This window comes from Myodes glareolus, chromosome 6 (assembly GCF_982192425.1).
Source record: "Myodes glareolus chromosome 6, mMyoGla1.1, whole genome shotgun sequence".
NCBI lineage: Eukaryota > Metazoa > Chordata > Mammalia > Rodentia > Cricetidae > Myodes > Myodes glareolus.
The window spans coordinates 43023639-43095727 of NC_142031.1; the positions used below are offsets into that span (position 1 = coordinate 43023639).

Sequence of the window (72089 nt, forward strand, 5' to 3'; positions counted from 1 at the left end):
CTTGCTTTTGTAGGTATCTTATCATTTCAACAAGGAGAGAGAGACAAGGACACATCCTCTTAAGTCCAGAAATAATCTCTTCACTGATACAGTTCTTCCCGGAGTCAGGGTTTCCAGCCATGATGAAGAGGACAACTGAATTCGGCATCATCATGGTATTCCCTCAATTCCTGAACTAAGAAGAAAGAAGAGTAGGATTATCTACAATCTCCTGGATTCAAATGAAGTCATATTAATGCATAAGCTGTTTGCTTTCTGTCTCAGGTTTAAAGGACGACAGCCTTTACAAGGCACAAGGAGCCTTTAGAATTTATTTATACATCCTCCACTTTCTACTGCTCCCCTCTTGCTGAGTCATAGATATCGGCAGTGCACCAGTCTTCACTTTTTCAGGGATTTCTTTCATTCTCATTCAAGTCTATTTACTCAGAAGGCTTTGCTGCTGGGGAGAAGTCTCACTGTTTAAGAGAACTCACTGGCTGCTATTCCAGAGAATGTAATTTTCATTCCCAACACTCACGTGTTGGCTCACAATGATTCATAATCTCAGGGAATCTGACTCCCTCTTCTGTAGAGGCACCTACATTTTCGTAGGCATCAGGCACATGTCCTGCATAGACATGCATGCAGCCCAAACACCCATAGACATAAAAAATGAAAATCAGAAAGTAGAGGCTCTCATCATCTCTATTTACTTTTCTACCACTGTGTCATCCATGGCTGTTAAAATTGATGACTCACTAATGGGTTTATCTTAAGTGCACTTTGGGCCAGGAGGCAAAGAACCATCAGATGTGACAGGCTGCTTCTCCAACCTCATTCTCTCACACAGACTCAGAGAATCTGCTCAGGTCTTCCTAAGAGAAGCATCATTTGTGATTCTGGGCTCCTTAAGCAGGGCAAATTTTCTTGATGGTTTTCACTCTGTATAAGGACCTCTTGTCTATATCTTGAATACAGTAATAAACTCTCATATCCAGAGTTACCATGTTGCTATTTTAACAAAGAACAATATGCTAATGCTGTCTTCTGTGTTAATGAAAATCTTCCTATACCTATATTTCTTGTCATGGCTATTGGGTAGTCACTGGTACTCATCCAGACAATAAAAATTCATATGTGATGGAACAGAAGAGCAGAGTTCATCTTTGTACTATCTCACATTAGCATGATTCTAAGACTAACATTCCCTGGGCCTCCATCCACAGTGGTGTTCATGGAATAGGATACTGTATCCCATGATCTCAAGAACATCAATTTCAGACTCCATGATTCCAAAGCTGGGAGCAAATAAATTACTATTGTTTTCACCCAGCAAGTTTATAGTCCATCTTTAATCACAGCCCACAGAATCTAAGGCTTCAAGACGCTCTGTGGAAACGTTGCAAGCAACCAAGGATTGTAGGGTTTTTTTTCTATTATACATAAATATAACATGGCTTAATGCTAATGTGTTAACATGCTAACTTGCTAACATATAAATAAGTTTGGATATCATTCACCATGGCCTCTTTTGTATCTAGTTGATTAATGATTCACATTTTTCGAAGGTTGCTTCCATATAGATTAAACTGGCCTAGAACTTGCTATGTACCCCAGCCTGGCTTCAAACACATAATGCTCCTGCTTCTGTCTTCCTAGTTCTGGGATTACAGACTTGAATTTTGACTCCTTTCCATGATATTTTATTTATTTATTTATTTATTTATTTATTTATTTATCTGGGTTTTTTTGTACTTTATGAATAATGCTCGATTTATAATTTACTTCTTATATATGCTTTCATTGAAACTTTGCAAGCAACCAAGGATTGTAGGGTTTTTTCCTATTATACATAATATAACATGATAATTTTGTCATTTTTCTACCTATGTTTTTCCTTACATATTGTAAAAAGTACATGATTAACCGCAGGAACCTTTGGATTTGTAAGATCACTGTCTCTGTGTCCAATTTGAATGAACAACAGTAAATGACATGAAAGCACAATCTGAGCTCATTGCAGCTGTCACAAAGCAAAATGCAAGATTTAGCAAAGACAGAGAGCACATGATCACTTGTTAAACACTGAATGGGGTAGTTACTCATCTGTCATATTTTTCACCTTGAGATTGGGAACTTCTTAACCTACACACCATTGGTCTCTCTCTTATGAAGGTGTGTTAAGAGTTGACAGAAGAGATTTGAATATGCTTATTAAAACTCATTTAACATTTTCTACCTGAAGAGTAAATGTATAAAATTATATATTTAATGAAAAATAAAAGGGTAGTTTATATTGCTTGAATGCATGTTTAATTTTATTTTCAATAATAATATTGGCTTAATGCTAATGTGTTAACATGCTAACTTGTTAACATATAAATAAGTTTGGATATCATTCACCATGGCTTCTTTTGTATCTAGTTGATTAATGATTCACATTTTTGAGAGGTTGTTTCCATATAGATTAAACTGGCCTAGAACTTGCTCTGTACCCCAGCCTGGCCTTGAACACATAATGCTCCTGCTTCTGTCTTCCTAGTTCTGGTATTACAGACATGAATCTTGACTCTTTTTCATATGTTATTTATTTATTTATTTATTTATTTATCTGTTTTTGTACTTTATACATAATGCTCGATTTATAATTTATTTCTTATATATGCTTTCAGTGACCACTAACCAGAACTCTACACATTTTCTGTGATTTATGTGATTGACATTGATTTCCACTCATACTTAATCATTTTTCCCTTTGCATGGCAACAATCTCTGATGTTGAAGTTTATTGGTCTCTGTAAAACTGTTACCTGCTTTAGGACGGCTATGCCCTCCCTCTGGGAAAGTCTTTTCTTGTTCCCTATGTCAGTAAGACCATCTTAACCCAGTTTCAATACTGCTAATTTCCAAATTATCCTAGAATATGAATTTCTGGGATAAATGATCTTGGAAATGTTGACCTAAATCTATGACTTTCTTTCCCCTTCCATTCCCTTAATTTAGAGACCTCTTTCTGACTCCTGAAGATACATGTTAGTTTCTGTTGAGTTTACCTTCTTCAAGATTAAAGTTCCTCTGATATTACGTTTAAATTAATGTCCCCATGATGTCCATAGAGCTATTATGGGCTTCTCTTTGTATCTCTGTCCCATGTTTGGACTGGAAACTGGAGCCCAAATGTCATAGATACTGTTCATTGTCCCCAGTGTAAGATTTGCTTTGGAGATGGGAGGTAATGGAAAAAAAATAATACCACTTATTTCATTCTTTTGCATTTCTTTTTTCTTCCTTCCACTCTTCCTTCCCTTTTTATTGCTTGTTTTTTATTCTATGTTATCAAATTTGTTGTTGCAATTTTTTAAACATATAATTTTCCTAGAACTGCCAATTTGAGATAGTTCTCCTAACGTTTCTGCACCTGATTTAAATATGTCTTGGATTTTAACAAAAGTTTCTGATAGAGAACCTAGTAGATTTTTATGGAAGAGCTGTAAGCCAGTGATTTCTCATGCTCTCTGTGACTGTATATTTGCTTGTTGATTGATACCAGTCATTCTCACACATACTGCCCAGGCATCTGCTTTGTATTTGCTGACTGCTTTGCATAGGCTCCTCCAGCCTAGCCCAGCTGCTTGGAGCTTATAAATCAGGCCCTTACAGTGAGAACTGAGCTGAATCAGACAGACAGAGGTCGTATGATGGAGTCACACACCTATGTCCTCATGTCTCTGTTTGTCTTGGTATCTGGTGAGAAATTTCAAACTATTATATTCTTTTCAGAATCACTTCTATGTACCTAAGAAATGTGTTACATGGTATATTACTTTCATGCAATAATACTCTGACAATATGAAACTACAAAGACATTAAATGCCAAATTTCATCTGTATTAAATTTTGTATTAATTATGTATGATCACTGTTATTCCTGATTGCAGGTGTGTGTGCAGCTATCATGATGACCCAGTCTCCATCCTCCCTGACTGTATCAGTAGGAGAGAAGGTTGCCATCAGCTGCAGGTCCAGTCAGAGTCTTTTAAACATTGGAACCCAGAAGAATTACTTGAATTGGTACCAGCAGAAACCAGGGCAGTCTCCTAAATTACTGATCTACTATGCATACACTCGGGACACTGGGGTCCCTGATCGCTTCATAGGCAGTGGATCAGCAACAGATTTCACTCTTACCATTAACAGTGTCCAGGCTGAAGACCTGGCAGTTTATTACTGTCAGCAAGATTTCCTCTATTCCACGGTGCTTCAGCCCCCAACACAAACCTCCTTTGAGACTCTCACCAGCTGCCTGTATCCTGCACAGCCCTGACCTACACACTTCCCCTTTTTGCCTGAGCACCCAAATTTTCATGAAACACTTATGAAAATGTTTGTAGAGTCCAGCAAATTATAATGGGTTCAATGTCATTTATGTCTTTTGATTTGAAAAACCTTTATATAAAAATGCAAAGGAGAACTCGACATTATCTTTCTAATCCTTTTGTAACATATTATCACAAAATCTGTTGCTTCAATATGAAGGGTTTGTCTTTTTATAGTTCTGGTGTTTCTGGTGTCTATCATAAAATTCTTTGAGCTGAAGTGATGATGATGACAAACAGTATTTCTGTTTAGAAGCTCTAGAAAAGATGTCTCCAGGTTTTTCTAGATTCTTTCTTACTTACTTACTGGTACCCATTTCTTCTATTTTTCTTTTCCTTTCTGTAAATTCTTTTAACTTTTATTACATTTTCAATAATTACCTCTGTCTCTGCATATGTGTGTGCACATTTCTAAGTGCACATGTGACATGTCATATTTGTGGAGGTCAGAGGACACTTGTATTTTTTTTCTCTGTGTTCTTTGTGTCTGGGGATTAAGTTCTGGTTTGAAATCAGACTTGATGGCAAATGTCGTTGCCATATGATCCATCTTTCTTCTCCTTAAAATCTTTTTTTGATGTTAATTCATTTCACATGCTTTTCTTAAAGGTCAGGTTTTTACAGTATATCATATATTTTGATCACATGGACTACCTTCCCCACTTTCCCTTCTTTTTCTGGCTAATTTTTCTTCCCTAGTTCTTCTTCTACTTTTATCTCTGTCTCTGTCATACAGATGCACCCACACCCACTGACCCCACACATACATATACTTACACACACACATATACATATACTCACAAATTCACACATATCCCATACATACCCACCCATCCCCCACACACATGCAAGCACCTGCACTCATATGGAAATACACACATACACATGAACTTTACATACTTAGAATCTAAAAGGGCAGAAAAATGTAATATTTATTGCATTTGTTCTTGGGCCATATCCTTTTCTAACAACTCCATATCTGATTTTCAGTTGTTGAGAATGAGAATAAACCTTTGTCTAATGATGGGTTGTTATTGGACATGCCAGAGGAGCAGTGGGTGGCAACTGAAGTTCCTTCTAGTTGTTAGGCTACCGGAAGGAAACTCTCTGATGAGCCTATCTTGTCTAGGCAAGGCCACAGGACTGCAGATCCCAGAATATATTTTGTTTCCGCTGTGCCTTTACATATTTGCTGAAACTTTCTTTCTCTGGTATCTAGAATGGATATAGAGAGATCGCTACTCCCTGTAATATAGTGTGTTTATCTCTTAGAAACATCCCATTCTACTGTGTACTTTACCTGCAGATTTACCTGCAAGATCACCCCTCCCTAGGCTGTAATGTTTGATTTGATAACAGTTGTGATAGCCTATACAGAATTTTGATGGATACACATAAATACAAGCTAAGGCCCATGACTTCCACATTAATGACTGCTCAGGTTAATGAATAAAAGGAAACCACCTGAGTCCAGAAACTAGGGTTGCTCTAATTCTCTTAATACTGAAAAGAAGCAATAATGTTTCATTAGCTAAAACAAAGTTTCAAAATACTTTCAGGTTAGATCAGATGCCTTGCTAATAGTTTTATGGTAAATAACCCCAGAAAACAAGATACAGTTCACAAGGACACATAGCTGAGCTCTCTGACTCATTGGGCTAGGGTCTAATATACAAAATGGCCTGATTGTTGCCAGCTACCCTTACTAGGTCTAATTAATGACCAAAGGTGATGCTTAATTCCTCACACCAATATTTGTCCTCATTATCCTGATATATAAAAAGCTATTGATGAGTGGGTATGTACTTTAAAGATTTAAATTAGATCTGACTGGTTCTTTTTCTTATATAAATGTTTAGGTTTGTGATTTCTTTAAGACTCCTTATAAGATTACCTTTCAAGATAAGTAATAAAGTAATTGACCTTTCTTTGTAACTTCACAATGCAGCCTGCCGTAAAAGACCTAACAAGAATATCTTACTTGCTCACACAATTAATCTATTACAAGTTGCTTGGTTGTGAATGAATGTATGTGGGTTCTTGGGAAATTTATTTTTCACCTGTAATACATAAAATGTTTAATCATGTAAGGGAGATAAAAATATGTTTTTACCTGTATTCGTTATAATCATTCACTTGAAAAACAAATGTAACCACATTGTAATTCTTATATTGCCTGAAAAACTTTGTTGTGGTATATAAACTCTAGGGGAAAACGTATACAGTAGAAATAATCACAAAAGAACTTAGATAGAACATGAGAGTACAGAGAAAAAAAGAAGAGAGTCATCAAGATAGTGTGTGGATGTCTGTTTTCCTTAAGCCCTTCAGATAGAAAAGTTTAATTTATTGACTCTGTGGATTCCTCTCAAAGCCCTGTGCTCCTGGAGGTTGCCCACACAAACAGCAATAAAGGATATAATTTTGTGTCAACAGATATAGCCTTTTCATATAACCTTTTATATCAATTAATAAAGGTTGATGTTTTTAGAGGTGATATTTTGTGCTTCTGTGTAAAAAATACGCTAAGTAACCATGTTCATATTCTGATTAGTAAACACCAAACTTGGAGATACGGCAAGGAGCAAGTTTGTTACAGACTACATGAAATTATTGGAGATCTCCTAGTACTTTAAAGCTGAGTGATTCTGGGCAGTGAATTCTTGAGGGTAGGTTGCTGAATTTAGAAGAGACTCAAATAAACAAAAGAGGTACTTAAACCAACAGATACAAATCATAATACAGAAAAAAAAATTAAAAATCAAGTCAAAGCACATATAACTCTATAAAAACCAATTTAAAAACAAAAGAGAGAAAAAATCAAGTAAAAAATGTTGTTCCCTAAAGATCATAATTCCCTCAATGACTCAAGTCAAAGATTTTAGATAGGTAAAATGTTGAGTGAAGATTTTAAAATCATACTTATAGGATTATGGACCACCACAAAATATATAATCTCAAAATTTGTTCAGTTAAGGCTGTAGGGAAAAAAACTAGTCATATATGGGCAAACATAAACAAGAAAAGTGAGTAAGGGAAAAAACATAATTGAAATTCTCAGAATTTAAATTTCTGTGAATCAAATACAACACACCAAACAAAAAACTCACTGACAGTCTCACTCAAACAGAAGAAAGAATATCCTGGATCAAGATTGTAGTAGAAGGGACAGCATTGAAACATCGTTGGTTAAAAAAAAAAAATCATGAATGTAATATCATATATGATGAAGGGAACCATACCAATAATCATAAGTTACAGAATAGTTGAGATGAAAACTAAAGATGTAGAAAACATATTAAGTAACATGAGAATAGAAAATTTATATACATAGAAAAAAAGTAACAAACACAGAAAAACATTTAGTTTCCTTAATAAACAACACCAGAGAAGAACTTTCCCATGTCAGAGATTGTGTCTATAATGTAAAAAATACCAAGTAATGAATCAGTGTCGAAAGATATAACGGAAAAATGCAAACTTAACTCCAAAGGACAAACGTAACAGAATAATATCTGAACTCTCACTAGAAATCTTAAAAGCCAGAAAAGTATGGATCAATGTATTTCAAGTCCTGACAGTAAGCAATTGTTAAGTAAGTTAGCTATGTCCAGAAAAAAAAAAAAAACATGTGTTTTGTTGAAATAACGAAAATTAGGGAGAAATAAGGGCATTACAAGAAAATCATAAACTAAACTATATCATGACCATGAAGACAACACTCAGAAGATACTATAAAAATACTATGCACGTAGAAGAAAGAGTGCTTCAATTATGAAAACACAGACAAACTGTTGCTGTCATGAGAGGAATAAACGAACAATGACTATCAGGAAATGAGTCTAGTATGTCTAACACTTAAGTCAGAAAACTGCAATATAGTTGAGGAGTAGGTAAAAAGGAAAAAAAACAAATAAATAAGCAAGGAAACAAACAACAATATAATCCACCAACAAACTCAAAAAAATTATAGAAATTTATAAAAAATTCTTTTTATAGAAAATATATGATGATTAAGCTTTATTAAAATGTACTTTTGACAGTTTTCCATAATATTAAGTTTATAGAAATCTGAAAAGGACCAATTATCTAAGCTAGAGAATTATTGATTTTTTTTTATTTTTTAATACAACCTTTTCTTTCTTTTTTTTTTTTAGTAAATTTTATTAAATTATAAAAGTTTCCATTTCCGCCCCCCCTCCCAACACCCTCCCACTCCCCCCCCCCTCCTTCCCCTCTGTCCCCCAGGGCAGTCAGGGTTTCCTGCCCTGTGGGAAGCTCCAGCTCCCTCCCCCTCCCTCCAGGTCCAGGAAGGCGAGCATCCAAACAGACTGGATCCCCAAAATCCAGCATATGCAGAGGAAACAGGTCCCAGTGTCATAGTCAATGGCTTTTCAGAAAGACCCCGGGCCAGCCACAGTCAGAGAATCCGGCCAAATTCCGAGAATCTGGCTAGATCACGTCCTCGTTCAGTCCCAGTCCGACTGGCCCTGGTAAATTCTCATCAGATCCGTTCCCTTGTATCAGTGGGTGATAGCATCCCTCGCAGTACTGATTTCGTCTTTCATGTTCCTCCTCCTTCCGCTCCCCCTCCGGACCTCGGGGGGCTCAATCCCTTGCTCCAATGTGGGCCTCCGACTGCATAGCCGTCCTTCGCCAGACGAAGGATCTATGGTGATAAGCAAAATATACATCAGTATGGTCATGGGCCACGGCCGATTCAGGCACCCTCTCCTCTGTCCAGAGAGCAATCTGGGGGATTTCTCCTTGGACCTGGGATCCCATATATAATCAAGTCTCCTGTAAACCCTAAAATGGCTCCCTTAGTTGAAATATAATGTTCCCTGATCCCATATTCATCCTACCTCCCTCCCCCCCCCCCCATCCCCAGCCACCAAGCTTTCCCGGTTCCTCCCCTACTCCCTTCTCTCTAGCCCTCTCCCCCTCCATCGATCCTCCCACCCCCCCATGCACCCGAGGTTACCTGGGACTCTTGTCTATTTCCTACCTCCTGGCGGATAGCTAAATAATCTTCATCAGGTTCATCTTCTTATTTAGCTTCTCTAGGATCACGAATAATAGGCTCAAAGACCTTTAATTATGGTTAGAATCCACTTATGAGTGAATACATACCGTGTTCCTCTTTTTGGGTCTGGCTTACCTCACTCAGTAAAGCGTTTTCTATTTCCATCCATTTGCATGCAAAATTCAAGATGTCATTGTTTTTAACCGCCGAGTAAAACTCTAATGTATATATGTTCCACACCTTTTTTAACCATTCTTCTATTGAGGGGCACCTAGGCTGTTTCCAGGTTCTGGCTATTACAAATAGTGCTGCTATGAACATAGTTGAACAAATGCTTTTGTAGTATGTTAGGGAATCTTTAGGGTATATTCCCAAGAGTGGTATTGCTGGGTCCTGAGGGAGGTTGACTCCCAGTTTCCTGAGAAACCGCCACACTGATTTCCACAGTGGCTGCACGAGTTTGCATTCCCACCAACAATGGATGAGTGTTCCCCTCACCCCACATCCTCAATACAACCTTTTCTTATTTTGTATAGCCATCCCTCTTCCTACTTCCTCCCTTACTCCCACCCCATTTCCCCCACCCCACCCCCATCCACTCCTCAGGGAGGATAAGTCTTCCCATAGAAAACCTTCAAGGTCTGACACATTACTTTGAGGCAAGACAAGACCCTCCCTTTATATCATGGTTGAGCAAGTATACCTCCAAAAAGAATGCATTCCAAGATGCCAGGTCAAGCACTGGGATTAAATACTGGCCCCACTGCCAGTGGCCCCAGAGACTGCCCAAGCCTTACAACTGACCTTCACATTCAGTGGGCCTAGTTTTGTCTATGTATTTTCCCACATTAATAGTCCAGAGTCAGAGAGCTCAAGTTAGCTGTTTCTGTGGGTATTCCCGTCACGTTCTTGACACCTTTGCTCATATTATTGCTCTCCCTCTCTTGAACTGGTCTCCAGAAGCTCAGTTCAGTGTTCAACTGTGTATCTCTGCATCTGCTTCTATCAGTTGCTGGATGAAGGTTCTATGATGACAATTAAGGTAGTCAACAATCTGACTACAGGTGAATGCAAGTTCAGGCATCCTCTTCATAATTGCTTTGTATCTTATTTGAATTTTTTTCCTTGTGGATTCCTGTGAATTTCCCATGCCATGTTTCTCACCAGGACCTAAATTTTTCCGTCAATCAAGATTTCTCTTTCCTTTCTGTCTCTCTCTGTCCTTCCTCCATCTCTATCATCACATTCCCTCACATTCTCTTTCTCCCTCTCCTTTTCTTCTCCCCTCCCCCTAATCCCTCCTTTTTTCTAACCTCACAAGCTCAATTTTCTCAGGAGATCTTATCTATTTCCCCTTCCGAGGGGGGATCCATGTATGTAATTCTTAGGACTCTCCTTGTTACCTAGCTTCTCTGGGCTCATGGACAAGAATGCTTATTCTTTGCCTTACATCTAATATCCACTTATGAGTGAGTATATATCATATTTGTTTATGGGTCTGAGTTAACTCACTCAAGATGTTTTCCTTTAGTTTTATACACTTGCATGTATATTTCAAGATGACATTTTTTTTTATCACCAAGTAGTACTCTGCTGTGTAAATTTTACAAGGGAGAAAGGAAAGCATCTTCAACAAATGGTGCAGGTATAACTGAATGTCCACTGGTAGAAGAATGCAAATAGAATCATATCCATCCTAATGCACAAAAATTAACCCCAATTGGATCAAAGACCTCAACATAAATCCAGCCACACTGAACCTCATTGAAAAGAAAGGGGAAAGTAGCCTTGAAAGTATGGGCACAGGAGAACACTTCCTAAATATAAAACCCGTACATCAGACACTGAGAGCATCAATTAATAAATGGGACCTCCTGAATCTGAGAAGATTCTGTAAGGCATAGGACACAGTCACTAATATGAAAGGGCAACCCACACAATGTGAAAAAATCTTCACCAACCCCACATCAGACAAAGGACTTATCTCCAAAATATGTAAAGAACACAAGACATTAGACATCAAATTATCAAATAACCTAATCAAGAAATTGGGTCTAGATCTAAACAGAATTCTCAAAAGAAGAATTGAAAATGGCAGAAATACACTTAAGGAATTGTTCAACATCCTTAACCATCAGGGAAATACAAATCCAAATAACTCTAAAATATCATTTTATACCAGCCAGAATGGCTAAGATCAAAAACATCAATGATATCTTATGCAGAAGAGGATGCAGGGTAAGGGAAACACTCCTCCATTGCTGGGGAAAATGCAAACTTGTACAGTTACTTTGGAAATTCAGTTTGGGGGTTTATTGGAAAATTGGGAATCAATCTACCTCAAGATCCAGCAATTCCATTTTTTGGCATATACCCAAAGGATGCACACTCATAACACAAAGACATTTGCTCAACTGCATTCATAACAGCATTATTAATAATAACCATAACCTGGAAACAACCCAGGTGCCTCCCAACTGAAGAATGGATAAAGAAAATGTGGTGCATTCACACTATGGAGTACTACTCAGTGGTAAAAAAATCTATAAAACATTTCTTAATAACCTTATGTGATCCCAATTCAGTAATAAAGATACACATACTGTTGGACTAAGTTAAATAACTATATTCAATTGTCTGTTTTGCCCAAGAAACAGATTTAACTGTTAAAGACACACACATGCTGAGATCTATATAATGGAAGTAAATCTATGGAGGCAATTGGACTCAAACACAGCAGCTCTGCTGATATCTGGTACAATAGAATTCAAATAAAGCTTAATCAAACAAGTAAAGAGTCACTGAAAGTACACAACAATTCCAAATGCATAGGCACTAAACTTTGTGGCTTATATTTTATAAAATAAACCAGAACACAACCAATATAGGTCAGATATGTCCTGACAAATATCAGAGAGTATTTTCAGTGCACCTTTTTATCTTCGTTGTCAAACCAAAAGCTACCTATTGTGCAATATTTTGATTGTGTTCTTACAAATAAAGCTTTCCTGGAGTCAGAGGATGGAGAGAGTCACAAGCCAACCAAACTTAACCACAGAGGTTTTGGAGGACTGCAGGTAACTGAGTGAATTAATTAAAAAAGGATGGGTAGGAAGTAGTAAGGCAGGGCAGAGAGAAATCTTGGTCCCCTTTGGAGAAAGGAACAGAGAAGATAAGAGTGGACAAGGGTTTTTTCTCTTCTCTGATCCTTCAGGTTATTACCCTGATATCTGACTCCTGAGTTTTCATCTGGTATCCAACTTTTGTGGCATGAAAGAACAAAGATAGCCACTGCCCCCCAGCTTTGTGGTTGTTGTTGGCAACCACATCTGAATGTCATGGCCAGGATTTTTTTCTGTTTTCTCAAGTCCTCTGAGTGAGTCTGTGATTTTCCTATTGCAGCCTTTTTATAACAATCTCCACAGGGCCCAAACTCTACAGGTGCCTGGATTCTAAATTTGGCCAGAGTTAGTAGTCTTCTACCAGGTGGCTCTGCCTTTATGCAGTTCTGTGCTCACACTTTCCACTCATCACTCATGCTGCTTTTGGCTGCTTCTGCACATTCCCCTATGTCCACCATTTAGACAACTGGCTCCTTGGCTCCTTTGTCCTGTGGGTTATGTGTCTCCTCTGGACCCTCTTCTCAGGCTACAGCCACAATAGATTATCTGCCTCAATACCCATTCTTATTTCTATTGTTATTACAATTGACACATACTCTTAGCTCACAACTACACATAAGAAGCTATCACTACACTCAGCCAGTATGTACCCTGCCTGTCTTCTTCACCCAGACATGGTACACAGCTTCATTCAACCTCATGCTTCACTTTTGTAGTCAACAGATTTGGTGAGACACCTCACATTCTAAAAGGACTGAACTAATTAAAAAAGGATGGGTGTGAAGAGAATAGGATTTTTTTCCCACATTACAGATGGAAACTATTATGATGCACAGATTTAGGTCACTGCATAGTTCCACAATGGATGGTTTGCAAATGGAACAATTAAATTAAGAGAAAATCAACTTAGCTGAGATTGACACATTATCAATTTTCATATTGATAATTTTTATGTTATCTATAAAAAGTTGTTTGATATCAAATATGAAAAATCCCACATATGAAAAACTGACTGATAATATTATATTCTTAGAAAAACAGACTAATGGAACAAGAAAAATATTTACACAAAGACAGAGGAGTTTAAAACAGAAGACAGGGACATCATAACATTATGAAACAGAAGATTATTTGCCCAAGATTATTAGAAAACCAACCTTAATTTATCAAGTTACCATTTAATAATGATCTCCAGATAGTAGGCATTCTAAGGATATTCAGAAGTTAATTGGGAAACTATAAAAATGTTAGATTTGAAGAGATTAAAAGAATTAATAGTTTCATATGGTATATGCATTTACCTTTTATGAGGCATATGTTAAATTCATGGTCCACTTGGAACAATTTTTTCCACAAAACTTGAAAGATTTAGTTACAACACTATTGGAATCTGGTCCTCAGTTATACTGGACTACCTTGTAAAGAGATAAGCTAGGGACATTAAACTGCAACATAAGTTTAGAGGTTATGAGATTTCCAAAGATCAAATCCTTGGTGAGGGTATTATGTTGATGTACAAAGACAGGTTACATTTGATGATTGTACCTTGTTCCTTTTCTGTACAGTAGTTTTAAATGCTTGGGTAGCACAGACACTGAAAGAAATAATTAATAAATGGGACCTCCTGAAACCGAAAAGCTTTTCTAAAGCAAAGGATATGGTCAACAAGACAAAACAACAGCCTACAGAATGGGAAAAAATCTTAACTAACCACACATCAGACAGAGGTCTGATCTACAAAATGTACAAAGAACTCAAGAAGTTGGTTATCAAAAGGATAAGTAATCAAATAAAAAATGAAGTATAGACCTAAACAGAGAACTCTCAACAGAGGAATCGAAAATGGCTGAAAGACACTTAAGGAAATGTTCAACATTCTTAGTCATCAGAAAAATGCAAATCAAAACCACTCTGAGATTCCATCTTACACCTGAAAGAATGGCCAAGATCAAAAACACTGATGACAATTTATGCTTGAGAGGTTGTGGGATAAAGGGAACATGCCTGCATTACTGGTGGGAGAGCAAGCTGGTACAGCCCCTTCAGATATCAATGTGACAGTTTCTCAGAAAATTAGGAAACAACCTTCTTCTAGACCCAGTAATACCACTTTTGGGTATATATCCAAAGTATGCTCAATCATGCCACAAGGACATGTGCTCAACTATGTTGATAGCAGCATTGTTTGTCATAGCCAGAACCTGAAAACAACCTAAATCCCCCTTGATCTGAGAATGGATAAGGAAAATGTAGTATATTTACACAATGGCATACTATATAGCAAAAAAAAACTAATTAACATCTTGAATTTTGCAGAAAAAAATGGATGGCGCTAGAAAACGATATTTTGAGTGAGGTAACCCAGACACAGAAAGACAATTATCATATGTACTCACTCAGAGGTTGTTTTTAAACATAAAATAAAGAAAACCAGCCTACAAACTACAATCCCAGAGAACTTAAACAACAATGAGGACACTAAGAGAGACTTATATAGATCTAATCTACATGGGAAGTAGAAGAAAACAAAATCTCCTGAGTAAATTGGGAACAAAGGAACCTTGGAAGAGGGTTAAAGGGGAGGAGAGAAGTGAGCAGAGAAAAATGTAGAGCTCAATAAAAAAATCAATTTAAAAAAAGAATCAGGAAAGAAAACTGAGTCAGTTATTAAAATAAAACAAGGACAAAAAGAAACCTTCATTAATATTTTACAAAGATTGTTTAAGCTGTAAATAGAATAATTTCATCTCCACAAGTTTAAAAAAATAATCAGATCTTTTAAATAGCTAATTCAGTATGTAAAAGGATAATCAGGCCTTTAAAGACAGGATAGGAACCCATAAATTAATGGATTAAAAATATAGCTGATATTGGCTGTCATGCTTATGATGATGCTTGGATAGAAGTGACTTCTAAAAAGTTTTTAGGAAAAATCGGGTTAGATATTTTAATTGTGATAAGCCAGGTTATCTGAAAAAAGGTTACAGGCAAAGCAAAGTGTTCCCAGGAACAATTTTTTTTTCTAGAAAAGCCACAGCCTTCTGAAATATACAAATGGTGTGACAAAGGGTGACATCAGACTAATGAATATAGATTAACATGGGACAGGCAAAGGAACACTTTGCAATTAGGAAATGCCATAGAGAGCCTTTTGCAGATCCTCATATCAAATTTGGTTTAGTCATTCCCTGTCAGCATTGGAGAAAGAGCAATTAAAAGACTTAACATCTGTTATGGACAACCATACTGATCTGGATGAAAGAATAACTTTAGAAGTTAAACATAATTTTCAAGAGAAACCAGAAAGCAAATATTTTGCAAGCTTCTATAAAATGATTGAAGACCAAAGTTAAGAAACAAATAAATGACATTATAATTTAGGGTTTGGTACACACAGGCACAGATGTAACAATAATTACACCAATATATTGACATCCAAATTGACCTCTCCAGGACATAAATTTTCAGCTTTTAGATATTGGAAATGTATCTCAAGTAAAACAAATCACAAGATGAATTGACTGTATAGGCATGAAAGGACTGATAGGAAAATTAAAGCCATGTGTGGCTAACATAACAATAAACTTATGGAGATGTGATTTGTTATAATAATGGAATATTCAGTTTAACATTCTTCCAATCTCAAAAAACAAACAATAAACTAATATATATTTCTACAAAAAAATAAGAGGTATTATAAAGAACAGTAACTGACCACTAAGGTTGCACATAAACAGAGTAAAATGACTGGTGATCTTTCAAAGGTACCAACAGCCCTACCTTTAAAATGGTTAACTAACAAACATGTCTGGGTGGAGCAATGGCACTTAACAACAAAAAATTACAAGTCTTAAAACTATTGGTACAGGAGCTAGTAAATGATCAACATTAAGTCCTTGAAATTATTTTGTATTTGCTATTAAAAAGAAATCTGGAAAACAGAAAATGGTAATATATCTAAAAGCCATTAATAAAGTGATTCAGCCAATGGATTCTTTATAGCCTGGTATTTTCTTACTGTCTTTATTACCTACAGGATGGTCTATTATAGTAACTGATTTAAAAAAGTCATATTTTTCTATACCTTTATAAAAACAGGATAGGAAAAATTTGCTTTCACAGTGCCTACTTATAATAATTTTTAGTCTGTTAAAAGATAAAAAAAGGAAAATCCTTTCACAAGAAATGTTAAGCAACCCTACTTTTGTCAATATTTTTTTAAACAACTATTGAAAAATAGTTTTTATCAGTTTCCTCAATTTTTAATTTTTCATTATATGGATATCTTACTAGCTGATTCAGATACAGAAAACTTACAGAAAAATGTTTGAAAGTGTAAAAAAATGCCTTTTGGGGGATTACAAATTGTTCCTAAAAATGCAAGGAAAAATTTTTCTAATTACCTAGTACAAGATAGGTTTACAAAAATTCAAACACCGAAAGTACAAATCAGGAGAAATCAATTATGAACTCCTAATAATTTTCAAAAATTGCTGGGCGATATTAACTGGCTACAGCCCACAATTTGATTGAAAACACAAGAAACAAGTAATTTATTTCAAATCTTACAAGATGATAAGGATTTAAATAGTCCATGAAAATTATCAGTTAAGGTATAGAAAATGTTAATTTTAGTAGGAAAAATACAGAATATGCATAGGGATAGTTTGGATCCACAGCTTGATTGTATTCTGGTTATTTTAATTTCTATGAATTTTTCTTCTGAAATTCTAGTGGAAAGAAAAGATATAATCTTATAATGGATATTTTTGCCACACAAACAGAGTAAAAAAAAGTTTTCTGTGTTGATTCTGAAGAGAAAATTTAGACTTTGTCAATTAGCAGGAATAGACCCAACAAAATTATGGTACCTTTTATTAATGCTGAACTTTTCTTAATATGGACAGAAAATGAACATTGACAAAGAGCCTGTGGTAATTTTTTAGGAGAAATTGACAAATATCCCCAAAATAAGAGATCTTTATTTATTTAAACAAATTTATTTTGAATGTTGATGCAGGAAACAGGCAGCCAGTTTCCTACACATTTGAGCTGTCAGGAAAGTGCAAAGAACATCCAAATTCAGATATTCAAAACCAGTCAAAAAGCAAGTACACCATGGCCACATTCCCATCCATATCTACAAAGTAGACAGACATTTTGGTGGGACGGTAAATAAGATTTTTAGATAAAATAACCCACTGTGGGCCAACAGATGTTTTGGCATGGTATAGGGGAAGTAGGAATAGAACAGTGTGGCAGGCAAGCTGAGATCAGGGCAAGCTGGGTCAGCTAGTGAAGGAATTGGCAGAAAAGTATACGTGACATGAAATCCATGAATCAATAAATAATTAAAAAAAACAAATAACAAAAAAACCCCAAGAACCTGGAGAGAAAGAAAAATCTGAGACATCATATGCAAGAGTCAAGTTATTTCAGAGGCAGTGTTCTCATTAGAGGCACACATAGTCTGTTTCTAAGGGCATTGAACAATTGTCAGAACTAGTTTTTTTTAGGATTATCTTGCTGAGAATTCTAGAGTTTTATTGGGTATGGATGACAAACCACCTAAGTTCCTATAGTCCATCTAAAGTTCCTGTACATATTAAATACACAGGAATTTGTATTGAATTTCTGCAGATTTATGCAGAAAGGGGAATTGACAGCAAAGAAAGAAAGGTATCCCCAACCTCTGACTATTGGAAGATCTTATTAAGTGAGGAAGACTATAGATTTTAATAAACTCAAGTCTAGATTTAATGGGTGGATATATTCTAAAGTTACTAATGTGTATGAACTGTGCTAGAGACCAGTATCTTTGAAGTTCTATGGACTTACTTGACAATAATGCAACCTCCATATAACAGGCTTATTAACATTTATGTGATTCTGACATGATGGAAGCAGATTTCCTTTGTGTCCATATCTCAGTAATGGTTGCTTCCCCCACTCATCATGATCTCCAGAGTTGCCACCAAGGCAGCATAAAACTAATAACAGGGTACATGACAGAGAGAGTAGAAGGCTCTGTCAAGCACATTCACTGTCAAGCAGTATGTGACCAGCAGAAGCCATTCAAAATTATTGGTTTGAGTGTAGATCTGATAGGTTTCAGACACTTGTCCACCAACAGGGTTTTGAATAGAAAGCAACCTTAAGGGTATGAGTCAACTAGTTCTCATATACAAATAATAGGAAGAATCTAACTTCTAAGAGCGCAAAACTTATCCAATACTTCATCCTTTCCTCTTTTGTGTGAGAACATTGTATGTGCCATTCTTTATTTTCATTATATATGCATCATATTAAAATACATATTATTTTTTAAAATAAGCTTCTTAGTGTAATACTGAATATATGCAGAATTTGTTTACTGGAAAATTATAATTCATTTCATTTTCATTTGAATGAGAATAGTTGAAGATCCCCACAATGAAATTATTGGGTTATTAAAAAACATAATTGAAGAAATACAGATTAAGAGACTTCCCATACTCATAGTTAGAGAAAGTGATGGGGACATGGTGCCTTGCTATATATGAATGAAATACACCTAAGTATCCCAGTGACTTAACTCACAGTGCTGGAAAAACAACACTGAACTCCATTAGTTCACTAACATTAAGTGAGTGTGTGTTTTGCATTATAGGTGTAAACACCCAGGTATCCCTAGTTCTCAATTGGATTGAAAGGGTAAAATCTTGTGTGTTCATTACTTTTCCATCCCTAGAAAAAGAATGGCATAACAAGGCTAATGTTGACTCAGTTTTGGAGGCTCTGCTCCATGGCAGGAAGGTCCTATGTGAGTCTGCTGTGAGGTAGCACATCAGGACAGGAGTGTGTGGATCAAAGCTGAGCACTATGTGGCCAGGAAAGAAGAGATGATCAGAAACACACACCTCTATCCATGAGCACAGTGTTAGTGTCCTCAAACCTGCCAAGTGGCCCTGTATTCATACAGGTTCCACTCACAAACATAAAGCAGCCAATCAAAAGTGGAGCCAAGTTTCTCTTCTAAGATAACCAAGATACATTCTTGTTTCTCAATCTTATTAAATCTGACTGTTTTCACTTTTTGAAAATTATCATATTGCAAATTTTAGCATCGTGACAGTATTAAAAATTAGTTTGGGGACTGAAAGATATTTCAGTGGTTAAGAGCTTTTCAAGAACTAGAAGAGGGCATGGGTTCAGATTCCAGCATCCATATGGCAATACAGGCAAGGACTTCCTGTATGTCCAGGTCTACTGGATCTAATATCCTTTTCGTAAGTCCAAGGACAAGACACCCACATGTGGTCTGCACACATAGATGCAAGCAAAACACACATATACATAAAATACAAGTAAACAAAGGTTTAATTCTGTGATATTACAGTAATCCCACAACTCATATCCTTTACAGCAGAACAGAACAGTGACAGTGCACTCTCTACATGGAACCTCTAAATAACAGAATAGGTCAGTTCCACATGGTCAGCCACATAGTCACTTGAGATACACTTAAAATACTCTAGAATATTCTTTGCTAATACTAACTGACATAGTGTGACATAAGAGCAGGTGGCCTTATGAATAACAACTCAGTTTTTTTTAGATTAATTTGCATATTGAGATTTTAGCCAGAGTGCAGATTCCTCAAATCATTTTTAAAGGCAGCTTGTGTGTTTCCAAGAAGCAGCCTCTATTCCAGCTCTCAGAGATGGGGTCAACTGTTCTCCTGCTGTGCCTGCTGCTCTGGAATCCAGGTGAGAAGATGCAGTGCTAGGAGCATCCATTGTGATTATTACAGTATTCTATGCCTTGTTGTCCATATCATTATGCCATAATATTATGGCATTTCATCGGTTTCAGTTTTCCTTTTTATTTTATTTTCTTGTATATATCATGATTGCTGTTACAGAGTTCACCTACATTGGTTTTATACTGGGATACTTGTAGTATATCTATGACAGCAATGTGTGCTTATCATTTCAGGTTCTACTGCAGACATTGTGCTGACCCAGTCCCCAGCTTCATTGGTTGTGCTTCTAGGGCTAAGAGCCTTAGCCTTGCAGGGCCAGCGAGAGTGTCACTAAAGACAGTTTTCATCTTATGCACTGGTACCAACAGAAACCAGGACAGTCTCCCGAAGTCCTCATCTATGAAGCATCTAACCTAGAACCTGGGTTGCCTGTCAGGTTCAGTGGCAGTGGGTCTGGAACAGACTTCACCCTCATCATCTATCCTGTGGAGGCTGATGATGCTGCAACCTCTTATTATCAGCAGAGTTATGACTTTCCTCCCACAGTGCTTCAGGGCTGAACAAAAACTTACTGAGTTTTCTGGTCACTGAAGCTCTGTCTCAGTTGTTTCTTATTTATTTATTATTTTATTTTATTACTTTAAAGAATACCAGTCCAAATTCCCACTTCCTCTCCTCCTCCCACTTCCCTTCTACTCCCTGCACACCCTTCCCCTACCCCGATCAATCTTATGAGAGACCAAGGCACCCTGTGCTGTGAAAAGTCCAAGGTTCTTCCCACTATATCCAGGTTGAGGAAGGTATACATCTAAAGAGACTAGGATCCCAAAAAGCCAGTACATGCAGTTAGAGACAAACCCCAGTGCCATTGTATTTGGCCCCTCAGTCTGCCCCAACTGTCAACCATATTCTGAGGTAGTAGCTTGATCCCATGCTTGTTCATTCCCAGTCCAATTGGAGTTGGTGAGCTCCCATTCTCAGAGGCACATTGTCTTAGTGTGTGAATCCCTCATGGTCTTGCCTTCCTTGATCATACTCTTACTCCTTCTGCTCTTCAATTGAACCTTGGGAGCTCAGTCCCAAGTGCTCTGATGTGGGTCTCTGTCTTTGTTTTCATCTGTTGTTAGATAAAGGTTCAATGGTGATATTTAAGATAATCATCAGTCTGACTACAGGGCAAGGGCAGTTCAGGAACCTGCTCTATTGCTTAGGGTCTTAGCTGGGGTCATCCTTGTGGACTCTTGGGAATTTTTCTAGAGCCAGGTTTCTTGCTAACCCTAAAAAGGCCCTCAATCAAGAGATTACTTTCCTTGCTCTCATATCTGTCCTTCCTCCACAGACATCTCAACCATGTGATTATAGAAATCTTGTTCGTAAAGAGGATAAACTATGAAGTAGATATTTTAAAAAACAGTATGTTTGTCTCACCATGGACTTATAATTCATCTGCTTGTTTACTTTATAAAGGCTTCCATAATACTATTTTCAAGGATTTAAGTTGAATAAAACTGATTTTTTTTGTTGTTCAATACACTGAGTAGACAATCACTTTCAACTTACAGAAAACTTTCCTCAGTTTCCCAAAATAACCCGAACTTAAGCTCTGAAAATTGTTAGTTGTCTTGCAGACACAAGTTGACATTTTTTTGTAAGTTTATAAAATTTATTTATTTTTTTTAAAAAACAATCTCTTTGTATTTTACATACTGATCCCAGTTCCCCCTTTCTTCCCTACTCCCATTCCCCTCAACTTCGACCCACACTTCTCTACTCCTAATCCACTGCTTAGAGAGGGTGAGGCCTCCCATTGGGTGTGAAAAAATTCTGTCACATTACCTTGAGGCAGGACTTAGGCACTGTCCTCCGTATCTAGGCTGAGCAAGGTATCCCATCATAGAAAATAGACTCCAAAATGCCAGTTCATGCACTAAGGTGTAGTACTGGTCTCACTGCCAGTGGGCCCACAAACTGTCCAAACTACACAATTTTTACCCACTTTCAGAGGGCTGTTTGGTCCTATATAAGTTCAACAACTGTCAGCCTGTTGTCTGTGAGCTCTCACTAGCTTGGGTCAGTTATTTCTGTGGGTTTCCCCATCATGGTCTTGACCCCTTTGTTCATAGTATTGTTCCTCTCTCTCTTCATCTGGATGCCAGGAGCTTGGCTAAATGCTTTGCTATGGATCTCTGCATCTACCAGTTACTGGATTAAAGTTTTATGACAACAATTAAAGCAGTCATCCATCCGATTATAGGGGAAGGCCAGTACAGGCACCCTCTCCAATATTATTTAGTTTTAGCTGTGGTCATCCTTGTGGATTCCTGGGAATTTCTCTAGTGCTAAGTTTCTCGCTAACCCTAAAATATCCCCCTCTACCAAGGTCTATTGCTCTCCCTCTCGGAAGCTGACATTTTTACCCTGATATCATATTCTATTTTTATTTGCTTGAAATTTCACCCTTACCTCTTCAGAGTACGACAAACATGACTCCTGTGACTGTTTACTGCTTAGATTCTGATCTGCATCTCTGTGTCCATCAGAGTTCTTCATCTGTGATCTTGTACTCATTAGTTGTTATTATTACTTGTCCAATTCTCACATCTTTTTTTCTATAAAATCCTCCACAATTTGGCCACATTTTTTGTGTACCTTCTTTCACTTTTTTTGTTGTCTCCTATATATCTGGAGCTTTCCTGAAAATCACTGTCTGATGCTAGGTGATCCTGAGCCCAAAAACCTCTTCACCCAAAGTGCTGGATTACATGTCACCACTCTCATCTCCTTTTCATTTTGTAGTCGTTCTACCATTGCAGGTACATGACCTCTATAGGCCCAAGGGTTCACAGTCATGATCACAGAAGATTTATTTCCTAGATATCCTCCACATCTCCATGAGCCTTTTTTGGGCTTTTGCATCCTTCCTGTTTAGAGTGGAAAAGCTCAAAATAATGATCCCTAGCAACTTTTCCAAAATACATATCTCTGGGTTTTTCAAGTTTACAATCTTATCACAATAGAGAATCAGTACTGTATTGGTATCCTCCTGATGCAAGTAACCTAACACAAACTCAGGGACCTAAAATCACAACAACTATAAATTGACAGGGTATGTCTGCATCCTTTCTGCAGGGTCTCATAGGCTACCTACCGTTGAGGTGTTATCAAGGCTGAAATTTAGTCTGGGTACTTAGAAAATTTGTTTTTCATGGCCCATGATGATGTTTGAGCCTTCTCTTTTAGATGTGTCTTTCTGAAAATATCACTGCCAGCAAGGGAACATAGAGCTGAGTTTACCCAGCTACCTACATCTAACTCTGTGAGTTCTTACACCTTTCACATCTTTAACATTTACCTGAAACCTCTCCTTTGCTTTAACCAGTTTGCTGTTGCTTTAATTTCATACCAGAAACTATGGATCAACACAGAAAACACATGTATTTATTATGACTGGAAAATATCTCCAGTCTGGAACATACATATCATTTATTGTGACATTTATTTTTTACGATTGGAGCATATCTCCTGAGGACTTTCTTGGTGTTACATAACATGGTGAAAGATATCACATGCTAAGATCAATCGTGTGCCAGATATGCTATTTTTCCTCTTACTATAAGTCTAAGAGTGCTTTCATGGTATCTCCCCTTTATGACCTTACATAATTCTACCTACCTCCCAAACAACCTTATATCAGATTCTTTGATCTGAATCTGATGATAGTTTTCATCTTCCTAAACTTTCTTCACTGTTGGGCCACAGATTGTGCTTCATTCAGATCCCTTCTTTCCTGCTATTTCCTAAGCTTTTGTGCTCCACAGAGATTCTCTTCTATCCTAACCTATCCACTTGAAGGTAGATTACTCTTCTCAGATTTCTAAACTTGCAGGACCTTCATAGTTACCCACAGGGACAATCTGTTGATTTGTTTTCTATTTTTTGTGTGGGCATTTCCAGTTATCTTCTCTCTCTTGCGTCTGATCCTGTCATTCAAATATCAATTACAGACCTTTATTGGTTACTACAATTTCAAGATTTTCATCATCTACCCATAAAGACATGTTCGGTTAAAGAACTTAACAAGAAATAATACTCTGACATTTTAAGCTATTAAGAAATGTCCATATCAAGTCCTATCACCTTTCTCTTTGATGATGAAGTCCATGTGTCTGAGCCATGCCTAAACATTTATATTGCATTTATATCTATACTTAACTATACAGCTATTCTTTTGTACCTAATGTCTTAGGGGAATCTTATTATCTATTGCTTTTTGCTAGTGAGTTGTGTACCCAAGTGTTTCTTCAATCAATTTTTCCATCTTTGACCTATATCAAACCTTCATAAGATCTCACATAGAATATTAAATTTATATTTACTTTATATTATTACAACATTGTTTTTTACATCTAAATCCCGTTAACCTTGAGCCAAATAAATGGAATGTACTAAATTTTCAAGATAGAAAATTTGGCCATGAAGGATCAATAGGAAGGAAAATTTCAGTACTAGTCAATGTGGAATAAGTGCATGATGGCCTCTCTTTGCTTGTTATAGCAACTAAAAGTCAATAGAAACCACAAGAATTAATGAAGGAGGTTGGCAAGGTAACTCAATAAAATGATTACTTAGTATGCTTGAAGCTCTGAATTTGATCATAAAACTGTTTGTGGTCAATACTCATAAATGACAGCATTTATGAGGAGAAGGAAGGAGGATGATGTGCGTAAATAATTATTGGCTATAAATATTTTGTTGCGTAACTCTGAAATATATGAGTGACCATGCCTACAGAATATAAATCGGTAAAAAAACAAAAAGTACCTAAGCATGACTATCTTACTACCAGCCAATGTAGATTCCAGGGATAAAGGAGTGTTTTATACAGGCATAAAAAGTTGATTCATTAAAAAAACAAAGTAATTTCCATTGTGCATATACTTAGCAACAAAGCTTCTAACAGTGTTAAGGAAATTTGCTGGAATTAACAGAAAGAAGAAATAAGTTATAATTATACCTGAGTGTTTTAAACCTGTCTCTCCTTAATATTTCTTGAACTGGAAATTGGGTATTACATGTGCCAGACTTAGGCTCTATTAACAATCTCTTTTACAAACCCTGGATTGTTGTTTTCACTTTTAGACAGGGTCTCACTTAGTTTTCCAAGTTCACCCTGGCTTTCCAAATGTCCAGAATCAATCACCCATAAACCAGAATTAGAAGCCTTATCCATCCTGCCCAATGGCTCATTTATTGACAGATCATGTAGTCAGGGAGTCATCAAGGATATATATTTCAACATTGCTTTTAATCCATCTGGACAAGGAAAAGTTGATTGAAATGTATCCTTAAAGACACCAAAATAATTGCTATTTTCAAACTCTCAATGATTTTTTTTAAAAAAAGTTCATATAGTCTTTTTTTACTTATTAAAAATTTCTTCCTCCTTCCATCCCATTAACCTCCCACCCTCCCTCCTCCTCCCTATACAGTCCTAACAGAAGTCAGGGTGCCCTGCCCTGTGGAAAGTTCAAGTTCCTCCCCCCTCCATTCAGGTCTAGGAAGGTGTGCATCCAGACTAGGCTCCCAAAAAGCCAGTCCATGCAGGAGAATCAAAACCTGGTGTCATTATCATTGGCTTCTCAGTCTGCCCTCATTGGCAGCCAGATTCAGAGAGTCTGATTTGATCACATGCTTGTCCAGTCCCAGTCCAGCTGGCCTTAGTGAGCCCCCATTAGATCAGTCACACCATCTCCATGGGTGGTTGCATCCTTCGTGGTCCTGACTTCCATGCTCATGTTCTTCCTCCTTCTGCTTTTCATCTGGGCCTTGGGAGCTCAGTCTAGTGCTCCAACGTGGGTCTCTGTCTCTATCTCCATCCATTGTTGGATGAAGGTTCTATCGTAATATGCAAGATGTTCATCAGTGTGGCTATGGGACAAGGCCAGTTCAGGCACCCTCTCTTGCCCAAGGACCTAGCTGGGGACATCTCCTTGGACACCTGTGAACCTCGCTAGAGGCAAGTCTCTTGCCAACCCTAAACTGGCTCCCTTAGTTAAGATATTTTCTTCCCTGCTCCCATCTCTACATTTCCTCCATCTCAACCATCCCATTCCTCCCACCTCTCCCCAATCCTCCTCTTTTCCATTCTCTCTCCCTATCTACCCTTACCCCAATCCCACCCCCATCTCTGTGCTCCCAACTTTTGCCCGGTGATCTTATCTACTTCCAATTTCCAAGAGGATAACTATATGTTTTCTTTGGGTTCACCTTCTTATTTAGCTTCTCTAGGATCACAAATTATAGGTTCAATGTCCTTTGTTTATGGCTAGAATCCATTTATGAGTGAGTACATACCATATTCCTCTTTTTGGGTCTGAGTTATCTCACTCAGTAAAGTGTTTTCTATTTCCATCCATTTGCATGCAAAATTGAAGATGTCATTGTTTTTTATCACTGAGTAGAACTCTAATGTGTGTATATGCAACACCTTCTTTATCCATTCTTCGACTGAGGGGCATCTAGGTTGTTGCCAGGTTCTAGCTATTACAAATAGTGCTGCTATCAACATAGTTGAACAAATGCTTTTGTAGTATGATTGGGCATCTATTGGGTGTATTCCCAAGAGTGGAATTGCAGGAAACTGAGGTAGGTTGACTCCCAGTTTCCTGAGAAACCGCCTTACTGATATCCAAAGTGGTTGCACAAGTTTGCATTCCCAAGTCCAAATGGATCGAAGACCTCAATATAAATCTGACCACACTGAACCTGATAGAAGAGAAAGTGGGAAGCAGTCTGCAACACATGGGCACAGGATACAACTTCCTATGTAGAACCCCAGTAGTACAGACAATAAGAGCAACAATGAATAAATGGGACCTCCTGAAACTGAGAAGCTTCTGTAATGCAAAATTCACTGTCATTAAGACTAAAAGGCAACCTACTGAATGGGAGAAGATTTTCACCAACCCTGCATCAGACAAAGATCTGTTCTTCAAAATATATAAAGAACTCCAGAAACTAGACATTAAAACTCTAACTAACCCAATTAAAAATGGGGTACTGAACTGAACAGAGAATTCTAAACAGAAGTTCAAATGGCCAAAAGACACTTAAGGTCAAGCTCAACCTCCTTAGCCATCAGGGAAATGCAAATCAAAACAACATTGAGATACCATCTTACACCTGTCAGGATGGCTAAAATCAAAATCACCAATAATAGCCTATGCTGGAGAGAATGTAGAGTAAGGGGAACACTCATCCAAAAGTTCAAAGTTTTAGACCAATTGTTTTCAGCACTGAACCAAAATTACTGAGCATTGAAGACATTCATATCCTAAACCAATAGAAAACATTATGAACTCCTGAGCTCCAGTTTGTAGGTTGGAAACAAACCAAAGATGCAAAGAAAGGCCCAGAGTTCATTTCATTAGGTATTGTAGCATTCTCATTGAAATACTAGTGTTATAATGGTTTTTAAAGCCATTATAAATGTAAGCCAACCAGAAACTTGACAACTCCCTTCCAAACATTAGAGATAAAAAGGGTGGTTATAAAAAATAGAAAAAGGTAGGAGAGAGTGAAAAAGTATGTCTTCCCCACTCCAACACTGAAGCCCAACACTGACAAATTTTTCACTTTTTCTATAATTGCATATCCTCGAGCTCAGGTGTTAAATCTGTGGATCATGGAACTGATCCTGTAGGCCATGACAATATAATCAACAATAAAAGGTTCTGAATGCATGTCAACAAAAATCTAAGTGAAAAGCAGATATAGAGTGAATCTGAAATGTTTCTGACTGTATGAGCCACTATTGTACCATGGGGCTTCACTGCAACAACCTTCAATATGAGCACAAAGCATCCACATTTTTCACTGTGCATGCCAACTCATCATGTAATGCTGCAATTAAGGCATTGGCTTTGATTTCAGATGACTTCATGTGGTATTGTGCATTGTTGTCTTTTTATTGAAAATACAAAGTTTTCTACTTTGATAAAAACTGTGATTTATTCACCTGTGATGTTTCCTAACCAGATAAGTAGCAATTTTGTAAATCATTAGTTTCTATAGTGTTAGAATGTTTAACTTTGTGTGTTGGGGTTTGAGTTTTTAGTTTGAAGTACATGAAAACTGGGATTAGGAAAGAATTTCTAAGAATTCCTGAAATGCCCTTAAGCATACTTTTCCATGTTTTCTAGTGTATTCCTATAAAGTCTGAATCTTAGAATTAATAATTATAAAATCACAATATCTAACAACTATGAAATATGTCAAAGTGGTGCTACATAGTATAAAATCAAATATTCAGAAAAATTAATTACTTTTGTAAAAATAAGCAAACACACACATGTAACAATATACATATCTTCTTCCATCAATTGTAAATAATAAAATTATACAGTTAAAAATTCGAATTTAAGGCAAATTTTCTAATAATTTCTTATTAGTTAATGTTTGACCTTCATACCTACATTACAGGCTTATATGTCTTAGCCTAACATTTACACTAAATGTTCATAGGTGATATTTCACTTCAAACATCTTGCACGTCAGAAACAGGTCCCCAAGGCCGCTGTGCTGAATTTGAACTGAAAGAATCCTCCATAAGGAAGACATTTCATGATGACCAGAGGTAACATGCAAATGTACAAAGTAGAAAAACAACCAAAATCAATACTGAGCTATGAAACTTTTTATTCCCAAGGACCAGCATGGCACAATAGTCTTAAGAAGCATGAGTTGCACGTATATCTAAATGATAACCAACACATTTCTAGTAGAACTTAAAGACCTACTCCATAAGAGGGAAATCATACCTGGTAGCAGAAGTCTTGTCAAGGACCGAGACCTAGTGAAGTCATGAATCTTGGAGAAGAATCTACACATTCTAAATTAATTAATGAATATATTCCACAACTACACTCTAATTTGTCCTCATACCTCAAATAACTGCAGTCACAATTCAGCAAGAAAATTTCTCTTGGAACATCTGTAAACTTTTATAGAAAGGCAGAGTTGTATGCAGAATTCTAGATGTCATTGTTTTTTACCACTGAGTAAAACTCTAATGTGTATATGTTCCACACCTTCTTCAACCATTCTTCTGTTGAGAGCACCTAGGTTGTTTCCAGGTTCTGGCTATTACAAATAGTGTTGCTATGAACACAGATGAGCAAATGCTTTTGTAGTATGATAGGGCATCTCTTGGGTGTATTCCCAAGAGTGGAATTGCTGGGTCCTGAGGTAGGTTGACTCCCAGTTTCCTGAGAAACTGCAATACTGATTTCCACAGTGGCTGCACAAGTTTGCATTCCCACCAACAATGGATGAGTGTTCCCCTCACTCCACATCCTCTCCAGCATAGGCTATCATTGGTGTTTTTGACTTTAGCTATTCTGACAGGTGTAAGATGGTATCTCAAAGTGGTTTTGTATGCAAATGGATGGAAATAGAAAACTCTTTACTGAGTGAGATAACCCAGACCCAAAAAGAGCAATATAGTACATATTCACTCCTAAGTGGTTTCTAGCCATAATTAAAGCGCATTGAACCTATAATTTGTGATCCTAGAGAAGCTACATAAGAAGATGAACCCAAAGAAAATCATATGTTTATCCTCCTGGATATTGGAAGTAGACAAGATTGCCAGGCAAAACTTGGGTGCACGGGGTGGGGTGGGGGTGGATATAAGGGAAGATGGGTAGAGAGAAGGGAGAAGGGGAGGATTAAAGAGAGCTTGTGAGAATGGGATGGAAGTGATGAAGGAAGGGTGGATATCGAACAGGGAAGTAAATATCTTAATTAAGGGAGCCATTTTAGAGTTTTCAAGAGACTTGACTATAGAGGGGTACCCAGGTGTCCAAGGAGAGGTCCCCAGATTGGTCCTTGGGCAGAAGAGGAGAGGGTGCCTGAACTGACTTTGTCCCATAGCCACACTGATGAATATCTTGCATATCACCATAGAATCTTCATCTGGTGATGGTTGGAGATAGATACAGAGACCCACATTAGAGCACTGGACTGAGCTACCAAGGTCCAAATGAGGAGCAGAAGGAACAAGAACATGAGCAAGGAAGTTAGGACCACGAAGGGTGCAGCCACCCACTGAGATGGTGGGACAGATCTAAAGGGAGCTCACCAAGGCCAGCTGGACTGGGAGTGATAGAGCATGTGATCAAACTGGACACTCTGAATGTGGCTGGCAAAAAGAAAAGGCAGAATTGTGATACCCAGTCATAATAGATACATCTATAAAGCACACCCATATGTAAATATCAGGGAACATTGTGAAAGAGAAAGAGGAAAGGTTGTAAGAGCCATATGATCAAGGCCCTTCTTGAGAGATTGTGTCTCCTAGTAATATCAAAACTACACTTTTGAGTCTCACCAAGATAGTTTTATAAAATTTAATTTACTGTTGTCTGATAAAGACTACTTCTAATACATGTTTATATTATTCTTGTAATTAATCTGATAGCCAAAATACCAGGAGATCTTTTTAAAAGCTGAAAACTATGGGAGGCTATTCAGTAGGAGGCCACTTGTTTTTCCCAGCCACCTGACTAACTTAGCCCCAAAATAACCACAGAGAAACTGCATTAATTAAATCCCTACTTGGCCCGTTAGGTCTAGCTTCTCATTGACTAAGTCTCACATTTTAATTTAACCAATTTCTATTAATCTGTGTATCACCATGTGGCACTGGCTTACAAGCATAGCACATCTATCTCTGGCAGTGGATCTATGGCATCTCTCTGACTCTGCCTTTTTTCCTCTCAGCATGCCATTTAGTTTTCCCTGCCTACCTAAGTTCTGCCCTATCAATAGGCCTAGGCAGTTTCTTTATTCGTTAACCAATGAAAACAACACATAGACTGAAGGACGTCCTACACCATTTCCCCTTTTGTGTTTAAACAAAAAAGAAGGCTTTAACTTTATCATAGCAAAACTACATATAATAAAACAGGTATCAAGCAAAAACTACAGTTTTTTACAACTACTTTATTTTATATCATAACTAACAGAAACTATAATTATAACTATAAATTATTCAATGCCATCAAAGGATCCAGAAGAATATTATAATACCTAAGTAAACAAGAAGCACATTGTAAGCAACTTCCAAAACTCTAGAAATGACAGAGATATCTTGCTATTTGGACAGTCACCCAATATTCTTCTGCATTGTTGGGTCATCCATCTTCAGCCCACAGACCCATAGTATGCAGCAGACTTTTCCATGAAGCAGGAAATTTCAAAGACAGTTCAGTCACTTTCTTCTGTGTCCTACAGAATGTCCGACAGTCTCTTTCATGAAGCAGGAACCCGGAAGGATCTTCTCACCTTTAGGCAAGTTCAGCAGTCATTTCTCTGTGGGTTCTACATGCCCAGTTAAGCAGTCCAAGGAAGAACAGTTTCTTGCCCAAATGGCTAACCAACTCCATTAGGAGCCTCTTCAATGCCCAACATCCTTTTGAAGTAGGTTGGTGCTTCCAGTAACAGATATGTCTCATTGTCATAAAAAGTCCTAAATTTTTTTTAAAACATTGAAATGCCATATTCTGAATGTCTCTGAGAGATTTGAAGAATATCTCACTAACTGAAATATATCTCTATACATCTAGAAAATCAAACTAACATGACTGTAATTTTGACTATTATAGATGACTATCTATTAAGCTATAATTCTTAATTATACATTACATTTTTAAATGAACTACACAATCACAATACCTTAATCAAGAGCAGAAATATACATATAACAAAATTGACCTTAAATTTGTATCAATAAACCAAGATTCATACCAATGCAAATCTCTACAGTGAATCCCCTTTTAAATTAAATAGACTATTATAAACAATATTTGGAAATACCTGCATAGTTTTGTCCATAATAATTCTTGTTGTTTGGGGGCACTGTTAATCAGGTCTTTCATGGTGTATCCTGTGTGCTAGGTTCATCTCAGTCAGCAATTGGGCAAAGTATTTTTTTGAGGGGTGTTCAAGGTGATCTTTCTGAGGAACTTATTCTATGTAACCAAACCAGTCTATAAGCAATCCACAGGATCTCATCAACTGTGGAACAAAAGAAGAACCTCTTTTCCAAAGAAACTTAACCTTAGACTCAAATTTTAGAATCAAGATACCTTTATGTTGGTTTAACTTAGCAGTCCGTACAATGAAATGTCTCACTGTACTTAGTTCTTTCACAGTCAGAAAATTCAAAGAAAGCACAATAATATACATAATCCAGACTCTCTGTGAATCTTCCATTTTATGTGGTTTATTTTTCTTTACTCCTTTTAAGCTATGACTGCTGTAGAAAGGTTTGCAGCTTGTGGTAACTCAGTTAACATATGACTATCTGTACTCTGCCTCTTTAAAGACTTTTAAAAAATAATTTACTTCTTTTCCAACTCTTTATACTCTTTTTCTTCTCTCTTCCAAGCCTACATACATTTATCCAACACTATGACTCATTTAGAGTTCTTTTATGTCTGAATCTGTCTTCATTGCATTATCTGCAATTATTTTCTGTTCAGAAGGATTTCTTAAAATGCTAAGCAGCTTGATCTCAGTGGTCCTGGGTGGGTGCTGGCTCTGCCTCTCTCAGGCTTTAAATATGGTGGAGGTTGTTCACCTCAGCAGCTTTAGAACTGCCAGGTGGGAGCCATCCTCACCAACTAAACTCTGGGTAGCATCATGCAGCATATAAAACCTTTTTTTCTGAGTAGCAGCTAAATCTGCCTGGAAACATCTCTGTGTGTGGTGGCAGGAATCCTTCATGCTGTCCTGCCTGTGCATGCCTAGTAGACCTGATCACACCACCAGCCTTGCGGGGGTCGGGCACCAAGCCATGTGCACTGTCTCAGCCACTTTCCTCCCAACCCTGAGTGAGCACACAATTACCTAAACCCACAAATGCCATTTAAATACTCCATAGCCAGAGTTCAAGCTAGCAGCCTGGCCCAGGAAGCTGTGTTTTAAAACAGTGCGGCTTTTGTACTGTAGCTGCTGTTGAGTCAGGAAAACCTCTCTTAAAAGAGCTGTGGCATGCCACCAGTAAACAGCAAAAAGCTGTGCTAAACACTATATTTTTGTTTCTAGCATTCCTTTTCAAACTCTCTCAGGTTTTAAGTGGATTTAGCTGGTCACATGGATGCCCATTTGTTGCAGGGGGAGGCCGTTTGTTTGTCCTGGCCACTCAACTAGCTTAGCCCTGAAATAACCACATAGAAACTGTATTAATTAAATCACTGCTTGGCCCATTAGCTCTAGCTTCTCATTTGATAAGTCTTACATCTTAATTTAACCCATTTCTATTAATCTGTGTATCACCTGCCTATCTCTGGCAGCAGATGTATGGTGTCTCTCTGACTCTGCTTCCTTTCTCCCAGCATACCATTTAGTTTTCCCTAACTACTTAAGTTCTGCCCTATCAACAGCCCAAGGTGTGAGACCATCACCCCTTATTCTCAAAGGGGTGAGAAGAAATTTCCTAGTAAAATGTTTTAAAAATAAAAATCCAGACTATCTAATTCCCGGGAAGATAGTGGCCTTCGCTCCTCCCTACCGGGGAAATTCCATGCACAAGGCCACCGATAGAAAAGATGGAAAAATTGACTTTGCCCTGGAAACAGAGAACAAAAAAGTTTAAACAGATATAGAATTTCAGAGTGGAATTCTGTACACTATTGTGGGTAGCATGGACTTTATAGTATGAAAGATAGCATGAATTTCATTGGCTCCCTTAATAGACTATTCCCTGGTCTCTTTCCATATCTCTTTACCCACTAGGCAACTGGCATATGTCTCCCCAGAGAGTCCTTTCTGTTCACGGATTAGAAGAATTCTTTGTTCTGCTATTGAGTCCACTGTTAGAGTCCTCAGAAAGAAGGCCCTTCTGCATAGTTTGCATGCCAATGCTCAGGATCCCAGGTGAGGTCAGAGATGAAAAATGAAAGCAACAATGGGTGAGATCTAGAACCATGCTGACTCCTGGGTGTCTTCTGTGTACATGTGAGATGAGCATGATTTACACAGAAAGATGAGACAGGAATATTGCATTTATAAGAGAGAGAGTACACAAAGAACAGGAGCTTGAACTCTAGATGCTGGCTGTTAAACACAAAGGTTGATATGCTGTTATAAAATCTTAGGGGAGGGATTTTATTACATGGATTTATTGGGTTATATTTCAAATTTGATATTGTGGGAATTCCAAAATACCATTTAGTAGTTAGTATGGAATATCAGAAAATAGTTAATATTTAAATTACTAATAAATTTGTATGACCTCACACTAGTCTGACAATATCTTAGGATCCTCTGGATATATTGACATGACTCAGACTCTGTTATCTCTAGCTGTCATCATTAGAGACTTGACCTCAATTTCTTATAGGAAATTTCTTATAGTGCCTCCTACTAAGTTATGGAAATACCTATTTGAAATGGGTGTTATATAAGCCATGACAGTGGCAAAAAATTAATGATTTATAAGATTTCCAACAGAACCCTCAGGCTCCTGACAGGTTTAGTGTCAGTGGATATTAACTGGACATGAAACAACTTCCTGAATGCACCTTCTATAAATAACTGAGAAAGTTATGATGCAATGTAGTTCAGGCTTCTAATCCTGGCTAATGGGTAGTGAAGTCAAGACATTCATGCTCAGATCAGCAAAATGTAGGATGAGAATGTTGTTTATTTATTACTATGTAAAAAACACACAATTTCCTTATACAGCCTAAAATGAAACCCTTTCTGCTTAGGGGGTCCAACTGCCATCTTGTAACACTTGTATTTGAAATGTCATAGAAAATTGTATTAACTTGAATGAGAGGAAGATAATAGATCAGTAAGTTCCAACTTAGTTCTGTGCCAGATAGAAAAGACAACTTCAAGCAGGCAAAGCTTTAATGGTACTTTCAGTTCTAGCATCCTCACCATGGCAATATGAAACAGAAGAGTAAACATCATCCATATAGATAGAAATGATAGAAGGTAAAGGAAGTTCCAGAGTATCAATAACCTTGTGTTCTTCTGAAGATGGTTTTTGACTTTTACCTGATCTTTTGTGGCTTCTCTCATTTTTAACAGTAGGTTAAAAAGCAAAGCAAAAATAAAAAAGTCACTTCACCAGAATAATTAATTAAAAAGAGATCATGATAATGACTAAAATGATGGCAGACAGAGCAAGCAGTATATGCTGCTGAAGTGACTTTACACTGGTACAACCACTGAGGACTTCAATATGGAGAGTTCTAAAGAAAACATGGAACTGCAATCTGGTTCAACTACTCCTATATTAGGCATATTTCTGGACAAATGTAAATCAAAATAAAGTAGAAGTCCTAGTCTATGCTCTATTACTATGAAGAGGCACATTTACCATGGCATCTTTTATAAACAAAGGCATATAGTTGGGCTTTCTTACAATTCCAGAGGTGTAGTGTGTTGTCATCACTCCAATAAGCCTTGTAGGATGCAGGCAGACATGGTGCTGGAGAAGCAGGACAGAGTTCTACATCAAGATCTGCAGGCAGCAGAAAGAAGGAGACTGGACTGGGAATATGCTTTTTTAAAATCAGAATTCCACCAAAACTGACACACTTCCTCGGTGTGGGAGGTCCTTCTGTCTGTCATGGAACACAAAGATTAATGGAGATGGGTTAAATTAGTATGTAAGAGTTAGCCAATAAGAAGTAAGAGCTAATGGACCAAACCACCCATGGAGACAGTGTGACTGGTCTAATGGGAGCTCACCAAGGCCAGCTGGACTGGGACTGAACGAGCATGAAATCAAATTGGACTCTCTGCTTCTGGCTGCAGACTGAGAAGCCAATGATAATGACACCAGGTTTTGATTCTCCTGCATAGACTGGCTTTTTGGGAGCCTAGTTTGTTTGGATGCACACCTTCATAGACCTGGATGAAAGGGGGAGAACCTTGGACTTCCCACAGGCAGGGCACCCTGACTTCTCTTAGGACTGGAGATCGAGGGGGAGGGGGCGTGGAGGAAGTGGGAGGAAAATGGGAAGATGGGAGAAGGTGGAAATTTTTAATAAATAAAAAATAAATAAAAATTACTTTATACTTTTGCCTTCTAATTATCCTTCTTCACTCCTCTGTTTTTTCCATCCACTTCTTTCTTTCTGTTTTCTTTTCATTCTTTAATTTCCCCTTCTCTTCTTCTTTTCTCTATTTCCCTTTTATTCACTTTCTCATTTTTTCCATTTTTTTCCTGCATCTATTTCTCTTTTTGCTTCCATCATTTATCCTTATTCCTTTTTGTTCATTTTCTCCTCCCTTTTCTTCGCTGTTTTCTGTTTTAACTCAACATGTTGATTTTTTTTTCCCAAGGACTGTTATGCTGAGGTAGTTCTAGCATCAGGTCTGTGAACAGATATAAGCCTGTCTTTGGTTATGAGCTGAAGCTATCATTAGAGTTTCTAGACAATTGTGGTTTGAAAGGTCCTTGAGGTTCTATGTTGACTTTCTTCCTTGTGAGAGCTTGCACTATCTGATGGTATTGACTGCTGATTCACATTAGTCATTCTCACATTCTCACATTCTGCTATTCTGTTTTCTTCCTCATTTGTTGACTGTTTTGCATGGGTACCATACAGAATAGTCCAAATGCTCAGAATTTATTAACCAGATCTTGGCAATGACAACTGAACTGCATCAGACTAGCAGGGTAGGACAAATTGGAATCACAGATCTAGCTTCTCATGTCTCTGCTGCTCCAGTGACTAGTGACAAATTTAAGATCATTACAGTCTTTTCAGAATGCTAGGTTTGTAGAGAAAAACCATGTTATTATAGAATATACTGGAAGGTAATTTTTATATTTTATATGAAGACAATATGCAGATACTATAAAAAACTATTTTTTCCTGATACACAGTCTCTCTAGAAAGTCTTGGCTATCCTGGAATTCAGTATGTGGACCAGTCTGGTATGATGTGGGAGTCCCCTCTGTATGCTGTGATTACCACTGATGAATAAAGAAACTGACCTGATATGACAGAACAGAGCTAGGTGGGGAAAACTGAACGCTGGGAGAAAGAAGGTAGAGTCTAGAGAAGCCATGGAGCCGCTGCAAGACACAGGCATGCTGAAACTTTGCTAGTAGGCCATGGTCTCATGGTGATTCACAGATTATCAGAGATGTGTTAAATTAAGATGTAAATTTAGCCAATAAGAAGCTAAAGCTAGTGGACCAAGCCATGATTTAAATAATATAGTTTCTGTGTGATTATTTTGGAACTGAGCTGCTGGTGGGTGGGAAACAAACAAGAGGCCCTTCCCCAACCCTGGTGTCTAACTCATAGAGATCCTCCTGTTTCAGCCTCCCATATCCTAGCATTAGAAATATGTGCTTCTATACTCAGATTAGAAAATATTAATGTTTGTGTCAAGAAACTTCTGAATATGTATATATGTATGACATTGATCTCTTCCCAATTGAAGGTGCTGATGGGGACATCATGTTGAGCCAGTTTCTATTCTTAGTGGCTGTGTCAGAAAGAGAAATGGTTTCCATCATCTGTAAGTCCAGTCAGTGTTTATTTGGTAGTTATACCCAGACAACCACTTGGCCTGGCACCAGTAAAAACCAGGGCAAACTAAACTGCAGGTCTTCTGACATCCACAAGGCATATGCAGTTCCTTATCAGTTCATAGGCAGTAGATCTGGAACAGTTACATTATCTTTATCAGTGTTGAGGATCCAGAAGATTATTACTGTCAACAGCATTACAGCTCTCCTCCCACAGTGCTCCAGTCTCCAACACAAACATTCTCTGAGAATCTCACTAGCTGCCTACACCACACAACCCTTCACACTTCACTCATCTGCCTTCTAGTCAGTGTGCCTGGCACATGATGAGTAAACTTATATGACCCTGTAAAATATTAAAAAACACAGTCCTTCTAAGACTCATGGAGCACCATGTAGCTAAGTTCTCTGTGTAAATTATTATTTCTTCTTTAACCATTTACCACATAATCTGTACAAAAAAACCACTCATTTTGTAGTTATGGAATCTAGAATTCAAACACAAGACTCAATGGCCTGAAAATGTTCACAGCCTATAATTCAATGTCAAGGCTTTATGATTAATTATTTTTCATGTGCATGGATGTTCGACATTTGCATATGTCTTGCACCTTGTGAAAAATATGCTCACAGAAGACAGAAAAGGGAATTAGGTTTCATGGAACTGGCGATACAAATAGTATTGAGCTGCCATTTGGAGGCCTGGAATTGTTCCTGGGTACTAGGAAGAGAAACCAGTGCTCTTTTTTTTTTAATTTGACTTTTATTGAGCTCTACATTTTTCTCTGCTTCCCTCCCTGCCTTTCCCCTACCCGCATCAGCCCTCCCCCAAGGTCCCCATGCTCCCAATTTACTCAGGAGATCTTGTCTTTTTCTACTATGCAAGTCTCTTTTAGTGTCCTCATTGTTATCTAAGTTCTCTGGGATTGTGGTTTGTAGGCTGGTTTTCTTTGTTTTATGTTTAATAACAAATGTCCATTAATTTAGAAGCTTATCAATCCTCATGCCTGCACCCTACATGAATGGTGTGGAAGGGTTCTCTGCTCAGAGTTTCTCAAATTCTAAAGTGTAGGGTTGTCATGAAATCTCTGAATGTGTTTGTATGTATGACATTAACCTCTTCCCAATTGCAGGCAACTGCTGGGGACATCATGATTTCTCAGTTTTCGTCCCCGATAATTTATGTCTAGCATCCTTCACTCTCTGCTTTTCATTCATGGATGTGATGTGAACAGCTGACTCAAGCTCCTGTCACTTTGCCTTCTACATTATAATTGTGGTCTCAAGTAAAGAACAAAGATTCTTCATCTTGCTCATGTAGGTGTTTAATCACAGCAACAAAGAGTTAAGGGCACAACCTTTTAAGCCTGAAAGTGATGCTTTCACTGACATAATTCTTTGCAAAATGGAGTCCTGTTCTCAGGTCTTGATGGAGAACTGGATTCTGCATCACCATAATAGCCTCATTAAACTCTGAACTAAGAAGAGATAGGAACAAGGTCAATTACAAACACTGAGTTGTTTCCATGATTTTTACTAATTTCTCATTTCAAATGAAGTCATTTTCATGTGTAAACAATTTCCTTTCAGTTTAAAAGAATAGACTTTAAAAGGCACAAGAAGCCTTTAGAAGTCATGTGTGCTTTCCCCTCTTTCCAGTGCCCTCCATTTCCTGAGGCAGAGCCTTTAGCAGCAATCAGTTCTTTATTTGGTCATGGATCTTTCTCATTCTCCATCTAGTCTGTTTAATCAGAAGGCACTTATGGGGCTAGAGAGATGTCTCATCGGTTAAGAGAACTCACTCTTTGTTCTTTTAGAGGTTCTAGGTTCAATTTGCGGTACCCACATGGTGGTCTCTGACAATAATCTGTAACTGCAATTCCAGAAGCTCTGACTCCCTCTTGTGGCTTCTGTAGGCACCAGGCAAACCTGTCATTCACAGATGTGCATGCAGCCAAAATAGCCATAGAATTAAAAATTAAAAAAAAATAGATAAGGAAGGCACTAGTATCAACTACATTTCTCCACTACTATGCCACCCACAGTGGTTGAAGCTGATGGGTCACTAATGGCTTTACCTTAAATGTCTTTTGTTCATGGACGTCACTATGTGTAAAGACATACTAAACCTTGAATACAGTATATGTCTGAGTAAACTCACACATGCTCAGGAACCACATTGTTGATATTTGTCCCTGGTTCCCTGCCACTGAACCAGTCAGGGACCTCAGCTGGAAGCCTCATAGATAAAGATTTTAGCAGGACATTCAAGGGCACAGCAGAAGCAAAAGTCATTCTGGAGTCTATAATTAATTCATGACCCTGTGATTTCCAAAGAGTGAATTCTGGGCTTCTTTTTGCATCTATGTCCTATGTTTATCCTGTAAACTGGATCCTAATTGTCTGAGGCAATATTCATTGTTCTTAAAATAAGAGTGAAATGAGAGGGAATATATAATAGGAGGAAAAAGTGGTTTGGGGTACTTAGTCTACAGTCACCCAGCCCTGGTAGAGAAAAGACTTCTCTAGTGACTTAGCTACTTTGCTTTTCTGGTTTTTCAGGTAGAACTCCAATATTTGTCTCAGGGTTTTTATTATTCATGTTACACTGTAGGACAGAAACTTTAAATCCTTGAACAAAGACTAAGATTTAAAAATACTGATGACAGCCTACGTTGGAGAGAACATATGATAAGAGGAACACTCATCCACTGCTGGTGAGAGTACAACCTTGTACAGCCACTTTCAAAGTCAGTATGGCAGTTTTTCACAAAACTGGGAATTATTCTATCTCAAGGTCCAGCAATATCACTCTTGAGAATATACCCAAAGGATGTCAATCATACCAAAAGGACACTTGCTCAGCTATGTTCCAGGCAGCCTTATTCATAATACCCAGAACCTGGAAACAACTACAACACCCATCAACTGAAGAATGGATAAAGAAAATGTGGTACATTTACATAGAATATTACTCAGCTGGAAAAAAAGACCAAGGACATCATGAAGTTTGAGGGAAAATGGATGGAAATAGAAAAGAATCACACTGAGTGAAAAATCCAGACTCAGAAGGAAAAATGCACTGTGTGCTCACTCATAAGTGGATATTAGATATAAAAGAAATGATTTCCAGGGTACAATCTACAACCCCAGAGAAGCTAGGCAACGAAGAAGACCCTCAGAGGGATGTATGGGTCACCTTGGAAAGGAAAGAGGAAATAGATGATAACTCCTGATGTTGGCTGTCTTTCTGTATATGTGTTGCTTTGATTGGTTGTTGAATAAAGCTGTTTCCAGCAATGGCTTGACAGAGTAAAGTCAGACAGGAAATCTGAACAGAGAAAGAGAGTGAATAGGCAGTTGGACAGATACCACTTAGCCACTGAAGTAGAAGGATGCCAGAACATTGCTTGTTAGCCAACACTTCGCAGCAATACATAGTTTAATAGAAATGGAATAATATAAGACCTTGCTAGGACTATGCCTAAGCTGTTGGCCAAACAGTTTGTAATTGATATAAATTTCTCTGTGATTACTCAGCACTTTTTCTGCCAGGATATGAAAATACAGACTCTGTTTACAAAATGGCACCAAATGTTGGCAATATACATCCACATACATCCTACAAAAGCTTTAAAAAGTGCTTCAAGATCCAGAAAAGAGAGAGTCAATTGCAACTTCTTTTTATCTGCATTTCTTCTGATAGATTATATCTGCTGTTGTTGAGCAGAGGCCCAACTTCTGTAACAGACAGCTTTCTGTTTCATGCACAAATAACTCTGGCTCTTTCTGAAGGTCCTGCTATGGAGAACTTAAATGTGTTTTGCGAGCAGCATGTTACTAGTTGCTTAATGGTGACATAGATCTGCTGTGTCTCTGGAGCTGGGGTGATGAGCATTGCTTGAAGAGACAGTAAACATACCTCCTCCATATTGGATAGGGCAGAGCCAGTCAGCAAAGCTGCAGCATTAGTCCTAGCTACACCCCCTTATATTAAAAAAAAGTGTTCCTGCTCTAAAAAAAAGGATTACAGATACACAATAAAGACAAATTCAGACAAAAGGGCTTCTAAACAGGTCAAAGTAAATTTGATAAATGTGCATGGTTTAAGACAGAGAGGATAAAAGATAGACAGTGTCATAGATAAAAAATAACTTAAAGATATTAAACTGAGGTTCTTAAAAATAAAAATCATATTGGATCATGAAAAGATAAAAAATACACCAAGAGTCTGCATTATGTATTTTACTGTGCTTTCTTTCAGTTTTTGACTGTAGAGAGACATTTAATTCTTGGAGCTGCTAAGCTAAACCAGTACTTATATTTTAAAGTATCTTGACTTGAAAATTTGAGTCTTTGGAAAAGAGGTCCTTTTTTAGTTTCCACTGAGGATGGGAACTTCTGGATTCCTTCTAGACTAATGTGACTTGATTGAACAAGAGTTTCCAAAGCTCTCTATGAACCCTAAAATTAGTTCACCCAACAAACAGCAGAAATGAATTTGGAGAAAACTATGCCCGAATTCCCAAAATGATTGTTAATAAATATTCATTATCTTCAAAGAGGTTTTTTAAAATGGTTAATGGTTATAATCAATCTCTTTCTAGAAACAAAAAGAGGCATATGCTATAGAAACAAATTATTTCACATTGTTTTAAATTTTGGTCTATTGATACAAATTTAATGCTAATTTTGTTACACTATACATTTCTACACTTTTTAAGGTATAATGTTTATGCAGCTCATTTAAAATGTATGTATAATTAAAATACAGATTAAAAGATAGTCATGTATAATAACCAAACTTTCATTAATTTTAGTTAGGTTTTCTAGAAATGCAGAGATATATTTCAGTTAGATACAAAATTTTCAACACATCAAAGACCTGTAGACTATGACATTTAAAAGGTTTTATGAATTTAAACTTTTCTTAGTGAGGCATGTCTGCTTCTGGCATTACCACTTAATTCAGAGGGGTTTATGGGCATTGAAAAATATCATTGTGATATTTGCCTTCGATGTGGCAAGGCTAGCAATTTGGGCAAGAAAGTGCTCTTGCCTGAACCACTTGATGGCATTCTGTATTATCTGGACATGCACAACCCACAGAAAAGTGACTGCTAAGCTTTCCAAAAGATGGAATTGTCATTCAGGTTACTGCTGCACAGCAGAAACTGCCAGATACTCATCAGGACACAAAAGAAAGCAGCTGATAAACTTTGCCAGTACAAGGCAGAAGAGATCTTCAAATTTCCTGTTTCACTGAAATGTCTGCCAGTTATTATGGGCTAATAGGCTAAACGTGAATGGTCCAAAGTTACAAAAGAACTTTGAGTGACTTTCCAGGCAGCAAGATTTCTCTGTCACTTCTAGAACTCTGGAAGTTTTTTGAGATGTACTTTCTGATTACTTAGATAATATTATATTCTTCTGGGATCTTTGATGGAGTTGAAAATTATATAGTTATCATTATAGTTTTCCTTAGTTATTAATTAGATATAAAACTTTTGACTCAACAAAATAGGTATAGATGATAGACTATTTCTCTTAATTTTCCAAATATGGATGGATTAAATATCGTAACCATAATTCTTGTTTGATAACTGTTTTGCATTTGTAATTATACTATGTTAAAGTTAAATAATTCCTTTTAATTAGATAGAAAAGGGGAGATGATGGGGGACAAACTGTATATGTGTTACTTTTATTGGTTGATGACTAAAGTTGTTTCAACCAAAGGCTTAGCAGAATAAAGCTGGCCTGGAAATATGAACGGAGATAGATAGAGAAGGTGGAGCTGTAGCCACCAAATAAGAAAGAAGCCAGAACAATACCAGTAAACTACAGCCTTGTGGTGATACACAGATGAATAGAAATTGGTTAATTTAAGGCTAATTTTAGCTAGGAATATGCCTGAACCATTGGCCAAAGAGTGTTATAATTAATTTAGTTTCTGTGTAATAGTTTCTGGGTGGCCAGGAAATAAAACCATAGTCTCCAATTACAATCTCCCTTGTAAACTGGTGGTAGCGGTGTAGAAGAGAGGGGTTGGGGTTAGAAATATGAGGGATGAAGATGACTGAGTTAGGGGAGGTAGAGCCATGAAAGAAATATTTTTGATACAGGGGGTTATTATGGGGAAAGGGAGAAACACGGTCCCAGCAAAACTCCCAAGAATCCACAGGAATGACCCCAGCTAAGACTTCTAGCAAGAATGGAGAGGGTGCTTTATTTGACTTTTTCTTGTAATCAGATTGTTGACTACACTAACTGTCATCATTGAACCTTCATCTAGTAACTGATGAAAGCAGATGCAGTGATCCACAGTCTAGCACTAGGAAGAGTGCTAAGAGTCCACTAAAAGGTAGGAAGAGGAATTGTATGAACAAAGGGGAGTCAATGTCATAAGGGGAAAGGACATAGAGACAGTTGATTGTTGGCAAGAGCTCTTTGAAGCTAATGGACTCTAGACTGTCTGCTAGGGAGCCTCCATAGAACTGACCTAAGCTATCTGCTTGTGGTGATAGATGTGTAACTTGGTCTGTTTGTGGCCGCTAACAATGGGACCAAGATCTCTTCCTGATGCATGACCTGGCTTTTGGTACTTATTCCCTATAATGGGATGACTTTCTCAACCTTGATGCAGCAGGGCGTAGTTTGGTACTGCCTTAAATTGAAATACTAAGCTTTGTTGACTCCATCAGAGACCTTATCCTTGCTGGGGAGTATAGAGGGAGCTGCATAAAGGAGTTAGATAAGGGAGCAAATGAGAGGATAGAGGGGAAACTGTGTTTGGTATATAAAATAAATTAAAAATTTAATAAAAAAGAGTTGCTTTGTAGATAGGAGATAATAAAAATAATTAGCATTAATTCTCTTATTTTTCTGGCTTCCTTCTTTTCTTCCTTCTATCCTTCTTTTCTTTGATTGCACATTTTCTTACTCAATGTTTCCTAATTTGTTGTGGCAATTTTTAACACATCATTTTCCTAGGACTGTTAAATCTGAGATAGTTCTCCTAATGTTTATGCAAAAGTTACATGAATTAAATATTTCTTGGATTTTAACCAAAGTTTCTATTAGAGCTCCTAGTATAATTCTATTAGAGAGTTGTAAGCCAATTTTTCAGTGATTTCTCATGCTATTTGTGACATTATATTTGTCTATTGGTTGGCATCAGCCATTTTCATACATACTGCTCTGGCATTTATTTTTGTATTTGATGACTGCTTTGCATTGGCCACTCCAACCCAGCCCATATGCTCAGGTTTTATAAACCAGACCTTTTTAGTGTGACCTGAGCTGCATCAGACAGGCAGGGGGAGCAAGATGAAGTCACAGACCCAGGTCCTCATGTTATTGCTGCTCTTGGTATCTGGTGAGAAATTTCAAAATATTATAATATTTCAAGAGTCATATGCACACACACATTTATATATATATATATATTTATACATTTATATATACATATATATAATTTACAAAGTGTTCTAGGGTGTAAAATATTTTATGCAAATAATACTTTGACAATATGTAATTGCAAAAACATTAAATGACAAATTTCATGTATATTAAATTCTGTGGTTTTATTATTATGCATAATCAAAGGTTTTTCTGATTTCAGGTGCCTGTGCAGATATCGTGGTGACCCAGTCTCCAACTACCCTGGTTGTGTCAGCAGGAGAGAAGGTCATTATCAGTTGCAGGTCCAGTCAGAACCTTTTATACAGTACAATACAAAAGAATCTCTTGAACTGGTACCAGCAGAAACCAGGGCAATCTCCTAAACTGCTGATCTACTGGGCATCCACTCGATACACTGGGGTTCCTGATCGCTTCATAGGCAGTGGGTCTGGAACAGATTTCACTCTCACCATCAGCAATGTTCAGGTTGAAGATCTGGCAGAGTATTACTGTCAGCAGAGTTACAGTGATCCTCTCACAGTGTTTCAGCCTTTAACACAAACCTCCTCTGAGAGTCTCACCAGCTGCCTTCACCACATACTGCCTTGAACCTACACGGTTCCCCTTTTGCATGATATCAGGTGTGAATGAAACACTGGTGAAAAAGTTTATGAGGCTCAACAAAATATAATAGGTTTAATGTCTTTCATGATTTTTGGTATGAAAATTCCTTATATGATAATACAAAGGAGAACTCGGAATAATTTTTCTTTCCTTCTGTAACACACTACCACAAACTGTTTCTTGAGTATGAGGGATTTATCTTTACAGTTGTAGAGTTATGGTGTCCAATATAAAATGCTATGGGTTGATATGATGATGATGGCAAACTGTATTTTGGTTTTGAAGCTCTTGCAAAGAGTGTTTTCTGCTTTTTTTAGATTCTGGAGCACTTTCTTGCTTATTTACTGGTGCCCACTTCTTCTGTTTTTATTTTCTTTTCTTTCCATTTTTTTAACTTTTTTTTTGAAAGTAATTTTATTAAATTATAAAAGTTTCCATTTATGCCCCTCTTCCCAACACCCTCCCACTCCCCCCTCCTCCCTCTCCTCCTCCCTCTTTGTCCCTTAAGGCAGTCAGGGTTTCCTGCCCTGTGGGAAGTTCAAGTTCCTCCCCCCTCCCTCCAGGTCCAGGAAGGTGAGTATCCAAGCAGACTGGATCCCCAAAATCCAGTATATGCAGAGGAAACATGTCCCAGTGTCATTGTCAATGGCTTTTCAGAAAGACTCCGGGCCAGCCACATTCAGAGAATCCGGCCACATTCAGAGAAACTGGTTGGATCACATCCTCGTTCAGTCGCAGTCCAGCTGGCCTTGGTAAACTCTCATTAGATCCGTCCCCTTGTATCAGTGGGTGATAGCATCCCTCGCAGACATTATTTCCTTTTTTCATTTTCTTCCTCCTTCTGCTCCTCATTTGGACGTTGGGGGGCTGAGTCCGGTGCTCCAATGTGGGTCTCCGTCTGTATCGCCATCCATCGCCAGATGAAGGATCTATGGTGATAAGCAAAATATTCATCAGTATGGTTATGGGCCAAGGCCGGTTCAGGCACCCTCTCCTCTGTCCAGAGAACAATCTGGGGATCTCTCCTTGGACCTGGGATCCCATATATAATCAAGTCTCCTGTAAACCCTAAAATGACTCACTTAGTTGAAATATATTCTTCCCTGATCCCATATTCATCCTTCCTTCCTCCCCCCCATCCCGGTCAACCGAGCTTTCTCCATTCCTCCCCTACTCCCTCCTCCCTAACCCTCTCCCCTTCCAACACCCCTCCCACCCCCCCATGCACCCGAGGTTACCTGGGACTCTTGACTATTTCCTACCTCCCGGCAGATAGCTAAATAATCTTCATCAGGTTCGTCTTCTTATTTAGCTTCTCTAGGATCACGAATAATAGGCTCAAAACCTTTAATTATGGTTAGAATCCACTTATGAGTGAATACATACCATGTTCCTCTTTTTGGGTCTGGTTTACCTCACTCAGTAAAGCGTTTTCTATGTCCATCCATTTGCATGCAAAATTCAAGATGTCATTATTTTTTACCGCTGAGTAAAACTCTAATGTGTATATGTTCCACACCTTTTTTAACCATTCTTCTACTGAGGGGCACCTAGGTTTTTTCCAGGTTCTGGCTATTACAAATAGCGCTGCTATGAACATAGTTGAACAAATGCTTTTGTAGTATGTTCGGGAATCTCTAGGGTATATTCCCAAGAGTGGAATTGCTGGGTCCTGAGGGAGGTTGACTCCCAGTTTCCTGAGAAACTGCCACACTGATTTCCACAGTGGCTGCACAAGTTTACATTCCCACCAACAATGGATGAGTGTTCTCCTCACTCCACATCCTCTCCAGCAGAGGTTATCATTGGTGTTTTTGAGTTTAGCTATTCTGACAGGCGTGAGATGGTATCTCAAAGTGGTTTTGATTTGCATTTCCCTGATCGCTAAGGAGGTTGAGCATGACCTTAAGTGTTTTCTGGCCATTCGAAGTTCATCTGTTGTGAATTCTCTGTTCAGTTCAGTACCTCATTTTTTAATTGGGTTAATTAGAGTTTTAGTGTCTAGTTTCTTGAGTTCTTTGTATATTTTGGAGATCAGGCCTTTATCTGATGAGGGGTTGGTGAAGATTTTCTCCCAGTCAGAAGGCAGCCTTTTTGTCTTACTGACAGTGTCCTTTGCTTTACAGAAGCTTCTCAGTTTCAGTAGATCCCATTTATTCATTGTTTCTCTTATAGTCTGTGCTACTGGGGTCCTACTTAGGAAGAGGCCTCCTGTGCCTATATCTTGTAGACTACTTCCCACTTTCTCTTCTATCAGGTTCAAAGTGGACGGATTAATGTTGATGTCCTTAATCCATTTGGACCTGATTTTTGTGCATGGTGATAGGTATGGATCTACTTTCATCCTTCTACAGGTTGACATCCAGTTATGCCAGCACCATTTGTTAAAGATGCTTTCCTTCTTCCATTGTATACCTTTAGCTCCCTTGTCAAAAATTAGGTGCTCATAGGTTTGTGGGTTAATATCCGTGTCTTCTATTCGATTCCAGAGGTCGACTTCTCTGTTCTTATGCCAATACCAAGCCGTTTTCAATACTGTAGCTCTGTAATAGAGTTTGAAGTCAGCGATGGTAATGCCTCCTGAAGTTCCTTTATTGTATAAGATTGTTTTGGCTATCCTGGGATTTTTGTTTTTCCATATAAACTTGATTATTGTTCTCTCAAGGTCTGTGAAGAAGTTTAGTGGGATTTTGATGGGAATTGCATTGAATCTATAGATCGCTTTTGGTAGAATTGCCATTTTTACTATGTTGATTCTCCCAATCCAAGAGCAGGGGAGGTCTTTCCATTTTCTGGTATCCTCCTCAATTTCTTTCTTCAAAGACTTAAAGTTCTTGTCAAATAGGTCTTTCACTTCCTTGGTTAGAGTTACCCCAAGATATTTTATGCTATTTGTGGCTATCATGAAAGGTGATGTTTCTCTGATTTCCCTCTCTGCTTCTTTATCCTTTGTGTATAGGAGGGCTACCGATTTTTTGGAGTTGATCTTGTATCCTGCCACACTACTAAAGGTGTTTATCAGCTGTAAGAGTTCTTTGGTAGAGTTTTTGGGGTCACTTATATACACTATCATATCGTCAGCAAATAACGAAAGTTTAACTTCATCCTTTCCAATTCGAATCCCCTTGATCTCCTTATGTTGTCTTATTGCTATTGCTAGAACTTCAAGCACTATATTGAAGAGGTATGGAGAGAGTGGGCAGCCTTGTCGTGTTCCTGATTTTAGTGGAAAGGCTTTGAGTTTCTCTCCATTCAATTTGATGTTAGCTGTCAGCTTGCTGTATATTGCTTTTATTATATTTAGGTATGATCCTTGTATCCCCAGTCTCTCCAACACCTTTATCATAAATGAGTGTTGAATTTTGTCAAATGCTTTTTCAGCATCCAATGAAATGATCATATGGTTTTTTTCTTTCAGTTTATTTATATGATGGATTACATTGATAGATTTGCGTATGTTGAACCATCCCTGCATCTCTGGGATGAAGCCTACTTGATCATAATGGATAATTTTTCTAATGTGTTCTTGGATTCGGTTTGCCAGTATTTTATTGAGAATTTTCGCGTCGATGTTCATGAGTGAGATTGGCCTGTAATTCTCTTTCTTGGTTGTGTCTTTGTGTGGTTTTGGTATTAGGGTAACTGTAGCTTCATAAAAGGAGTTTGGCAATGACTTTTCTGTTTCTATATTATGGAATACATTAAGGAGTATAGGTATTAGCTCTTCCTGGAAGTTCTGGTAGAATTCTGCATTGAAACCATCTGGTCCTGGGCTTTTTTTTGGTAGGGAGATTTTTGATAACAGCTTCTAATTCTTCACGACTAACAGGTCTATTTAGATTGTTCACCTGGTCTTGGTTCAACTTTGGTATATGGTACTTATCTAAAAAAAATGTCCATTTCTTTTACATTTTCCATCTTTGTGGCATATAAACTTTCGTAGTAAGATCTAATGATTCTCTGAATTTCCTCTGTGTCTGTGGTTATGTCCCCCTTTTCATTTCTGATCCTATTAATTTGCATGTGCTCTCTCTGCCGTTTGATTAGTTTGGATAGGGGTTTGTCAATCTTGTTGATTTTCTCCAGGAACCAGCTTTTTGATTCATTGATTCTTTGGATTGTTTTCTCTGTTTCTATTTTGTTGATTTCAGCCCTCAGTTTGATTATTTCCAGTCTTCTACTCCTCCTGGGTGTATCAGCTTCTTTTTTTTCTAGGGCTTTCAAGTGTGCTGTTAAGTCTCCAATGTGTGCTTTCTCCGTTTTCTTTATTTGGGCACCTATTCCTATGAACTTTCCTCTTAGCACTGCTTTCATAGTGTCCCATAGGTTTGAGTATGTTGTGTCTTTGTCTTCATTAAATTCAAGGAAGTCTTTAATTTCTTTCTTAATTTCATCCTTGACCCAGGGGTGATTTAGTAGTTGACTTGACTGTTCAACTTCCATGAGTTTGTTGACTTCCTGGGGGTAGCATTGTTGTTGAATTCTAATTTTAATCCATGGTGATCTGACAAGACACAGGTGGTTACTAATATTTTTTTGTATCTGTGGAAGTTTGCTTTGTTACCGAGTATGTGGTCAATCTTCGAGAAGGTTCCATGAACTGCAGAGAAGAAGGTATATTCTTTCCTATTTGGGTGGAGTGTTCTATAGATATCTGTTAAATCCATTTGATTCAATACCTCCAATAAATCTCTTAATTCTCTGTTTGGTTTCTGTCTGATTGACCTGTCCATTGGTGAGAGAGGAGTGTTGAAGTCTCCTACTATTAGTGTGTGTGGTTTGATGACTGCCTTGAGTTCTAGAAGAGTTTCTTTTACATATGTGGGCGCCTTTATATTAGGGGCATAGATATTCAGGATTGAGACTTCTTCCTGATGAGTTGTTCCTGTTATGAGTATGAAATGTCCATCTCCATCTCTTCTGATTGATTTTAGTTTGAAATCGATTTTGTTAGATATTAGAATGGCCACACCCGCTTGTTTCTTAGGTCCATTTGCTTGGAAAACTTTTTCCCAACCCTTTACTCTGAGTAGGTGTCTGTCTTTGTGGTTGAGGTGTGTTTCTTGTAAACAGCAGAATGTTGGATCCTGCTTTCGTATCCAATCTCTAAGTCTGTGCCTCTTTATTGGTGAATTGAGTCCATTGATATTAAGAGATATTAATGACCAGTGGTTGTTGACTCCAGTCATTTTTTTTTGGGTAGTAGAGTGTATGTGTTTTCCTTCTTTGAGTTGTGCTAGTGAAAGGTCGCTAGATGTCTGAGTTATTGTAGTCAGTGTTGGCAATGTTGGATTCCTTGGGATGTAATTTTCCTTCTAATATTCTCTGTAAGGCTGGATTAGTAGTTACGTATTGTTTAAATTTGTTTTTATCCTGGAATATTTTGTTTTCTCCGTTGATAGTGAATGAAAGCTTGGCTGGGTATATTAGTCTGGGCTTGCATCCATGGTCCCTTAGTTTCTGCAGTACCTCTATCCAGGACCTTCTGGCTTTCATGGTTTCTATAGAGAAGTCTGGTGTAAGTCTGATACGTTTACCTTTATAGGTTACTTGACCTTTTTCCTTTGAAGCTCTTAATATCCTTTCTTTAATCTGAATGCTTTGTGTTTTGATTATTATATGGCGAGGGGATGTTTTTTTTCTGATCCAGTCTATTCGGTGTTCTGTATGCTTCTTGCACCTTCATAGGAATATCACTCGTTAGGATGGGAAAGTTTTCTTCTATAATTTTGTTGAATATATTTTCTGGTCCTTTGATCTGCAGTTCTTCTCCTTCTTCGATCCCTATTATTCTTAGATTTGGTTTTTTTATTGTGTCCCAGATTTCTTGAATGTTTTGTGATGAGAATTTATTGGATTTGCTGATTTCTGTGATAAGAGCATTTATTTTCTCTATGGTATCTTCAGACTCTGAGATTCGTTCTTCCATCTCTTGTATCCTATTAGTTATGCTTGATTCTGTAATCTCTGTTCGTTTACCTAGATTTTCCATATCCAGCCGGCCCTCGTTTTGTGTTTTCTTCATTGATTCCATTTCAGTTTTCAATTCTTGAACTGTTTCCATTATCTGCTTGATTGTTTTTTTCTTGGTTTCCCAGTGTATCATTCATTGATTTGCTCATTTCTTCGAACTTTTTGTTATATTTCTCATTCATTTCTTTACTCATTTCTTCAATCTTTTTGTTGTACTTCTCATCCAGTTCTTTAAGGGAGTTATTCATATCCTGTTTAAGGGACTCTATTGCTTTCATAATGGCATTTTTGTCCGCTTCTTCTGAATTAAGAGGTTCAAGACCTTCTATTGTAGGGTCATTGGTATCTGGTGTTTTCATGTTGTTTTTTAGATTGTTGGAGGAGTTCTTGCCTTGGCGTCTGCCCATCTCTTCCTTCAAATGCTCTCTATTGGAACCTCTGGTACCAGGTCAGGTTCCCTTGTTGGGCAGGGACTTCACTGACAGAGGGTCTACCTTTTGGCAGTTAGTCTATTGAAACACAGGCCCTCCCTCCTGCCGAGTTGCACTCACAGCCCCGGCACAGCGCACAAGGGAGCTGCTCTGGGGAGATCTTGTGGCCCCAGAGGGAAGGGGGGGGAAGAGAGGAAGGTGTGCCTGGATAAAGACTGGGACAGGATTCGGGAGAGCTCTGCAGGGAGAAGCCTCCTCTGCCTGGTGATGAGAAAGTCGAGGGGGGCGGGGAAAGACTGAATTCCTCCTAGCCAAAGCCCCCGGGACAGGAGAAAACTCACCCCTCCTCCAAAGGATGTCTGCTAGAAGATTACTGTCTCTTGCTGGCCAGGAGTGTGGTTGAGCTGAGACAGAGCTTACCTGTCCTCAGGCAGGCTCTCAAAGCAAAGGAAATGCCCCTACCAGCCTGAGCCCACAGTCCAGGCCCAGCGTGCAAGGGAGCAGCTCTGGGACGATCTTGTGGCCCCAGAGGGGAGAGGGGAAGGGAGGAAGGTGTACCTGGATAAAGGCTAGGACAGGATTCGGGAGAGCTCCGCTGGGAGGGCCCACCTCTGCCTGGTGACCAGAAAGTCGAGGGGGACGGGTAAAGTCTGAATTCCTCCCAGCCAAAGCCCTTGGGACAGGAGAAAACTCACCCCTCCTCCAAAGGATGTCTGCTAGAAGATTACTGTCTCTTGCTCCCAGGAATGTGGCTGAGCTGAGACAGAGCTTGCCTGTCCTCAGGCAGGCTCTCCAAGCAAAGGAAATGCCCCTGCCGGCCTGAGCCCACAGTCCAGGCCCAGCGTGCAAGGGAGCAGCTCTGGAGAGATCTTGTGGCCCCAGAGGGGAGGAGGGAAAGAGAGGAAGGTGTACCTGGATAAAGGCTAGGACAGGATTCAGGAGAGCTCCGCAGGGAGGGCCCACCTCTGCCTGGTGAACAGAAAGTCGAGGGGGACGGGTAAAGTCTCTTTTTTAACTTTTATTAAATTTTATTTAATTAAATACCTCCATTTGCATGTATGCATGTTCATGTTTCTAAGTACATATGTGGCATGTTGTGTTTCCAGAGGTCAGAGGACACTTGAACTTGATTGTCTCTTTGTCATTTGAAATTTGAGGATGGATTCCTTAGGGAAATCTTTACTAAAGTGGAAGAAAAGTACTGGGAGGTTGAGAAGATTAATGTCTGAAACAGTATTGGATCCTACCTGGTACGGAATGTGTATGCCATCTTCCTCATTGAAGAGGATGCTTAGAAGGCTGTGAACCAATATATAACATTGATTTAATGGGCATTTGATCCACATACAGCTGTCTCAGGATGAATGACTTCAGAAAAATCAAATGCCTCCAGTGTGAAATGGTAAAGTCCACAAGAATGGCTTCTGCAACTTTATGTATCTGGAGCATCTCAAGAGGGCTTTAGAGGATCTGTGTTGGTGTCATCTAAAAAAATACATAACCTATGTCCTCATCCCTGAATCTGCATTACTGATCCTGAGACCAGGGGTCTGGCGGCAGTAGAAGGGAAGGATCATGAGGGATTGACAGAACCTGGTAACAGCCAAGATGACACTCAACTGATAAATGGATAATGAAAATGTGGTAAATTTACACTATGGTGTACTACTCAGTAGAATAAAAAACACAATGACATGTTGAAATTTGTAAGCAAATGAATGAAACTAGAAAAAAAATTATCTGAGTGAGTTAACCCAGACACAGAAAGAAAAACATGGTACTCACTCATACAGCAAAGGATAACCAACCTACAGTCCACAACCCTAAAGAAGACAGAAAAGTAGAACCCTAAGAGAGACATACATGGATTCTCCCTTGTAAGGGGAAGTAGACAAGGTCTTCTTAGTAAATTAGCAGAATGTGGAAGGGAGGAAGGTGTTTAGGCAGTAGGGAGGGGAGAAGGGGAGTGGAGAGGAGAACATGAGGGATCTATCAGATTGAGTTGGAAAGGAAAGGAGAGGGAGAGCAAGAAAAGAGATACTTTGAAAGAAGGAGCCATTGTGAGGTTACTGTGAAACTTGGCAGTCTGTAAACACCTAGGAAATCACAAAGATGAACCCACTTAACAGTAGGAGAGAAGGTACCTAAACTGCAAACCCCCTGAAATCAGATTGATGACTACCATAGTTGTCATTATAGAACCTTCATCAAGTAACTGACAAAAGCAGATGCAAAGGTATACAAATAAGCATTGGACCAAACTCCCAGAGTCCAGTTATAAAGGGGGAGGAACAATATTATGAGCAAAGCGCCAATACCAAGATGGGGATACCCACAGAAACAGGTGACTTGGAGTTTCTGTGAGCTCACTAACCCTGGAATGACAGCTAGGGAACCAACATAAAACCAAACTAGGCCCTCTGAATATGGGTGACAGTTGTGTGCCATGGGCTGTTGGTGGGACCACTAGGAGACAAACAACTGTTTATCCCTAGTACATGAACTGGCTTTTTGGAGCCCATTCCCTATGGAGATATAACTTGCTCAGCATAGATACAGCAACGAGGACCTTGATTCTGCCTCAAGTGATGGGACAGACTTGTTGACTCCCCATGGAAGATCTTCCACTCTCTGAGGAGTGGATGGGGAGTTTGTGGGAAGAAGTTGGGAGGAGGAGGAGGATAGGAAGGAGAGAGATCTGAAATTGGTATGTAAAAGAAGATTGTTTTAAAAATTAAAAAACTACGATGCACATAGAAAAATAGTGTTTCAATTATGAGATCACAGGAAAAATGTTGCTGTCATGAGAGGAATAGATGAAAAATGGCTATCAGAAAAGAAGAGAAACACACAAACTCTACTACATACACACACAAAAAAATAATAAAGGGAATCAACAACCACTGGTCATTAATATCACTTAATATTAATGGACTCAATTCACCTATAAAAAGGCACAGACTAAGAGATTGGATACGAAAACAGGATCCAACATTCTGCTGTTTACAAGAAACACACCTAAACCACAAAGACAGACACCTACTCAGAGTAAAGGGTTGGGAAAAGGTTTTCCAAGCAAATGGACCTAAGAAACAAGCGGGCGTGGCCATTGTAATATCTAACAAAATAGACTTCAAACTAAAATCAATCAGAAGAGATGGAGATGGGCATTTAATACTCATAACAGGAACAATTCATCAGGAAAAAGTCTCAATCCTGAATATCTATGCTCCTAATATAAAAACACCCACTTATGTAAAAGAAAAACTTTTAGAACTCAAAGCAGTCATCAAACCACACACACTAATAGTAGGAGACTTCAACACACCTCTCTCACCAATGGACAGGTCAATCAAACAGAAACTCAACAGAGAAGTAAGAGAATTACTACAGGTAATGAATCAAATGGACTTAACAGATATCTATAGGACATTCAACCAAAAAAAGGAAAGAATATACCTTCTTCTCTGCAGCTCATGGAACCTTCTCGAAAATTGATCACATACTCAGTAACAAAGCAAACTTCCATAGATACAAAAAAATATTAGTAACCACCTGTATCTTGTCGGATCACCACGGTATAAAGTTAGAATTCAATAACAATTCGAACACCAGAAAGCCTACAAACGTGTGGAAGTTGAACAGTCAACTACTGAATCATCCCTGGGTCAAGGAAGAAATAAAGAAAGAAGTTAAAGTCTTCCTTGAATTTAATGAAAATAAAGACACAACATACTCAAATCTATGGGATACTATGAAAGCAGTGCTAAGAGGAAAGTTCATAGCACCCTCATCTGGAAGGGATGGAGATGGAGGCGGAGACCCACGTTGGAACACTGGACCTAGTTCCCTAGGTCCAAACGAGAGGCAGAAGGAAAGAGAACGTGAGCAAAGAAGGCAAGAGCAGAGGAAACCTTCATCCGACGTTGGATGGCGATACAGACGGAGACTCATATTGGAGCACCGGACTGAGCCCTCCACGGTCCAAATGAGGAGCAGAAGGATGAAGAAAATGAAAAAAGAAATCAGGACTGTGAGGGATGCGATCACCCACTGATACAAGGGGACTGATATAATGAGAGTTCACCAAGGACAGTTGGACTGGGACTGAACGAGGACGTGATCCAACCAGATTCTCTGAATGTGGCTGGCCAGGAGCCTTTCTGAAATGCCATTGACAATGACACTGGGACTTGCTACCTCTGCATATACTGGATTTTGGCGATCCAGTCTGTTTGGATTCTCACCTTCCTTGGACCTGGAGGGAGGGGGGAGGAACTTGAACTTCCCACAGTGCAGGAAACCCTGACTGCTCTTAGGGATGGAGAGGGAGGAGGAGAGGGAGTGGGGGGAGTGGGAGGGTGTTGGGAGGAGGGGCAGAAATGGAAACTTTTATAATTTAATAAAAAAAATGCAAAAAAAGAAAAGAAAACAGAGAAAGCACATATTGGAGACTTAACAGCACACCTGAAGGCTCTGGGAAAAAAAAGAAGCAGACTCTCCCAGGAGGAGTAGAAGATTGGAAATAATCAAACTGAGGACTGAAATCAACAAAATAGAAACACAGAAAACAATCCAAAAAATCAACGAAACAAAAAGTTGGTTCTTGGAGAAAATCAACAAGATTGACAAACCCCTAGCCAAACTAATCAAATGTCAGAGAGAGAACACTCAAAATAATAAGATCAGAAATGAAAAGGGGGACATAACAACAGACATAGAGGAAATTCAGAGAATCATTAGATCTTACTACGAAAGTTTATATGCCACAAAGTTGGAAAATGTACAAGAAATGGATTGGTTTTCAGATAAATACCATTTACCAAAGTTAAATCAAGACCAGGTGAAAAATCTGAATAGACCTGTTAGTCGCGAAGAATTAGAAGCGGTTATCAAAAATTTCCTGACCAAAAAAAAGCCCAGGGCCATATGGTTTCAATGCAGAATTCTACCAGAACTTTCAAGAAGAGCTGATACCTATACTCCTTAAGGTATTTCACAATATAGAAACAGAAGAATCATTGGCAAACTCTTTTTATGAAGCGACAGTTACCCTGATACCAAAACCACATAAAGACACAACCAAGAAAGATAATTAAAGGCCAATCTCACTCATGAACATCAACGCAAAAATTCTCAACAAAATCCTGGCAAACCGATTCCAAGAACGCATTAGAAAAATTATCCATTACGATCAAGTAGGATTCATTCCAGAGATGCACGACTGGTTCAACATACACAAATCCATCAATGTAATCCATCATATAAATAAACTGAAAGAACGAAACCATATGATCATCTCATTAGATGCTGAAAAAGCATTTGACAAAATCCAACATCCCTTTATGATAAAGGTGTTGGAGAGATTGGGGATACAAGGATTATACCTAAATATAATAAAAGCTATTTACAGCAAGCCAACAGCTAACATCAAACTGAACGGAGAGAAACTCAAAGCCATTCCACTGAAATCAGGGACAAGGCTGTCCACTCTCCCAATACCTTTTCAATATAGTGCTAGAAGTTCTAGCAATAGCAATACGACAACATAAGGGGATCAAGGGGATTCGAATTGGAAAGGAAGAAGTTAAACTCTCGTTATTTGCAGACGATATGATAGTATACATGAGCGACCCCAAAAACTCTACCAAAGAACTCCTACAGCTGATAAACACCTTTAGTAACGTGGCAGGATACAAGATCAACTCCAAAAAATCAGTTGCCCTCCTATACACAAAGGATAAAGAAGCAGGGAAGGAAATCAGAGAAACTTCACCTTTCACGATAACCACAAATAGCAAAAAATATCTTGGGATAACTCTGACCAAGGAAGTGAAAGACCTATTTGACAAGAACTTTAAGTCTTTGAAGAAAGAAATTGAGGAGGATACCAGAGAATGGAAAGATCTCCCTTGCTGTTGGATTGGGAGGATCAACATAGTAAAAATGGCAATTCTACCAAGAGCAATCTATAGATTCAATGCAATCCCCATCAAAATCCCATCAAACTTCTTCATAGACCTTGAGAGAATAATAATTAATTTTATATGGAAAAAAAAACCAGGATAGCCAAAACAATCTTATATAATAACGGAACGTCTGGAGGTATAACCATCCCTGACTTCAAACTCTATTACAGAGCTACAGTATTGAAAACAGCTTGGTACTGGCATAAGAACAGAGAAGTCGACCTATGGAATCGAATAGAAGACCCAGATATTAACCCACAAACCTAGGAACACTTGATTTTCGACAAGGGGGCTAAAGGTATGCAATGGAAGAAGGAAAGCATCTTTAACAAATGGTGCTGGCATAACTGGATGTCAACCTGTAGAAGAATGAAAGTAGATCCATATCTATCACCATGCACAAAAATCAAGTCCAAATGGATTAAAGACCTTAACATTAATCTGACCACTTTGAACCAGATAGAAGAGAAAGTGGGAAGTAGTCTACAAGACTTAGGCACAGGAGACCACTTCCTAGGTAGAACCCCAGTAGCACAGACAATAAGAGAATCAATGAATAAATGGGACCTCCTGAAACTGAGAAGCTTCTGTAAAGCAAAGGACACCGTAAATAAGACAAAAAGGCTACCTTGTGACTGGGAGAAGATCTTCACCAACCCCTCATCAGATAAAGGCCTGATCTCCAAAATATACAAAGAACTCAAGAAACTAGACAATAAAACTCTAATTAACCCAATTATAAATGGGGTGATGATCTGAACAGAGAATTCTCAACAGAAGAACTCCGAATGGCCAAAAGACACTTAAGGTCATGCTCAACATCCTTAGCGATCAGGAAAATGCAAATCAAAATTTTTGAATTAAACTGCATGAGAAATGAACAGCCACCATGACATATAAAATATGACCTATGTATCATACAAAGAAGTAGATATTGCTTGAATATTTGTTTTCATACTAAGAAGCACAACTTCAAAAATATTTCTGAGTCAGTAGATATTGTGATTTTATACTCATCAATTCAGGGGATCCCACTTCACATGAATACACTAGAGAATGTTACAGAAGTATGCTTAGGGACATTTCAGGAATTTTGAGATTTTTTTCTAACGCTCACATAAACCATTCACTTAAATTTCATGTAAGCCACATCATCACCTCAATCACCAACTTGTACAGTTAAACATTTGAACACAATGAAATCCAAAGATTTATGAAATTGACACTTACATGATTAGAAATAATTGCAGTATTAATTTGTATTTAGTTAGGACTAAATTACAGTATTTACCAGAGTGAAAATGTTTGTATGTTCAGTAAAAAGAATACAATGCACAATACCACATGCAGTAGTGTGAAATCTGGGCCAGTGCCATGATTGCAATGTTACATGATATGTTGACAGGCAAAGTGCAAAGTGTGCATGTTTTTTGCTTAGAATCAAGGCAGAAACAACTCCAATTCATTCTTCATCTACTTTTAATTACTTTTTGGTTGATGTAATTTTATAATCCCTTATTGTTGGCAAATTTTATGGCCTACAGATTCAGGTACATGACCCACAAATTTCTCACTTGTGATCTAGGATATGAACACCTGGAAAAAGTGAAAATTTTGTCAGTCTTGAGCTTCAGTGTTGGATTGCTATATGACTTCCTGACAGTATCTTGCACTTTCACTTCCTCCTTCCTTTTTCTATTAATATTACCACTTGGTTCAGTCTCTAACATTTGGAAGGGTATTGTCAAGTTTCTATTTGGCTTACATTTACAATGATACTAAAAGTTATTAGAACATTATATTCAAATGAGGATGCCGCATAAATCCATGCAATAAACCCTGAGCTCATTCCCAGCCTAGAAACTGCAACTCAGAGATTTGTAGTGGTTTCTGTTGCATTAGGATATGAGTGGATCAGCTTTAGTAATATTGGTCCAGTGTTATAAATAATTTGTCCAACCTTTTTCACTTTTGCTTTCTGATTTGCCTCCTTTACCCCCTTTTATTCATCCATTCTCTTTTCTCTGCTCTGTTCTCATTCTTAATTTTTCTTTTTCTCTTTTCATTTTCTCAACTTTTCTTTCTCTCTCTTCTTTCATCCTTCCCCCATTTCTTAAATCCTTCATTCCTTTTTAGTTACTTCCCCCTCTTTCCTCTTTGCTTCTTTCTATTTTTACTCACATGTTGATTATTTTCCAAGAATTGTTATACTGAAGTAGTTCTACCATCATGTATGAAAAGTGATATAAACATGTTTTGATTGTGAACAGAACTTTGTCATTAGAGCTTCTAGATATTTGTGGTTCGAGATTTCTGAGCTGGACATTGAACTTCTATGTTGACTTTCTTCCCCGGGAGTGCATGCACTCTCTGATGGTATTAGATGTTGATTGACAGCCACTCTCACAGGCTGCCATTCAATTCACTTCCTCATTTGCTGAGTGATTTGAATGGGTCTCTAGAGGTCAGTTTAGCTGCTGAGATTTTATAAACCACACTTTTACTGTGATAACTGAGCTGCAGCAGAGAGAGGCAAGGTTAGCACAAGATGGAATTACAGACCTATGTCTCTATGTTCTTACTGTTATGGTAGTCTGTTGATACATTTAAGATGATTCTAATTTTTTCAGAGTATTAGGTTTACAGAAAAATTAAAATATGAAAATGAAAATGAACTTGAACTTTGTGCATGGAGATAGATTTGGGCTTATTTTCATTTGCCTACAGGTTGACCTCCAGTTATGCCACCACCATTTGTTAAAGATGCTTTCTTTCTTCCATTGTATAATTTTAGCTTCTTTGTCAAAATTCAGGTGTTCTTAGGTTTGTGGATTAATATCTGGGTCTTCAATTTTATTCCATTGGTTGGTGTCTCAGTTTTTATGGCAATACCAAGCTGTTTTCATTACTGTAGCTCTGTATTAGAGTTTGATATCAGGGATGGTAATGCCTCTGGAAATTCCTTTATTGTATAAGATTATTTTGGCTATCCTGTTTTTTTTTATTTTTCCATTTAAAGTTGATTATTGTTCTCTCAAGGTCTGTGAAGAATTTTGTTGGGATTTTGATGGGGATTGCATTGAATCTATAAATTGCCTTTGGTATGACTGCCATTTTTATTTGTTGATCCTACCAATCAAAGAGCATGAAAGATCTTTCCATTTTCTGGTATCCTTCAATTTCTTTCTTCAAAGACTTAAAGTTCTTGTCAAATAGATTTTTCACTTCCTTGTTTAGTGTTATCCCAAGATACTTTATGCTATTTGTGGCTATTGTGAAAGGTGATGTTTCTCTGATTTCCCTCTAAGATTTTTTTATCCTTTGTGTATAGGATGGCTACTGATTTTTTTTAGTTGATATTATATCCTGCCATATCACTGAACCACACAGAACCTGATAAAAGAGAAAGTGGAAAGTAGCGTGCAATACATGGGCACAGGAGACCACTTCCTACATATAACCCCAGTAGCGCAGACAATAAGAGCAACAATGAATAAATGGGACCTCCTGAAACTGAGAAGCTTCTGTAAAGCAAAGGACATAGTCATTAAGACAAAAAAGGCAACCTACTAAATTGGAGAAGATCTTCACCAACCTCACATCAGACAAAGGTCTGATCTCCAAAATATATAAAGAACTCAAGAAACTGGACTTTAAAATTCTAAATAACCCAATTAAAAATGGGGTACTGAACATAACAAAGAATTCTCAAGAGAAGAATTCCAAATGGCCAGAAGATACTTAAGGACATGTTCAACTTACTTAGCTATCAGGGAAATTCAAATCAAAACAGCTTTGAGATACCATCTTACTCCTGTCAGAATGGTTAAAATCAAAAACACCAATGATAGCTTATGCTGTAGAAGACGTGGAGTAAGGGGAACACTCATCCATTGCTGCTGGGAATGCAAACTTGTGCAACCACTTTGGAAATCTGTGTGGTGATTTCTCAGAAAACTGGGAGTCAATCTACCTCAGGATCCAGCAATACCACTCTTGGGAGTATACCCAAGAGATGTCCTATCATACTACAAAAGCATTTGTTCAACTATGTTCATTGCAGCATTATTTGTAACAGCCAGAATCTGGAAACAACTTATATGCCCCTCAGTAGAATAATGGATAAAGAAAGTGTGGCACATCTATACATTAGAGTACTACTCAACAGTACAAAAACAATGACATCTTGAACTTTGCATGCAAATGGATGGAAGTAGACAACACTATCCTGAGTGAGAGAGATAACTCAGACCCAAAATATGAATATAGTATGTACTCACTCATTATTGGATTCTAGCCATTAACAAAGGACATAGAGCCTATAGTTTGTGATCCTAGAGAAGCTAAGTAATAATGTGAACACAAAGAAAAACATATAGATCTTCTTGGAAATTGGAAGCAGAGATCACCAGGCAAAAGTTGGGACCATGTGGGTCAGGGTGGGGTGGGGGAAAAGGGGAGCAGGGGAGGGAGCAGGGAGAAGTGGAATGTTGGGGAGAGCTTGGGGGAGTAGGATGGTTGAGGTGAAAGAATGATGGATATGAGAGCAGGGAAGGAGATATCTTAATTGAGGGAGTCATTTTGTGGTTGACAATAGTCTTGGCTCTAGAGGGCTTCCAAGATGAAGGGCCTAGGATGAGATAAGCCATCTTCTAAGGGCTTAGAGGATGAGTCCAGCTAAGACCCTGGGCAATGAAGGAGAGGGTGCCTGAACTGGCCTTGTCCCGTAGTCAAACTGATGACTATCTTGAATATCACCATAGAATCTTCAGCAGAAGACAGATGGAGATAGAGTCAGAGACCCACATCGGAGCACTGGACTGAGCTCCCAAGGTCCAGTTGAAGAGTGGAAGGAGGGAGAATATGAGCAAGCAAGTCAGGACCATGAGAGGTTGGTCCACTGACTGAGCCAGTGTGCCTGAGCTAATGGGAGTTCACCAAATCCAGTTGGACTGGGACTGAACAAGCATGTGATCAAACTGGACCCTCTGAATGTGGCTGACAATTGGGGCAGACTGAGAAACCAATGATAATGACACTGGGATTTGTCTCTACTGCATGTACTTGCTTTTTGGGAACTTATTCTATTTGGATGCATACCTTCCTAAGCCTGGATGTAGGGGAGAGGGCCTTGGACTTCCCACAGGGCAGGGTACCTTGCCCTCTCTCAGGAATAGAGGGGCAGGGGGGAGTGTGAGGGCGAGTGGGAAGAGGGGAGAAAGTGGAAATTTTGATAGGTATTACTTATAAAGTAATAAAAATTAAAAAATGAAAATGAAGTGTACACCCTAGCAATGCTGAAACATTCATGGGCAGCCTGTATATGGTGATTCTATTGAATTAGTCCATATTGTATTTCATAGCCAGGTCTTTTCCTCTGATTTATAAAGAACACCATGTAATCATATAATATAGTGGGAGATAATTACTATATCTTATATGAACATAATAATATTACATTATTATTAGACATTAGAAAAGAATTTTGCAGTGATATTTTGTTTGTGTTTTAACGAATAAAGCTTGATTAAAGATCAGAGTGCAGAGCTAAATCCCTAGAGGTTTGACAGTGGTGACACACACCTTTAATCCCAGGACTAGGGAGATAGATGTATCTCTGTTAGTGCAAGGCCACCTTGGGCTACATGAAATTGATCCAGTCGAAAACAGAAACAGAGCTCATACAAAGGTGATCCCAGCTCTTGATATGAAAGACTTTTAATCCCAAAACTAGGGTGGAAGATACAGCAGTGATATGACTGGATAGAGAGAGGAATATAAGGCAGAATGTTACTGGAACTTAATGTAGTCTGAGAGGCAGTGTAGTCTCAGGCTGTCAGTCTGTGGATGCAGTCTGAGGACAGGACAGCCCCTTTGGTCTGAGCATTGCTAGATGTGCAAACTCTTTAGTAGGTGGCCACTCTGCTTCTCTGATCATTGAGTTTTCACCATCTCATAGCTGTTTCTTAGTTTTTTATAATTAATACCAGTTACAATTTCTGCTATAGCTTTTATGTTCCTGATATGTAGCCTCTCTAGATAGCTCTGGCTATCCTGGAAATTACTACATTTACCAGTCTGACCTCAAACTCATAGGGATCTTCCCAAATTTTTCTTCTATGTTCTGTGATTACAGGTGTGTATTTCTACACTCATATTAGAAATGACAGTTTGAATATCAATGTTTGTATCATGAAATATCTGAATGTGTATGCATGTTTATATAACATTGAACTCTTTCTAATTTTACATGTCTTTTGGAATATTATGATGACCCAGTCTCCATCTTTTGTGACTGTATCAGCAGGAGAGAAGGTTTCCAGCAACTGTAAGTTCAGGCAGCATCTGTTTGCTAGCAATACCCAGTAGTATCACTTGGCCTGTCACCTACAAAAACCAGGGTAGCCTTCTAAACTCCTAGTTTGCTGGACATCCACATGGGCATCTCGAGTTTCTGATCAATTCAAAGGTAGTTGATCTGGGTCAGATTACACTCTCACCATCAAGAGTGTCCAGGCTGAAGATCTGGCAGTTTACTACTGTATGCAGAATCACAGCCTTCCTCCCACAGTTCTTTACTCTCCAACAAACTTTGAGAGATTTACTGGATGCCTGCACCACAAAAAAAACATAGGTACTTCCTACATCTGACTTACAGCCAGTGCACCTGGCACATTAATAAAGAAGCTAATAACACCATTCTGGTTACTAATAAGCACAGTACTTCAAAGATTCATGGAGAACCATGAAATTAAGTTCTCTGTGTTAATTGCTATTTTTGTTTAACAATTTACCACTGAATAAAGATTAAACAAAAGAAATTCATCGTTTTGTAGTTCTGGAATCCAGAAGTCCAACACAGGACTCTGTGACCTGAAAGGAATTTTTTGCAGTCTACAATTCTATGCCAAAATTTTAAGATTAATTAGGTTTTATGTGCCTGTGTGTGCTACCTTTGTGTATGTCTTGTACTATGTACATTCAGTGCCCACAGAAGCTGGAAGGGGATATTTAGTTTCCAGGAACTGTAGTCACGAATAATAGTGAGCTGCCATTTGTGTGCCAGGAATTGATCCTGGGTACCAGGAAGAGGAACCAGTGCTCTTAACTGCAGAGACATCATCACTCCAGTCCTTACATTTCCATGTGGTGGCTTGGGGAGATGCTATATTTTTTGTTTTTGTTTTTGAACTCTTGGTGGACTCCTCATTCTCAGCATTGTAAAACTTCTCTTTTTTTCCTATATTTTTGTTTGAATTTTTGCTGTAATATATTGGATGTATGAAGAGTATTTAAATTCCCTTCAAATACAAAACTCACTTTGAAAATGATCTTCTCATTTGCCTTCTTCTTATTCTTTTCCATTTTCTTCATCCTACTTCAGTCCATCTTCTTTATTTTTTGCTTTTGCTTTGTTCTTTCTTCCCACTTTCTCATAAAAACCCATATACATTGAAGAATTTCTATTGAAGTAAATTTTAGAGTCTAAGCTAAGACTGATGGTGTGATATTTGTTGTTTAACACCATTTCTGCTTTCTTCCCTTCTTTAATGGGCCACAATCTTCACTGATCACTCCCCATTGATTTTGAATTGTGGAGAATGAGAAACCTCACTCTCCAAATGGTGTATGTAATTTTTTCACCATGTTGTATCTTCCAGTCTTTATATCTTATAACAATTAATATAATTTAGCAATTGAGAAAAATAAAATATTGTTCCTTCCCAAGAAATACTGTGATATTTGATCTTATTTATGTATTTATTTTAAAGTATTTGATTATTTACTAAAGAACACAGAAATTCAGTAGGAACAAAGTCTTATAAACCACAAACAATAGCTACAAACTCAAATATCTCAGAGTTCTTTGGGCAGGAATCATCCTGTCTTTGTTAGTGTTCTATTGCTGTGAAAAGATGTGATGCCCAAGATAACTCACAAAAAATGTGATTAATTGGAGGTTTACTAACAGTTTCAGAGGACTAATATATTACCTTCATGGCAGGAAGCATGGTAACAAGTAAGCAGACATGGGGCGGAGAACTTATATTAAGACCAATAGTCAGAGAGAAAGAGATATGGTAGAGAGAGAATGGACGGGAAGAATGAAGAGAAGGAAGGAAATAGGAAAGTGAAGAGAGGATAAGAGAAGAGAAAAGAGAGAAGGAGAGATATCACCAGGACATCTGATGTTTTTCAAAGGCATTTCTCTGGTACATGCCTTCTCATACAATTCTTCACCTCTTGCATATCACGTCCTGATAATGACATTTATTAAGGTCATCAGTTGAATATTCTATTGACTAGGTCACAAATTTCATGATTCAATCACTTCCCAGTGACTGGGCATGAACCAAGAACTTGGTGAGAACCAAGCCCTTAATACACAAATCTCTTGGAAGACAGTTTATACATAAGCCACAACTACTAAATGTAATAAAGTATGGTACTTAGTACTCTAATTTGATTGGAAGACATGAGTATCAGGATTAATATCTAAAATAAATTATATAATAAATGAAAATGACTACATACCTCTATAATAACAATGTGAACTTTGACAATTTTCTGAATGGAAATCACCATTTGTAATAGACACCTGAAACACCTGGGTCTGTTCACCCAATATGTAGGTATCAATGAAGCACAGGTCTGTCTGGATTTTTCTTTCCTACTTTCTTGGTCCTTAGACAAAACTGGCCAGAGTTCTTCGGATGATCTTTGAACATGGCCATAAATACAGAATGAATAGAAGATGATCTTCTTCAGTGCTTATATTTCTATCTGTGTTTTTGTATTGTTCAGTTTTGATTGTGTAGTTATGGAAACAGGCAGGTGACAGTGGTAGAAACAGGCATACTGTAAGGCACAATTGCCCATACCTAAGATGTCAACAAAATCTCAGGCCATGTACTGGGTAGGAAGATAGTATCTGTAATCTTTGAATATCCTAACTGCATGTGATTTATTGATTTCTCTATTCTTTAATAACAAATGACCATTAATTTAACAGTTCATCAATCCTCATGCCTGTTTCCTACATGACAAGAAAAGCTGTGGCAAGGTTCTTTGCTCATGTTTTTCCCAATTCTAAAGTGTGAGGTTGTCAAGAATGCTCTGAATGTGTGTGTATGTATGACATTGATTTCTTCCCAATTGCAGGTGATGACTCAGTTTCCATCCCCTGTGATTAAGTTCTAGTATCCTTTACTCTCTGCTTCTCATTTGTGGATGTTTTGTGAGCAGCTGCTTCAAGCTCTTTCCACTCTACCTTTTGCATTAAAATAGTTGTATGTTAGACAGTGTTCCCAAACACTCTGTGGTTGCAAACAAGGGATAAAGATTCTTCAATTGTCTTTTATGGGTGTTTTATCACAATAACAAAGAGAGACAAGGACATATACTTATGAGCCTAGAAGTGATGTCATCACTGATGTGGTTTTTCCCTAGATGGAGTCTGACTCTTCAGTCAACATGGAGCAGAAAATTGGATTCTGCAAAACCATGATAACACTACAGAACCCTAAACTAAGAGGAGAAAAGAATAATATTAAATGCAAATGATGATTGCTTTCATGATTTTATTTTCTTTTACTAGATTCAAATGAAGTAATTTTCATGTTTAACAATTTCATTGCCCTGTCAGTTTCAATGAACAGACTTTACAAGGTAAAAGGATCCTTTAGAAGCGATTTACAAATCCTTGTCTTTCTACTGTCCTCCTCTTCCTGAATCGTAGCTTTCAACAATGCACATTTCTTTAAATGTTCATGGTTCTTCCTCATTCTCATTATGGCTATTTACTCAGAAGGGTTTTGTGGGAGAGATGTCTCATTGGTTAAGAGAACTCACAGGCTGTTCTTTCAGAGGATCTAAGTTTAATTCCCAGTACCTACAGGGTGACATCTTAGAATAACCTATAATTCCATTTCCAGAGGCTCTGAATTCCTCTTTTGGGTTCTCTATGCACCAAGCTAACCTGTCATACACAGAAATGCATGCAATCAAAAAGACACACAAATTAAAAAAGAATAAAGGGGGCACTAGTATCATCTCCATTTCTCTACTAGTTTGCCATCCACGACTGTTGAGACTGAAGGGTCACTAATGGGTTTATCTTAACAAGTGTTAAAGAGCTCTCAGCTATGACTGGGTGCTTTGAATTCTTCAACCTCCTTCTCTAACACATATTCAGAGAATCTCTTCCTGAGAGGTCCTTCTAAGAATTGCAGAATGTATGGGTCTCCTTAAGCAGGGCAGATTTTGTTCATGGTAGTTACTCTGTATAAAGATATCCTAAACCTCAAATGAAGTAATAAATTTCCACATATTCAGGAATCACCTTCCTGTTATTTATCCCTGATCTACTGCCACAGAAACAGTCAGGGACACCAGCTGGAAGCCTCATAGATTAAGATCAGTGGAGACTGGACTTGTTCATGTAGAAGCCAAGTAAAATAGCTGTTCCCATCACCGTATAAGGAAGGGGTTGTGACTAGAGCTGAGGAGATAGAGACTTGCTCTCCAAAAATTGACTGAGAGAGTGTAATTGGGTCATCTCAGTATCTCCAGTGAATCTTAAATAAATGGGAAAGAAATTCACTTGGGAAAGAAATTCAAGGTCATATGCAATATGATAATTTATTTCATAAATAATAATTTACTGTGGCATATGAACTAAAAATATTCAATTTTTAAAAGGACCAAGATTTGTAAACCATGTTCTAGGATTTGCACATAACATCTCACTCATTTTATGTGAAGATCTTCATCTGGGCACAGGTTCTTCTTGTCAAATCTCTCAAGATCACAGGTCTAAATCCCATAGGCCCTGAATTCAGCACTGATCATTTGACTATGAATGTAATTTAGAAAAATTCCTGTGGCAGAAAAAGGGCAGAGGTGCATCCATTCAGTTTAGGATAAAAGGTTCAGCACCATCCTGGCAGTGAGTTCAGTGAGGAAGGTGACAGCTGTATAGATCTCTGAGTGTTTCATAACATTGACACATTTGTATTTCTATTACCAACTAATGAATTTCTGTTGTTTCAGCAGCTCATTGAACAAAAACCTTGTGCCTCAGATCTCCAGGTATAGCATGAGTGGTTTCTCTCATGGTTGGTCTGAGGAAACCTAAATGAGGTTCTCTTTATTCCAAGTCTAGCATCAGAGATACTCCTTATGAGTATTCCAATTTTCGTCAGCCCTTCCCACATACCTCTCTTGATCTCTTTAAACCTCATGACATCTTTTAATTGCTGTAACATATTTGCTCATATATATATATATATATATATATATATATATATATTCCTAAATATATAAATATAGCCTAATATAACTATATAATATGACTTGGATGTATACAGTTTCAGGGTTAGCCATTTGGTATTGGATAACCAGTTAGTGTTCTTTTTCCTAGGGAAGGCTGTTTCTTCTAATCTCAGCTTTCTTCAGTTACCTGTAGTTCTATGTCTAGGGTTGATTCCTCCTAATCTTTCTCCCTTTCACATTATTCTCTATTGGTGTCATTCTTGTTTGGTTCATTTTTAGGCAAAGATGTTGGTGAGTCATGTATGTAGCTTCTGACATTCATAGCAAAAACAGTCTCACAGAAAACTTGCTGTTTTCCTAGTTCATACAATCTTTCCAAAAACCTGTTCCCAAATGATCTCTAGTCCTTAGATGCAAGAGTTGTGTTTAAGGTGTATCAGTTTTCACTAAACTCATCAAGTCTGCCTGCATTTTGATCAATTGTGGTTTTCTGTAATAATCTTCATATGTTTCTAAGACAAGTTTCCTGGATGAGGAGAGAGAACTGTGTTGATCTTTGGATAGAAGGTCAAATAAGATGAATGCAGTTGGTAATTATGCTGGCTTACTAACATGATAGATGTAGGTTCTCCTCCAGGACCTATGACTTCACTAAACCCAGGTGGTTGGATCGGTTTCCAATACAAGGCACAATGTTCCTCCTGTTGAACAGACTTAAATTTTGTCAGAGAGCTGTTGGTTACTATCAAAATAATGTGCACAATAATTGAAATTGTAGGGTTACCACACCCTGATGGTCATTATTGATGCTCATAGAAAACATAGCTGGGTAGGATTATAGGTCCCTTTCCTGCTTTGGAAGCTTATATGATGCCTAAATAGTCCTCAGTGAGGGAACTAGCATACCACACCCAGCTTGGATCCTCTAGATCTTGTGTACAAAGTGCAACAAAGACTTACCTTCTTCTACCTCTGGGTGGCAATCAAGGGCAACAGCAATAGTCTGTAATGTTTTGGGATTCTCTTGACAACCCTGAGCAACAACTCAAAAAAGTGTTTCAAGCCTGATATTTTTCTTTTCTTTTTACATTTTCCTTTTTTTGATAGTTTATGGCTTTGGGGATGATGTGCTTGTTCACTAGTTTAGAGTAGAATGTCTCACTGGAATTTTCAATTTATTCCTTATACTTTTAACCACTAAGATATTTTAAGGTAATAATTTTATCTTTAATGTTTCCAAGACCAATCTATCATTAGTTAGTAATCACTCTAGTCTCTCAGAGTTGTTAGTTCTTTTGAAAGAATCTCTTGGATACCTCAGTTGAAACTTCCAGTGACTAGAACAGAAAAAATGGTATTTGGGTGGCTAGGTATTCCCAATTCTGAATATGTACCAGTCAGACATTTGCTCTCTCCATGTGTTTTCCCTTTTTTGTCTTGTTATTTTAAGTTTGTTTATTTGGAATTTGGTGGGGAAAACATGTGGCGAGGGAGAAAAGTAAAAGGGAGGGAGGAAGAGAGAAAGAGGAGAAGGAGAAGCGTAGAGAATATGTAGTTCAGTGGGTAGAGAGGTGGAAAGGATGTGAAAAGAGTTGGCAGAGGGGAAACATGCTCAAAATATATCTTTTGCATTTTTAAAGGAATGGGGTGAAGATTGTACAGGGAAGTCATAAAATCTGTTTATATGATCTTAAGCTGCCCTGTGAAAGGTTTTGCCAACCATAGACACTACTGAAAAAGAACAAATGTCCCTCTGAGCACACACTTTCCTGAGCTACTTTGCATGTTGTGTGATTAGGCAAGGGTTAGAGATGTTGAAAGCATTCTTAAAGGCAGCTTGTCAGTGTCCTGAGAAGCACAGTCTAGTCTAGCTCTCAGAGATGAAGACAGCTGCTCTCCTCTTCTGTGTTCTGCTCTTCTGGGTCCCTGGTGAGAAGGTGAAGGGTAGTTTTGGGAGCTTCTAATGTAGTCACAGATGTTTTCCTTGTCTCTCAGCTCTGGGTCATTGGCATTTGTAATTTGTTTTTACCTTTTCCAAGCTTCTTTTCATTTTCTGACAGTTTAGAGTGATGCTTGTCATTTTTGTCATAGTTGTTACATGTCTCACACTGAGAAATGGTACACCTGCATCAATAGTGTTTGTTTGTTTATCATTCCAGGTTCCACCGGGGAAATTGTATTGACCCAGTCTCCTGATATCTTGGCTGTGTCCTTGGGACAAAGTGTTACTATCTCTTGCAAGTCCAGCAAGAGTGTCAATAAATTTGGTATAAATCTTATGCATTGGTATCAAAAGAAACCAGGGGAGCCCCTCAAACTCTTGATCTATAATGATGGAATACGACCATCAGGAATTCCTGCCAGGTTCAGTGGTTATGAGGCTTCATTAGACTTCACCCTCGCCATCAATACTGTAGAAGCTGATGATGCTGCAACCTATTACTGTCAGCAAGGAATAAACCTTCCTCCCACAGTCCCCTAGGTCTAAGCAAAAACCTTCTGGGTTGCTGCTCCCTGAGGCTCATCATATCAGATGTCTTTCCCCCTGAGACATCTCAACTAGTGGTCTATAAAAGGCTCGTTTGAGAAAGAAGGA

General features: G+C 38.1%; 2 long non-coding RNA genes, 1 pseudogene and 1 gene segment (V, D, J or C); all 4 read left to right on the top strand.

The window, feature by feature from the left end:
• Nucleotides 1-3939: 3939 nt before the first annotated feature.
• Nucleotides 3940-4305, top strand: LOC148121746 (immunoglobulin kappa variable 4-1 pseudogene; annotated as a pseudogene).
• Nucleotides 4306-20191: 15886 nt separating this feature from the next.
• Nucleotides 20192-44184, top strand: LOC125404156 (uncharacterized). Its single transcript, XR_015002017.1, has 3 exons — nucleotides 20192-20253; nucleotides 34050-34190; nucleotides 44114-44184. It is a non-coding gene; the product is annotated as an uncharacterized LOC125404156 (long non-coding RNA).
• Nucleotides 44185-45073: 889 nt separating this feature from the next.
• LOC125402774 (immunoglobulin kappa variable 4-1-like) lies at nucleotides 45074-46117 on the top strand. The segment is given in 2 exon segments: nucleotides 45074-45196; nucleotides 45443-46117. Coding segments are annotated over 2 exon segments (438 nt in total).
• A 25153-nt stretch (nucleotides 46118-71270) lies between these two features.
• Nucleotides 71271-72089, top strand: part of LOC148121747 (uncharacterized) — an 856-nt gene continuing 37 nt past the window's right edge. The window contains exons 1-2 of the long non-coding RNA XR_015737979.1: nucleotides 71271-71422; nucleotides 71653-72089. The exon at nucleotides 71653-72089 is cut by the window's right edge and continues 37 nt beyond it. This is a non-coding gene — a long non-coding RNA (uncharacterized LOC148121747). The remainder of the gene's footprint in view (nucleotides 71423-71652) is intronic.